Genomic DNA, 72,089 nt, shown 5'->3' on the forward strand with positions numbered 1-72,089 from the left:
GAGATGGAGCCTCTGATCAATATACATATTTACCTACAAGAATAATTTGGTAGAAAAATATAAGGTCCTTTTGTGGCGCGGTAGGATTCGCAACATTCGAAGTAAAATCAATTGGCTGGGAGTTCGATCTACGACGAATTGATGAAGTCCCTTTGGCTGCGTCGAGTCCCGGAAGGCACCCAGGCGGTCCTCGCGTGCGTCTCAGGTTCCTTGAAGGCACTGGCAGTTGCGGCCGACAAAGTGCACGAGGTACACATACGCCCGACCATAGCAGCCGTTCAACAGCCATCGGAAGAAGTGGGCGTCTTAAGGCGCGAGATAGCCCCCTTAACAGCCAAGTAGCCGAGATGCAGGCGACGCTGGACGCTCAGCGTTCGGGCACCAGATCACGAGCTCACTCGCGGTCTGCCACTCGAAAAGGGCGATCAGGTAGCCGGTCGTCAGGACAGTCCACGGACCGAGGGATTTGTTGGTACCACCGCAGATTCGGTGATAAAGCCACTAAATGAACAATCCCTTGTAAATTCACGCCTGCCGCAAAAAACTAGGTCCGCGGGGGGTCCTGGCGACGGCCACCCAGAACGCAGCGCCACGTCGCCTAACAATTTACGACCCCCTGAATAGGCGCGACTACCTCGTGGACACTGTTGCGGAAGTTTCGGTTCTTCCCGTACCCCAACACCATAAACTATTTCCATAATCCCTGAAACTAGCAGTGGCGAATTCGTCCCGTATCAACACCTAAGGGTATAGGCAAGTGGACGTGAGTCTTGGCTTGCGTAGGAAATTTTCCTCGCGTTTCATCCTGGCGGATGTCAACTTCCCCATACTAGGCGCAGACTTCTTGTGTCACTATGGATTGCTGGTAGACTTGCAAAATAAGTCCCTTATAGACCCCACGACCAACCTTAATTCGTCGGGACAAATGGTATCTCACCCAGGCAATAATCTTTCCGTTCTTTAAGAAGACATTACCGACTCTCGTGTTCGGGCACTTCTCCAAAAGTTCAGCCAGATTACTACCGAGTGTAGTCTCTCCAAACCAGTGAAGCACAATGTGCAGCACCACATTAATACTACTGGTTCCCCGATCTTCTCGAAAGTGCGTCCTCTTCCATCCCAGAAACTGGCTATTGCGCGGAAAGAGTTTGAACAACTCGTTCAACAGGGTATCTGCAGGCCCTCAAACAGCTGTTGGTCTTCCCTAAGCCAAACGGCGAATGGCGCCCATGTGGGGATTACATAAGGCTAAATGGACAGACTGTTCCTGACCGATATCCAATTCCACTCATCCACGACTTTGCGCATCACCTCGCGAATCCTGCCGCGCCACACTTTCACTACAATACAAGGCAATTTGGAAATTCAATAGCGTTAATGGCCACTGAGAGGTTCTGTACAACTACCAACTACACTTTATTCTATTTCTAGTTCTAAAAATTCGTAAACTAAACTAAACTAAAGAACCTAAGGTTCGGCTACGTTCTTTCCCTCGGGTTTTCCTTCCATCTCAGTACTGGATTCGATACCATAATCGTTCCATTTTCGGACCTGCGTCTTGCCGAAGATAATAAACAGAAGGTTTCCAACTAGGTAGAAACCTGACGAAACAAAGAACACAGTCCTCCATTCCACTGGATCTTTCTGGAAAATTAAATTTGGGATAATATATTAAAGTTGGTGTTCGTCATTTCAAGGATAATCTTACCTCGTCCTTGACAATTGCATCTACAGTAAGAGGAGCAATGAGGCTCATTATGTTTGCTGCACAGTTCGTAATTCCCATCAATGTTCCAGCATGGTTGGGGGCTAAATCGATGTGGTTCACCTGGAACCCTAAATAAACTGCGGCATTCATACCAACTGCCACGGTAAGGAGAGCTATCGCAAGGCCGGTAGTTTCTTTCGTCATGTAACCTAGCCCAATAAGCGCCACCATGGGAATCCAATGGCCGACAGAGTTGAAGAATTTCCGGCTGAAGTTGAGCGAGATGCATTCCCACTTATTCATGATGTCAGCAAGGATGGCGAAAACATAGCACATTATCCACATGGCCAAATAAGGTAGCGAAGAATAAAGAGCGTTGGACTTTATATCCATGCCGAGGACGCTGTTCATGTACGTTGGGATTTCAGTTAGCAATGTCCAGAAACCCCAATTATGGGTACAGTGGACCAATGTAAGTGAAAGGAAGGCAGGCGAAGTGAATATCTTCAACCAAGGTGTTGGCAAAGACTTCTTCTCCCCATCCTCCACAACTCGTTGCGATTTTTCAATTAAATTTCTTTCTTCAGCCGAAATAAAGCGATTTTCTGATGGAGAACTCGATCCAAAAAGTAGCCAAGCCGCCGACCACACAACTCCAACTAATCCTGATATATAAAAAATACTAGGCCATCCCAAGTTGGACGAAGCCATCTCTCCACTTACTGCCAGCATTATCACTGTACCGAACTGACTCCCAGCATAGCAGTAGGTGGTTAAGCGGCCACGTTCCTCCAACGGTGACCATCTCGATAGGATATTGTGCGTAGAAGGAAATACGACTCCTTGAGAGAGACCTTGAACTACACGGACTGCAATGACTGCACTTTGGCCTCCAAATGATGCCAACCATGGTGTACCAATTGCTAGCACTGAACATAGAAGCAATCCAAAGAACAGGAGATATTTAGCGCCAAACCGATGCGCTAGCTGTCCTGAAGGCACTTGAGTCACAACGTAACCAAAGAAGAAACTGCTGAGCACTACACCTTTATTATCCCAAGTGTATGTCTGTAATGAAAAAAAAAGCTTTTATAAAATAACGATCGTATTAACTTACATAAAACTGTTCTAAAATCAATTCAACTATCTATGAGAAGTATTCCAGCCATGGTCCAGTTATAACCCCGAAACACACAACTCAAAAGCCAGAAATTGTGGCTTATTAGGTCCAAATGGGATAGGAATACGTCTTCTGACGAATTGAAGAGCCAGGAGTAACCGTTGCCTTGATCCTCGTTGAGAAGTTCATCCCTTGGCCTTTTGTAAATTTCTACACTTTCGGCCACGTCTACCTTCCTCATATCGCTTATACAGTTCGCCAACCTTACGTCCTCCCTGGACACCCTACGTTTATTTAGGACGATTTGTTCGGCTCGGGTGGGCAGGAATGCTACCTTTGGTCTGAAAGCCGACCCACCCTTTCTTTCTGTCAATTCTGCTTCCTCTAAGTCTTCCCTAAAACGTATTTCCACGATCCTTCTGGTTTGTCCGTTGCATACTTTCCTGCAATCAGGAAATTTTGTGTACACCAGACTTCGCTATTTGATCGATATGACCTTTGGTCGATCCCAGAAGGGTTTTGAGTTAGTTGTTCCTGCTGCTGAAAAGGACGTCCATACCATGTCTTCCCAATCTTCCAGTCCACCAAATTGATATTTTCGTAGTAAATCAATCCTCGCAGACCTTCATTGAACAACAGCTGAAATTTGTTAACAAAGGACTCAATTTTGCAGTCCAAGGTCGTGAACATATTCCGCTTTTCATTACTGACAAGCTGCTGCTTCATCGAGCACCAGCGTAGCCTCAACTCCTGAGACGCTGCTGACTGGCTCTGCTTATACCCTGTCGGCGACTGCGGTCAGCAATACTGACGCCATACCTTAGTCGCTCCGGTTCTATCCGCCACGCACTGTTCCACTGTACATCTATAAAAAACATACCAGTCCGACGGTTGCAGATTCCGTCAACTTAAAAATCGCCCTCCATCCAAGGGACATGGTTCCTATTCAGCATCGACTGCGCTGCGCAGTTCTGATGATTGTCCTACTATCGTACATTAGCGCCACTACGCGTTCCCTCCTGTGTATCATTATCGCCCGCCACCGCTGACACGTAGGCCTTTCTGATCTCATGCCCCCCGAGCGGGTCCTACCTGAAAGTCGCCTCGCCGCCGAAGCAAGTGTTTCTGTCGACGCTAGCCCACTCCACCACATCCGACGAGATCCTGGCCTATATCAGAAACAAAGCCAATTCAACTTTGTCACCTCACTTATGTGTGAAGTTGACCAAAGATGGCTCTCCTGACCGAGTAATAGCTTCCTTCAAAGCGACATATCCCCAACCCAATTTTCCTTTGGCCACAGGGGGTCTTCGTAAAGCCTTATCAGAGCACTACGTTTCCTAAAAATTTCCGGCCCACTCGCCTACCTTGCCGAACTCAAATAATTCCGACAAGTTTACACTGTTTTATCAAAATGTAAGTGGTCTAAGGGCCAAGCTGTCGGATTTCAAACAGTCTGTCTTAGCACTCCAACATCACGTCATCTGCATTTCTGAAACCTGGTTGAATGACAGGAGTTTAGAGTCCGAGCTCCTTGGATATTACTCTGTCTTTCGATGTGACAGAGACTGCCCTTGGTAAGACAACTGGCGGAGGTGCCCTAATAGCTGTATATTTTCCCTGCCTCTGTACGAGGATTTCTTCGACAAATTATCAGAAGCCCTTATCGTTTTATTCCCCTTACTTTCTTTTTTTCCAGGGTCGACTTTAATCTTCCTATGCTCTCCTGGCCTATTATTCCTGGCCTCCCCTCCCTCCGTAATAACTCCACCCACTCTTTCCTTCCTTTTTCCACTTTCGTATACACCTGCGCGTCCTCCTGTTTAAGCTTTTTAGAAACCTCATTGATCGAAGTTTTGACCTTGCCCTCTCCAACCTTTCTGTGCGTTGCCTTTCCCAATCCCGTCATGCCTCCTCTTACTTTGCCTTTGACGTCCATCATCCTGCTCTCGAGTTTGATGCTCAGATATCCCGACTCCACCCTCCTGTCGCGCGCAAGCCTACCAAGTTCAACTTTCGTAAGGCGAACTTCGAAGGTCTAAACTTGGTCAGCCCTGGCGACAATCAACTGGGTTCCCCTCCTCTCTCCATTACCGTGTGACTAAGCACTCAACACCTTCTATACCATTTTATCTAACCTTCTTCCCTGTTACGTCCCCTCCTCTCCTCAGTGCTTACGCTCTTAAGCTGTCTGGTTCACCACCGAAGTTCACAAAAAACTTTGTCAAAAGCACACTGCGAGGAAGAAGATCCTATCTTCTAGAACCTATGCTGACTTATTTTTTTTCCAAAACTCTGCGTTCCTCGGTAAAATCCTTAATATGGAAATCCTGAAACGAATATTTTACCAGTGTTGAAACGCGGAAACCTCAACCCTTTCTGGTCGTTCTGGTTTCTCCCCCCAACTATCTTGTAATTTTGATGGCTGCACATCCCGCTATTTCCCCATTCAGACAGCAACAGCGGACGCCATCAACGATAATAAATTTAGAAAGGCCAGGAACACCAACGAAGAGAGGAAAGAAATTAAAGAGCTTATAAGGAAACCCGCTTACTACATTAAAGCACATAAAGAGAACGTGCTAATAATTTTAGACAAGGATGACTACGAAAGCCGGATGAAGGAAAAGCTAGAGAATGGGCCATATAGAAGACACAGGATCGATCCCCCCACCATAATTCATAAAACAGGTAGAGAGGGTTGTGAAGGAATACCAAACACTTTTGGAAAGCAACAGATTGAAAATCTTAAACCCAGTACTTCCTGGAATCAATGGACTCCAGCCAACCAAGCAAGACAATGAGGGAAATCGTTTCGGCAAAAATGTCTTTCACGCATCAGATTGCTGATGGTTTACCAAAGGAATTCCAGAATATCGAAAAACAGTTTGCGACTATATCGGTTAAGAATTCAGGTGAGTTCTGCAAGGCTCTTCAATTGATTGGAGAAATCGGTGAAAACGAAGCCTTAGTGCCTTTCGAGGTCAAGGCTCTTTCTTTCTTCCCAAGTATCCCAGTCAAAGTGGCGACGGCTTTAGTACAGGATTGGGTTCTTCAGCAACATAAGGATCCACAATGCAGAGGTAAGGTAAATCAATACATGAAGCTAGTTAAAATATGTATGGAAGAAAACTTCTTCACTCTCAGGGGCGAATATTATAAACAGCTAAAAGGAGCCACCCTTTTCCCGTTCACCAGCGAAATATTCATGGCCAACTTGGAAGCAAAATTAGGCGATAAGTAGCGAAGGAGTAAACTTATGGTGCAGGAAAGACGCCCGTGAAATCTGAAATCCCCACCTATGCCAAACACCGTAGAAGATAAAACACGGGAAAGGGAAATGAATACCAGAAGTAAAGGAGTGTATAAAAGGAGTAATCCTGTCGGGACTCATAGAGGACATAGCTCTGATCCGGAGGAATTGCCCTTCACAGAACTTGATTCAAAAAAATGGTGAACAGTCCAAGTTTACCAAGGACAAACACAACATGCACCAAGCCATAAGGTATATAGGAAGTGCTATTAGAATCCTTTAAAATATTGTAGTTTGTAAGAAGAAGAAACAAAGAAGAAGAAGAAGTGACCCAAGTGACACCTAATCGTACTACCATCAAATTATGGCTAAATAAAAGAGTATGAGAAAAACCTCTAGAGAATCAGCAGACCCTTAAGAGAAAAAGGCATACAAGCAGCTCCGAAAAGCGGAGCTAAAGTTGAAACTTGCAAAAAGCCAATTGTGGTACTCCTACAAGCACAATAGCTTTACCGGTGGAGGCAGGGCAGAAGCTATTGGCAACCTAGAAAGTTCTGATTGGGTGGGGAGTTTGCTTTTTATGAGAACAAACCTCACTAAAAAGGTGCCTTAAATGCCTCATGTTTAGGCATGCATTGGCGGCATTGATCAGAAGGTTCGGGGAGAAGAACCATATTTCCAGGGAGTGCAATGGGAACCCTGAATTCGCGAAGGAAAGGCGTGACGAGTAACCGGCATAATGGCCAGAATTTAGGAAGGCGCTGACTGCAATGAGAAAATTAGGTTCATTCAAATAAACCTCAATCGTTGCGGAGTTGTTAACAGTTTACTTGAGCGGTAGTCTACCTACGAATCTAAGATGGAAAATCTAATCATAAGTGAACCTGATTGAGACCGTCACTTTGGGGTATGGGTCACAGATTCCGCTGGTAGATACTGCGCCGGGGGCCGAAGCTTTCGATCAACCTAGCACCGAATCCAAAGCCTGGCTCAGAGGGCGGTAGATGGGATCGATCAGGTCACCAGGGTCCGCCTATAAGAAAGCAAGTACAACCCTCAAACTGGCCACCCAGCCTAGCAAGAGGTAATATATTAAGAAGCTCTGCTCAGAGGCGGACGTAAGCCCTTGGGATGCACCTATAGAATCATGACATGAAACCAATTTAGCTAATGTGGTATTTTAACAAAATGGCGGACAGTCAAAATTAATAGTTCGATTTTTCACTAAAAACCATTATAAAACGGCTATTTTTTTATCAAAAAAACTGGGATGACGAAACACTACATTTTTATGTGCTTAACAAGCATGCCAATGTTCAAAAAGATCTGTCAGTCGTAGAAAAACGCATTTAAAGTCTCAACCTCGAGTCGTTTACGGTGCAGATTGTTTTCTTTCAACGATCATATCTGAGTGAATCTTTTTTCGGATCCCCAGAAACTTAGTGCTATCTATGTAAGTAGTATAGTCCTGATGGCGTGTTTTGGTTTCAGAGCCGTCTTAGACGATCCAACGTTCGCCACCTCGAGAATGATACCGACTGATATCTTGGCATATAAAATAACGAACATATACAATGTGAAGTCAATCCCACCTTCGGCACAGACGCTGGAAGGAAGTGATCTGTAAATAGATGTCAAGACTGTTGAAAACTTGCAGCAAAATATCGGTAGACACACAGCCTATCCCTGCCATCCAGGAATGATTGGATTGGGTGATAATCTTATCCAGATTCGGAGGGAATTTGAGCGAGTAAAAATCAACAAAACCTTAAAAAATAGGAGGAGGTATTAAGGGATTAAGCAGGATGTTAATAATAGAAGGCGTACTAATCCAGTTTGGCTCTAAATCTGGAAGAATATTAGAGCATTTCCTTCTAAATCGCAACCATGCGCTAGGACGCAATGTGGTCAGCATAATGCACGCTTAGGATTGTTACCTTGATTTGCCTCAAACACTCATTCACAGCGAATTTGAGTCACAAAATAAATTTCTCTTCCACCAGTGAAATGTATGATAACCTGCGATCTTCCCTTGCTTTAGCCCGATGCTCTCCCACTAAGCCATCCGGACGCTTTTTACCTAATTGACTATCTCATGAGCCTAGCGGATAGGCCGCCCATATTCACTTAAAAATTTAATAGCGAAATACACATTATATTCCTGAAACCACATCAACTACATGGAAGTATCAACAAATACCTGAAATCCAATATTCACCGTAATGTCGTCCACCCTGTTGCCTTCTATGCATCTGAATGCTCGCCGACTACCAAAGGCAATGAACATTGCCTCGCGTCAATTAAGATGTTATTTGGGATTAATGGCATAACACGTAAATATCATTTCCGGAATTAGAATAGCGGGGATGGATATAGGGTTGCATTCCTCGTGTAGAAATTGGAAGAGAGATATCTTGTGATTCGCGCTAACGAGAGCTTACCAGTTAAGATTGGTCTAAACATAGAAGTCAGTGGTAAACGATTAAAACGCCATTAGAAACGAGGATCACTTGATACGGCAGATGGTAATTTGTGAGCCTCTTCACTCCACCCGAGCCGAAGCAGTGACCAACAAGTCGGAAAACCGGAAGCTGGACGCTTCAGGTATGAAAGGTTTTGTGTATTTCTTAGTACGTAGCACGTAATATATCCATATATTATGTGAAAGTATCCACTTTCGGGTGATATTGACATTCATAGTCTTCAATTTTCAAAGAAGCAACAAATTTGAGGTATTATAACTTTGTTAGTAATAGTGCGATTTCCACCAAACTTGGTAACATCATGCTCTATATTATAGCCTATATCACTGCAAAATTTCACGGCACTAGGATGAACTTAAGGGGGATTTCTAACCAAATACAAAAAATTGTAGTAATATACTATTATTAACTTTATTTAAACAGATATCGGCTTGGAAGGTATTTTGGAGCCCAGGCAGGCGGTTTGGTTAGTTTCTGAGAATGGCACCCTTACTCACTCTTGATCACTTTCAACCCCCCGCACTCCCCACCTTTCCAACGAATGTCAAAACTAAGGTCGACTTTGAAAAGTACTAATCGAGACCTTTAATTTGATACCCCACATGACTATATTTGATGAACAAAAATTTTACACCTCCCTTTTGCATGTATGGGGACCCCCCCTTAAATTCGACGTAAAAGGATGTAATTCACTGTATGCGTGAGCGTTCACAGTTCCCACCTTTCTATCAAATTTGGTCTCAATCGCTATAACCGTCTCCGAGAAAAATGCGTGTGACGGACAGACAGACAGACATGCCCTCATGTTTGGGCACTTCGCCAAGGTATGCACCAGCAGCATTGATCGATCCGATCGATGCAGAAGGTGTGGGGAGAAGGGCCATATTGCCAAGGAGTGCAATAGGGACCCCAAATGCCTATTGTGCGAGGTGAAAGAGGGGCAAGATAACCGGCATATTGCCGGAAGTAGTACATGTCCTGAATTTAGGAAGGCGCTCACTGCAATAAGAAAATGAGGTTTATTCAGATAAACCTCAATCATTGCAGGGTCGCTCAGGATTTACTTGAGCAGACCACATTCGAATCAGAGATGGAAGTCGCCATCATAAGTGAGCCGTACAGAAGCCGTCACGGTGGCGTATGGGTCACAGATTCGACTGGTGGAGCAGCGATATGAGCTTGCGGTCGACAGGCCATACAATGTACTGCAAGTCAGGCAGCCAGTGGCTTTGTGTGGGCGAAAATAAGTGGTGTATATGTATACAGCTGCTACGCCCCACCAAGTTTGACACTGTCTGAATTCGAGGAAATGCTTGATCATCGCAAACGCAAGGGGACGAAGTCCAAAGGTGATTGCTGGTGATTTCAATGCTTGGGCCCTAGAGTGGGGTAGCAGAGAATCAAATGTTAGGGAGCGCAGTTTAATAGAAGCTTTCGCGCAGATGAACATGGTTTTGGCTAACGAAGGTGCTGTAAACACCTTCCAGAAAGGGGGGTCAGGCTCAGTTGTAGACCTGACCTTTGTCAGCCCTTCGCTGGCACGTGGTATGTCCTGGTGCGTCAGCGAACGCTACACCCACAGCGATCACCAGGCAGTTTTCTTTGAGACATATGTCGAACCTCAGGGCAAAGAACTATCATGCCCGAAACCGAAAAAGATTTCAGGCTGGTCTGCAAAATCTTTGGATGAGTAGAGCTTCTCAGAGGTGTGGTTAGATCAACCTGATATAGCAGGCGCCTCTACGGAAAGAGCTGTCCATCTAGCTCAATGCATCGCCAAAGCATGTGACGCGTCCATGGCTAGGAGGTGCTCATTCCCCCGTAGAAGACCAAACTACTGGTGGAATGATGAACTGACCGGCCTTCGATCAGCCTGCCACCGAGCCAGAAGAGCGGCTCAGAGGGCGGTAGGTAGAGTCGATCAAGGGCAGAAAGAGTGCGCCTACAAGGCAGCCCGCAAAACCCTCAAGCTCGCCATTCAGCGAAGCAAGAGGAAATGCGTTAGGGAGCTCTGCTCAGAAGCGGACGTAAATCCGTGGGGGAGAGCTTATGGAATCGTGATGGGACGATTTAGAGGCCGTTCGTCTCCGCAGATCACGTGCCCCACCCTCTTGTTGAAAATCATCCAGGGGTTATTCCCCCTGCAAGAGGAGAACACCGACACATTCCAACCACCTCTGAATGTGACGGCAATTCCGCCAGTCACCAGAGACGAGCTCCTGGAGATCTGCGGCGGAATAGGAGACAATAAAGCACCGGGTCTGGATGGAGTACCGAATAAGGCCCTTAAGCTTGCCGTGAAATCCAGGCCGGACATGTTTGCTGAGTTGTTCGAAGCGTGCATGTCCGAGGGAATATTTCCAGCGGCATGGAAGCGGCAGAAGGTGGTGCTTCTGCCTAAGCCTGGTAAACCATCCTCATACCGACCCATATGTCTTTTGGACACGGTGGGAAAAATGCTAGAGCGGGTAATCTATAATAGATTACTCCCGGTAGTTGAGAGCCAAGGCGGCCTTTCAGATCGGCAGTATGGGTTCCGTAAAGCCAGATCAACCATTGATCCCATCAAATTGGTTACTGGCTTGGCCGAAGATGCAATCCACGGAAAGGGTAGTACCAGCAAATATTGCGTGGTAGTAACGCTGGACGTGAAAAATGCATTCAATTCGGCCAATTGGAATCTAATCCGGAAATCCCTAGCGAAGGTTGGTATTCCCGCCTATCTCGCCGCAATTGTCGATAGTTATTTAACTGAAAGGAGGCTCTGGTACGACACTGATGACGGACCGCAGGAGTACGTCGTTTCCGCGGGTGTCCCGCAGGGCTCCGTATTGGGCCCACTACTGTGGAACATCATGTACAACGATGTACTTAGTCTTTCCCTTCCGGAGGAAGCCGCAGTGGTGGGTTACGCTGACGACATTGCACTGGTTGTTGTCGCAAAGCATCTCGAAGATGCTGAGTTATACTCAAGCGAGGCAATCAGTGCTGTCAAATGCTGGTTAGGGAGCTCTGGTCTGACGCTTGTGGAGGAAAAAACGGAAGCGGACCTCATCACGAAGCGCCGAAAGAGAAATTACGCCTGTGTTAGAGTCGGGAATCATATCATCACTTCCAAGCCGGCCATCAAATACTTGAGGGTGGTGATAGACAGGAAGCTCAGCTATAAGCAACACGTACAGTACGTTTGTGATAAATCATCCACTGCTAGTACGGCCCTGGCGAGGATGATGCCGAACGTGGGAGGGCCACGGCATACCTCTAGGTTGCTTATAGCCAGGGTGGTGACCTCAATCATGCTCTATGCGACCCCAGTTTGGAGCGAGGCGTTGCGGATGTCAGTTAACACTAACAAACTGAATGCAGTCTACAGGAGGACAGCTCTGAGGGTATGCTCTGCCTTCAGGACTGTCTCAGATGATGCAGCATTCGTCATCTCTGGAATGATGCCGATTGACATCTTGGCAGATGAGATGCCGAATATATACCATGCGAAGTCAATCTCACCCTTATTGCAGACGAAGAACGCTGAGATGGAGAGATCCATAAATAGATGGCAAGAGTGATGGGAACGCTCGGGAAAGGGTGGGTGGACTCACAGGCTCATTCCTGCCATCAAGGAGTGGTTGGAGAGACGACACGGTGAGGTTAACTATAATGTCACCCAGTTTCTCACGGGACATGGAGGATATCTCCAATACCTTCACAGGTTTAAATTGGAGACCTCACCCGACTGTCCAAATTGCGATGGAGTCCCAGAGGACCCAGAGCATGTATTCTTCCACTGTCCGAGATTTGTGGCAGAAAGGAGGAACCTAGAGGAGACTCTAGGAGAGGTGCTGGTACCAGAAAATCTGGTGCCGAAAATGCTAGCACATCAAGAGAATTGGGATGGGGTCAACTCCATGATCGCATCAATTCAAGATAAACTGCGAAAGGCAGAGGAAAGGAGAAAAACGCGGTCACGTGCGCCGCGTATAGAAGAAATGGGATTAAGCTAGATTGAGCTGACTCCGCCCCGTGATGTAATAACTTATGGTGGTTCCGCGGGGCAGGGAGGGAGTCGGGGGTGGTTTTAGTGGTTAAAAATCCCGCACGCTGGTGTGTCCAGACCAGTGTCTTTTTATTTATTTATTTATTTATTTATTTAATGAGGACAATACACAGAAAGCAAATTTCTTATTACATATTGTCCTCAGAGGGAAGAGCAAGTAAATGACATATTTTGCGCTTAAAGCTAGAGAGGGACATAGAGACAAATGAACCAAGCTGTAGGGCATTGTACGACCGGCAAAACCTCGGGATTGGAGAGTGAAAGTAAATCTCGAGCTCGGCGAAGGGCACATCAAAAATGTCCGCATTACGTGTGTTATGAGACGAGGCGATACGGAGAGTAATATCCGAGTTGGCGGAGCAGTCCATCAGACCATTGCAAAGTTTGAAAAGAGTCCACATATCAAGGAAAATACGGCGTTGCTGTAGGGCGGGGAGATTGAGGGTGCGGAGTCGTGACGGATAATCAACCCGTGGAAGGTTCTTTTTGTAAAAGAGGGTTCGGGTGAATTTGCGTTGTACAGTTTCAAGAGCGCGGCCGTCACGGATGCGGTAGGGGGACCAGACTACAGAGCAGTATTCAAGGATGTTTTTGACAAGGGAATTGAAGAGTGTTAAGGAGGGCTGGATTGAGGTAAAGTCGGACGAGGAACGTAGGATAAAACCAGACATTTTGGAAGCTCTATTGATGATGTCAACGAAGTGGGAATTGAAACGAAGTTTATCGTCGAATATTACACCCAGGTCTTTGAAGGAGGTCAGTAGTGAAAGGGGTTGACCACTGAGAGAATAGGAAAAGGATGATGGGGAGGGTTTCAGGGAATAGCGCATCCAGTGGCATTTGTTGACATTCAGTGTTAGCTTGTTGAACGAACACCAACGGGCTAAATTATCAAGGTTGGATTGTAAGAGAGCACAGTCCAATGGAGAGAGAAGAACACAACAGAGGCAAACAATTTAAGGTCGTCTGCGTAAAGCAAATACGGACAGGTGAGGATGGAGGCGAGGTCATTGATAAAAAACAGGAAGAGTAGCGGGCCAAGTATAGAGCCTTGGGGAACACCAGAGGAAGGAGAGAAGGAACGAGATGAGTGACCATGAAAAGAAACTTTGCATGAACGGTATGAGAGATAGGAGGAAAGCCAGGAGATGACTGAGGGAGGGAACTCTAGCGAAGAAAGTTTAGAGAGGAGAATGTTATGGTCAACGGTGTCAAAGGCTTTGGAGAAATCAGTATAAACAGCATACCTCCTGTCGTGAATTCAAACGTTTAGCAGCAAAGTTGGTGAAGACCAGAAGATTTGAAGCCGTTGATCTATGTTTCACGAAACCATGCTACTCTTTGACAATGAGGTGACCGAAGTGCGCGGTCAACCAGTCGTTGACGTATCTTTCTAGGATTTTGGAGCAAGAGGAGAGAAGGGAAATGGGGCGGTAGTTCACAGCAAGGGAGGGGTCACCGCTCTTGAGGATAGGAATGATGAGGGCCTCTTTCCAGAGACGGGGAAAGTAGCATTCGTCTAGACTTTTGTTGTAGATTATACACAGGGGGAGGGAAATGTGTTTTCTACAGTTAAGGAGGAAGAGATTAGGAAGCCCATCGGGGCCAGGTCCAACATTGGGGTCAAGGTTACCAATGAGGAACTCAACCAAGGAAGGCGTAAGGAGAGGAATGGCTAGTGATTCGGAGGAGTCTGTGGTTATGAAAGGTGTAGAGGGTGAAGGGCTCGAATGAGAAAACACTGAAGAGAAGTAGGTGCAGAGAAGGTCGCAGAATTTTTGTGAGGAGTTGGCAGTGGAGTCAGTGAAGCTGATAGAAGAAGGGACAGATTGAGTTGGATTACGAGAGTTGCGAGCGTGAGACCAAAAGGGTTTTAAGTTACCGCGGGCAAGGGCGGTTTCGACGCTCAATAGGTACCTTTTACGCGACCATTGACTTCACAGTAGATCGTATAGCTTTAAAGTGAGCAAGGTCGGCATCATTTTTAGAAGCCCGAAACTTCTTCCTCAGTGTATGTTTCAAGCGAATGTTAATATGAAGTTCCGTTGTGAACCAAGTTGGGTAAGAACGTAGGCAGGGAGGGGAAGAAGGGACATAACAGGAGAGGAGATCAGAGAGGATATTGTAGAAGGTGTTAAGAGCTTGATCACACGATGAATTGCTTAATATATGTACCCAGTTGAAAGACGCTAAAGCTGAGTTCAGACCGTCAAAATTGGCTTTGCGGAAGTTGAACTTAGTGGGTTTACGCTTGGTTTTGGGTTTTGAACGAGGGAGCTCCGCTTCAAATTCAACCGCGGGATGGTGAGCGTCGGTTTTTACATACGGGGATGTACCAGGAAATAAAGAGAGGTGGCGCTCGAGGAGGTTGGGAAGGAAGAGATCGAGAGTGCGGCCCAAGGAGTTTTTGGTGGTGTTGAAATTCAGGGCAGAGCAAGTATACATAAAGGAAGAAAGTGGGAGGAAAGAATGGGAGAGGTTGTTGGAAGGAATTGGAAGACTAGGATGATTAGGCCAGTTGAGCATGGGGAGGTTGAAATCTCCACAAAGGAAGAAAGGGAGGGAAGGGAATCTGCCGGTTAGGAGATCAGACAAACTGTCAAACAATTCTTCATACAGGTGAGAAGGGCTAGCGCAGGGTACATAAACACAAGAAACAATGAACGGGAGGAAGTTGGCCGGGGAGATACGAACAGCAACACAATCAAAAGGAAAGCCAGAGGAGGAGAAGACGAGTTCAGCGGGGAGTGAATTTTTTATAGCAATTAGGACTCCACCGCCAGTGGACTTACGAGAAGCATCCCGGTCCCTGTCACAGCGGAAAGTGGAGTACCCTTCGGGGAGCTCGGAGTGTAATATGGCATCGTCTAGCCAGGTTTCGGAGATACAGATGGCATGGTGTTGCTGAGTCAGCACGGATAAATTGAAGGTCCCCAGCTTGGTTCTTAAACCCCTGACGTTCTGATAAAACAGACGGACAGTGAACATGGATCCAGTTATATAGCTCGGCGAGGCAGGCGGGTTGCCCTGAAATTTACCCGCGAATTGGGGCGCTTATACGGCTTTATGAATACTCCTTCAGGCCAGAAAGAAGGGTTGCCGAGGACATCAACTTCGTGTGGGTAAGTAACCTTGAACGATGCAATGACCCGGTCGGTGTTGTCGTCTTTTGTGAGTTTAATGCAGGACAGAGGAGAAAGTAAACCAACTTTGCTCCTTATATACTCCAGATCATCGTCCGTAGACGTTGTGAACGCTAGCCTGGAGATGAAGAGCTGCTTAGGTGGGGACGCCACCTTTAACTTGGGGCCACTGGTAAACCGACAGTAAACCGATTTTAATAAGGTTTTGTGTTTACACGATACCTTAAAAAAATGGTGAATGTAGGCAAAATTTAGAATAATTTGAAAACCAGGATTTCACTATGTTACTTAGAAATAAATGCGTCCTAAGTCGATTATCACATAAGTCAAAGCTTGATAAGCGTTCGTTTCGAAAATCGAGAAAAGATTTAAAAATTATTTTTTAAGTCGAATCAGAAACAATTAATAGTTAATATGTATTAACCCATAAATTCCAATTGATTCAGCACTGAATTCAGTTTTAAGTTACATTACCTTCTCACTTCCTGCAATCTTTGGAAGAAACTTTCCCACCTGGATTTCAATTGTGAGCAACAAAGTAGAAAAGTTAGCGGCGATATCAAAGATTAATGTTCTTCGGAAATTTATAACTGAAGATGGACGAATTATTTATTTGATATCATTTATCATTCATTCACTCGGAACAGTGTTGATTCCGGGTTCACCATTTATTGCAGGCATAATCCCTTGTAAGTGGGTTGTTGATTGGTCTCCACTATATATAGATAAATATATGCATATGTACTCATTTCAGTTGCACCTTTCCATTTATCTTTTTATAGTCTATAAAATTTCATTATTTCCCAACTTAGCACAGCAAGTCTACGTACTATGAACTCGTCGAAAACCTAAATTGACATTTCTTATCAGTAGATATGTAAAGCCATCGATAAAAATGGTATGCAAATACGTTGATGAGTTGGTTGGCGTTAGTTTTCCCGACAGTACAATATGCTGGGCCATTACTTCACACTAGAAAACTCCGCAGTTCTCTTATCAAATTCAAATTTCAAATTACCTCAAAGTCTGGATTTGTACTGTTGTCAGTCATAGCCACAATTGCCACGGAAAGGTTCACACGCAACGCGTAAGCGACCGTTAATCCAAAAAACAGCAGAACACATTGTAAATGCCGCACACCACAGTTTGGTCCTGAAATGAACACAAGAAAGTCAATTAGTTTGATTGGAGTTGATTGATTGAATTTCGGCTAGAATTACTTTCCCCTTGGCTACCAATCAATTGGTAAGTAATGTAGTCCCGCGACTCTCGCCCAAACAACCAGAGATTCGGCATTGTTCTGAGCCCTGTCTTCATTAAGCAAACTGAAATCAGGTATACACCCTGAAACGAGTGATACCTGAGGAACCAACCCCCACAATCTACTTTTGCTATGAAGCTAAACTTTCAAAGTTTTCCGCAGAACCTGCTATCTGTTAGATTTCTGGAGAAGTTTCCCAGCACCACAGATACTTATTCTGGCTTTTATAGTCAGAGCACTGAAATCGTTGAAAAGCTAGTTTCGCAGCTTTATTTCACTATGGACTATAACATGGAATCTATCTTCTTCCCGGCAACGAAACTTCAGAAGAAATTCAGTAAGTTAAGCTAGGAAAGTTAGTATACTTGTAAGTCATAGGTGGAAGCTTTTCAGTCGGTTTATAAAGTTGCATCTTTTACAATCAGATGGAAGCAAACGCGTTTCATTGTTCACGTATTTTTAGGGGAAGTACCGACTTGACTAAATGCAAGTCACTACTGTCAAACCTTTAAAAAGTAATGCTTCTGTTTTTTTGTCCTTCTGAAGCATGAATCTGATATTCTGGTCATGATGTGAGTACGTGATACGCAAAACTTCATTACATTGAGAATGAATTTCTTCTGCGATTTCTACTGCGCAGCTATGCTATACAAAGAGGCATAAACCATAGATCTTCAGATGCCAATAAGTCATGAAGAGGAATAAATCGTCTCTTCGGGCCCTACGCAAAACTTACATTGCCAGAATGATGGAGCCTAATCGAACCCAGCTGAACACCTACTTTGAAAATCTTGAAGCAGCTATGATGAAGTATGGGTTTGGGGGTGAAGACGTACAAGTCGGCCATCAGGACCGCCAAGAGGCGGTCTTGGCTGGACTATTGTCAGAACATCGAAAGCACTAGTGAATCCGCGAGACCCAGTAAGATTCTGTCCAAAGAACATAAAAGTCCATCCTTCCTTAAAAAGTTGAAAGGCTCCTGGACGGAATCTTCTAGCGAAATCTTGGAGCTGCTGGTTCAAACGCACTTTCCCTCCAGCGAGGAGGACTGCGAGTCAGAACCGTGCTTGGAGGGTTTGCGGCAACCCCAGCTGTGCGAGACTATCAAATCGGTAATTACCGAGGATAGGATCGGCTGGGCTATAAACAGCTTCTCCGCTTACAAATCTCCAGGCCCAGATGACATAATGCCAGTCATGCTACAAAAGCAGCAGGAAAGGGTTGTGCCGTGGCTTGTTGAGATTTACCGGAGTTGCATCACTTTAGGATACGTACCGCAGTCCTGGACGCGCGCACGAGTGGTTTTCATACCGAAAGCGGGCAGGCACGGTCATGGGTCCGCGAAGGACTTCCGACCAATCAGCCTGACCTCTTTCGTGCTGAAGACCCTAGAACGCGTGAGGGACATTCACTTAAGAACGATTATGGAGAGAACGCCTTTCTCTAAGTCCCAGCATGCCTACCTCAAAGGAAAATCCACAGAAACCGCCCTCCACGAGGTAATTGGCACGGTTGAGCGATCGCTGCAGTATAAGCAGTATACCCTTGCTGCCTTCTTGGATATAGAGGGAGCTTTCAACAACGTCAGTACCAACGCCATCAAGGAAGCCTTGACCGGTATTAGATTGGAGGGGTATCTTACGCATTGGATTATATCCATGCTGAGTACCAGGATAATCCAGTCCGATCTAGGAGGCAATCACGTGACCAGAGCTGTGAACAGAGGCACGCCCCAGGGTGGCGCCATCTCACCGGTGCTCTGGTTAATAGTAATGGGCAACATTTTACGTACATTGGACAGCAGCGGGGTGAAGGTGGTGGCGTATGCCGACGACTTGGTGATATTAGTATCAGGGATGTTTCTGTCCATTATGAGCGACATCATGGAAGGAGCGTTGCGAAAGGTGTGCCTGTGGGCCGCAAGATTCGGACTCAGCATAAACCCAACCAAAACGCAACTGATGCTATTCACCGCCAAGACAAGGATACCTGAATTCCACCTACCACGGCTGAATGAACAAAGATTGGTTCTGGGGTTCTGGGTGTAATCCTGGATCCTAAGCTAAATTGGAGGTTGAACATAGAACTGAGGGTTAAGAAGGCCTGTATAGCCTTCTATGCCTGTAAGAGAACCTTTGCAAAGAAATGGGGTCTCCGGCCGAGGATGGTTCTCTGGATGTACACCGCTGTAGTGCGTACGATCCTCACGTACGGCTTTATTGTATGGTGGCAGGCTTTGAAGAGGAAATACAATAGAATAAAGCTTAATAGGATTCAAAAAACCGCGTGTGCAGGTGCTACGGGGGCTCTGCAGTCCTGCCCGGCAGATGCTCTCAATGTACTCCTGCATCTCCTCCCCCCAGACCTCCACATCAAATATGTTGCAGCGTGCAGTGCCGTCAGACTACGTGAGTCCGGATGCTGGACAGCGAAGTCCTACGGCCACAGCAAGATCCTAGATGAAATACCTCGAGGAATCTGGGCATCCCCCACGGACTATGTCACACGCAAGCTGAACTTCACGAGAAACTTTGCTGTGGACCTTCCAACCAGGGCAAAGGGGAAGACCGGCGGCGTGTTGCAAGACTATGACACGGTACAGTTTTTACAGGCAGTCTTTCCAGACGGATCAAAGATGGCCTATGGAGTCGGCGCGGGGGTTTTCTCGAATACACACGGTGTATCCAAGTCGTATGGTCTCCCAGGTTTCACCAGTATATTCCAGGTGGAAGTACTGGCGATATTGGAAGTCTGTCGATAGCTGGAGCGTGATTCGAGCCCCAAGCGTATCATAGCCATTCTAACAGACAGCCAAGCGGCTATCAATGCCTTGTACTCAACGACGACATCTTTCCGGTTGGTGGGGCAGTGCAGAGACGCGCTCAACCATCTGGGGGGCACGCTCAAGATCACTCTCCTCTGGGTTCCCGGGCATAGGAATATAGAGGGGAATGAGCGGGCTGACGAACTGGCCAGGCAAGGCTCTGCTCTTGACAGTCCCTCGGTGAATACAGTCGGTGTTCCGCTGGCGGCTGTCGGGGACCGAGTCTACTCGCACTACCTAGCAGCCGCGGGCCTGAGATGGCGAAAGCTTACAAGCTGTGCCAAGTCAAGGAGAATTTGGCCCGCTTATAACAAAGCCCGATCACGAGAGCTCCTGTGCCAGGCGCGTGCAAATGCATTCAAGATTACGGCGGTCTGCACGGGGCACTGGCCCATAGGGGACCATGCCGCTAGGCTCGGCATACCCTACAACTCGCATTGTCGAAGCTGCGGAGAAGGAAGGAAAACCCTCGTGCACTTTCTCTGCGATTGCCCACCTCGGGCTAGAGTCAGGCTGTGGACACTGGGTAAACCATTCTTTGGGGACCTCAGAGAGATTTCTAGCTGCAGGGTCGGAGAGCTGCTTTCCTTCGTGAATGCTACGGGCTGGCTCTGAAGATCCGAGCCGGCTGGACTCTGCTTCCCTGCTCCCATAACAACAGTCACGGTCTTAGGAGTTTGTGGCATCAAAACGGTGCACCAAAGCGCTAATTGGGCTCCTCGGAGCGGCCACTGATACCTACCTACCCCATGGGTTTACTACTGGTCATATCTAAAATATGGATGGGACGGGAATTCAAACCGTTCCAAATAAGTTTCCAAAACATGTTGCACCCACCGGCAAACGAGAGGTTGGGAAAACAGTGGCTGCTGAGCAGGGACAGACAGTCTCCGTAGCTTGCGCAGTGAGTGCTACAGGTTATGATATTCCAGCATTCTCCAAGAGTAAAAATGAATGATGTGGCTTTATTACCTCAATATCTGAAATCTGAAATCTTCCAATAAATTACTACAATATCTTCCTATCGGGGAACAATGACCATGTTAAATGAGCTCAGAACCCAAAACGTGGATCATTCTCAGCGCTCGAGCACACTTTGAACCTGTCATTCAATATATCATCCAATGGTTTTCAAAATAATGGAAATCAATTTTGCACTGACAGGATATGTTGAACTCTTGGGTTGGTAATGGATGGAGCTGACCGGTGAATCCCACACCAACGATGAATTTTATATTCTTTATAATGATCCAGTGTTTGATTGTTATAAAGTAATTAAAATTGCAGTGAAACGATCATCCCCTGCGATTGTGATGCAGACTTGAAAAACGAGGCCTGTAACAAGCTATTGATTTCTTCCAATTGGATAACGTGGTCAAAGGAGTTGGAGGAGGTGCGTTTTGATTATCAAGGGCCAATTTCGCCGAAATTGATCGTAAGGCAATAGAATCCAGGAAGGGAGAAGGGAGAAATAAGAAAGTTGCCTGCTGGGAAGGCCGCACCCAACGAAGATTCATAATCAGAAGGTAGGGATCAATAAGAGTACCCTGAGGTTGGTATATCAAACAAGTCCCAGTGCAGCAGTAGCTACATAGTATTTGCGTTAACTGAACGAGGGCCTGAAAATAGAGTAGACCCTCAGGATAGATCTAAGCCTTCAACGGCGGAATCGACGGAAAGGAGATGAGAATCAAAGAAGCAAGAAACCTAGGGTATCTATTCATGACTGTGGAAAGTTTTCAGAAACAAAGCGGAGGGTAAAGGCAAGGTACTTACAGTTGGGGTGATTGACAGATCTCTGTAGGCAATCAAAAGCAACAATTACAGATCTGGTAATATCCCGGTGCATGTGCACAAGGAAATCGCGTGAAAAGCCTTCCGATATCTCTGAAAGAATCGTTGATACTAAGGAGGGCGAATGGGTGGGAACGAATAAGGAGATAGATCTGCTGTGTATTGAGGATTAAATGCTGGACAATCTCAACCTGGGTCACCTAAGGCTCAAGGTTGGCACCGAGTCAAGATAAGTACGAGGTTAGACGAGAGGTATGATACTCTGATGCTGGAGAAGAGCTCCAATCACTAATAGGACCAATGAGTAGTAATAGGAAAGTCTAGATAAACTTCCGTCATTCGAAATTGTAAGGGCAATTTGAAAGGATAGCAAATAGTTCTGACCGAAGGAATATGGACAGATGTATGATTCGCAAGGAAGAAGTTGAGGCGGGGTGAACAGCAGACATACTAGGAAGAAGTAGGTATGGGACTCCTCTTGTGAGAAACCAAGAGTTTGTATCATTCCCAAATCCAAAATAAAACATACGTTTATTTGCGAATTCCGAAGACAACGGTGCTATCCAAGTCCCACTGGTCACCAGTAGGATAATTCGGTAGGCAACCGTGGCATAGGGCTATTTCCTTCCATTGGGCAACGCTCGGATCTCATCGAAGCAAATGTTTAGACCAGTCAATTACTGTGAACAGAAGGCATTACAACGGGGTTAAAGGCAACATAGCAAGGATGAAGTCAGAGTAAGGAAAACTCCTCAACCAAGCGAAATATACCGGCGACAGGTCACTATAGAAAAATGCATGACAGCAACGCGATCAGGGAAACAAAACGAAATTTTCACGAAATTCTGTAAAGGGAGTATAAGCAAGGTTATATAAGGTTATAGCCAATGACAGTACAAATTCCTCTGTCTGCTTGGAATAGGAAGATGAGGCATTTACTGAGAATTAGGAGGATAGAGACAATCTAGTTCTCAAAATCCACCGAGCTCTCAAAGGTCACTTCCTATTCTGTCTGACATCCTAATGACAGATAGGGGGAGAAGTAGGCAAACTGGAGAATGGCAAAAAAGCATGCTCGGAAGCTAGAATAAATTTAACAGTGGGAATTTTCCAAACTAGGCTTGAGGATTTATGACTGGAGTGTTCGCCACACTGGTCAAACCCTAAGCATTTATGATATAGCTGGTGTTTTCAAAACTGCATTTCCGAAACCAGTCACGGTAGACAATGCTCGCTTTCAGGACTATTGGAATATTTCCTCAGGATCGCAGCAATTTCACATAGGTTGACTTCAGCAATTATTGACCAATCAGAAGGAGGAAACGAAGAACAGTTAGAATCAGGCGAACTACAATTGACAGCTTTAAACCTGGATGAAGAGGCTGGTGTACTACAAGAAGAACGAACACAGGCAACATGATCACGCTGCAAACGAAATCTGAAGTGATGCCAGTGAGTCTAATGAGACAGCTCCAGTTCCTTCCATTATAGATTCAGTTACTCCCCCTGCAACCGATCAACCGACGTGCTCTACTGCACCAAGGACCATCATCCCTCCCCCTAAGATGGAAACTCAAAGAAGGAAGGGGGTCAGGAAGAGGTTTAAAATCAACCCTTCTCACAAACAAGCAGTTGTTTGCCAAGAACACGAAGAAATCTCCCAGAATCCGGCAACTATTCAGTTCACAACAGCAGTTGCGATTTGGACATGAGCTTTTTCGCGGTAGAAGAAAAGAAGACCAGACAGCCAACGCCGACAACCAGCCATCCACAAGAAGCAATAATGAGATTCATCAGCTACAAAAAGTTTCCTAGGAACAGCGTGCCTAAAAGTGGCTACAAATGAGACCAATGAAGGAGAAACTATTTCCACAACAGGACCATAGGAAAGCATATTGAATCGGTGCCTTGGAATGGACTTAAGGCCGCTTTCAAAAAGCGCGAAACTGGATGTCCATAATTTCAAAAGTGACCTAAATGGCACTGTGCATCTCCAGTTCTATCCTGTGATGGAAGCTGATATCATGCTGATAATCTGCTTCATTACATTGTCCAATGTGCAAAGGTAAGTTTCACATTTAGATAAGTGAGCAATAAAAGATCATCCGCCATGGATGGGATATCCAACTTGGTCCTGCGGCATCTACGGAAGATTACCATTTGCAATTATTTCTTTCTGTTCAATAATCTATTGAATGATTGTTTCTTTCCAGGAGAGTGGAAGAAAGCTCGGAGGTTCCCGACTTTGAAGAAAGGAGCTACCTCTCATCTAACACCTTACTGATGTTAGGCATGTTAGACATAGACAAGGTCCTTGAAGTTTTGTCGTCAAAAGTCAGGAATCAGTTTTATTCAATGTATGTCTGATTGGTAGTTACATATTTTTCTTATCTTTCGGGCAATTTACAGATATCATGGCAGTGAAAATCCTTCCTCTCCGCCGTGAACCATTCATCGATTCATTTTTTCACATCTGCGAAACCCATCTTTGCAAACAAGTGTTGATTTAAAGGAGCCAAATTTCCCATATGAGTGCTTCCATGGTGTCACAAACTAGTTTTGCCGAATATGGTAGAACATTGTCATGAAGGAAAAGGACCTTGAGTTGCCATCTATTCTGATCATATTTCAAACAGCGACGGTTCAAATCATGGCGTTATTAGCGACGAATACCGTTACGTTGAGCATTAGATCCCAACAGACCATCCCCTTTCGGTCTCACCGAACACAGCGATTTGGCCTTCCTTTAACCCATAACTTTTTCCAGTTGGAATCCTTGATTTTGCTTTTTTGTCTCTCCATCTCTCTTTTATTCAACCCTCGAGCTATTCATTTGCAATCTTTTGAATTTTCTCCATCTTTTGGAAACGCTTGGAAACAACATGCTGACTTACGCTCAATTGCTCTAGAAATTGCTCTTGTGTTTGCGAATCATCTAATATTGTCGGAATCACCACTTTTGAAACTCCGAAACTTAACTTATGCGAGCGAGTCAGCGGAAACTTGAGAAAGAATTGCAGGTATTCCCGTATTACCGCGAAAGAAAATAGCTTTGAGCGGATTTCTCATAACAAGTGCATCTGCAATTTAATGAGTATATTAAACTGCCAAAGGAAAAAGGCATTTGCAATTCTCTCTTCAAAGACACTTTTATATTCCTCATTCAGTCACGATCCTAACCAAGAAGACTACCTATAGGAGATTCTTATCCCGGGGCATTGTTTGAAATTGTATGGTGGGAGAAAAGCATTGCGCATATTTAACATTCTTCAACCACAGGTCCCAGGAAAATTCGGAGGAATCTGGGGAAAAATTTTAAACGCTTATATCTCCGTTAATATTGAGAATTTGGCAAAAAAGGAGCTTAATTTGTGATCACCACTATTAGTAGAGGGTCTGAGCTTCAAAATGGTATATAGGTTGAGGGGTCTAGGTGCCAGGAAAATTCCAGATTTTCGGAGGAATCTGGGGAAAAACTTTAAACGCTTATATCTCCGTTAATATTGAGAATTTGGCAAAAAGGAGCTTAATTTGTGATCACCATTATTGGTAGAGGGTCTGAGCGTGTACAGGGTGCGGCAGCATAACTTCCTTTTTTCAAAACTCAATAAAAACTATTGTATGCATCGGAAAATATTTATTTATTTTTTATAATGTAGGTTCATGTCCAAAGTTTTTATTTACATTGTTTTGAAGATCAAATCTGTTAGGTGACGTCACTGCTTCAATGTTCTCAGGTAATCTAACGGGCCGAGGGACTCCAGTTCTTCCTTTTGTCGCACTTGCAGTTTGTCTGAATGTAGTGACCCATCTAACAATTGATTTGCGGTCTGGGACGGGAGCCAACGGGGCTAAATTAAAGCGATTCCGAGATGCACGCTGTGTTGCAATAACCGAACATCCGCTTGAAAAGTAAACCTCAACGGCAAAGGCACGCTCCTCACTATTCCAACGCATGATGGCGACTGAACCATATCAGGACAAAACTTTACAGTATCCCCTCTTGAACGAGACCACTAGCGCTCCGCTATGACATCAAGTAACTGAGTGGCGCGCATTTTAAAAAAGGAAGTTATGCTGCCGCACCCTGTAAATACTCTAACCTTTCTCAAATGGTTGTTCCACTTCAAAAAGTTTGTAAATCTTTCTCCAGAAAAACCTGTGCTGTTAATGCTTGATAACCACAGATTCAGATAATCTAGACTAGGGGATTGATTGCCGGAAATTAGCCCCACGCGGTTAGTCTCTATGGAACTCCAGGGGGGAGCTTTGATTAAAGGATGGGATGAAGGAGGAAGGGGACGTGTGATGGTTGAGAGGGGAATTACTATCCGAGAGGAGAGCCAGCTCTGACACGTAGTACCTCTGCTTGCGTAGCACTGCTTTGCGCTTAGCGGGTTAGAGTGGAACAGCCACTTCTTCAGTCTGGCGCGCGACAGCTTGATCATGCGCGGAATTATGGGACAAACCCCTAGAGAGGGCGTACAGGGGAGAGTTTTGTGAAATTTTAGGTTTGGCCTTCTGTATTTGGCCATGCACTTACTGAGTATCGTCCTTTCAAGGCGTTGGAGGGCTTCTGTTATGGTCGGTGACATGGTAGCCCATGCTGGGAAACCATAGGTTAGGATTGGACGAATAAGAGTTTCGTATAAAAGGGTTTTGGTGGCAGGGAACAGGGCCCGGAATGAGAGGAGGTTTTTTAAGGCAGCTGATGTCTTAGAGGCATTGGCAATACCAGATCTGACGTGAGGAATGGATTTAAGTTTGTTGTTGAAGGAGATTCCCAGGTATTTAATGTTTAATGCAGGTTTTTGCTTTCTGGCACTGTGGCACTTCCCACTAGGGTTTCTAAAGCAAATAATCTCAGACCTAAGGGAATTAACGGTGAGGGCCCACCGGTTGAAATAAGCGATGACCCTATTGGTTAGGAGTTTAAGAAAGAGAGGCTAATGAGGGCCTGAGTCCGCTCGCCTATAGGATGGTGTCATCAGCGAAGAGGATCCCTCCTGACGCGGGAGACTTGATAACCACACATTCCATATCAGCCTCAAAGCTATTTCATCTGGTAAGGATGACAACATACATATGTTGAGTTTCCCACTAGACAGTAGCCACGAAACGCAGCCCCTAAATAGAAACTTTTTCAGACAATTTAAGGCATTTTATGATTATGCTGCAGATGACTGGAGTGTTTGCCATCCTGGTCAAACCCTAAGGATATATGATGTAGCTAGTGTTTACAAAATTGCCTTTCTGAAAATAGCCATGGTGGAAAATGTTGTAACTGATTTCAAGGCTTCCGGAATATTTTCTCTGGATCGAAACAAGGTCACTGAGCTTGACTTTCTGCCTTCAGAAAGTACTCAACAGATGAAGAAGGAAAAAATTAAAATCAGACGAACGACAATTAATAACTTTTAACGTGGATGAAGAGACTGGGAAGGGAATGCTAACGAACACAGAAAATACGATGACGTTAGAAACGAAAACAGAGGTGATGCCAGTGAGTCTAGTGAAACAGCTTCAGTTCCTGCCATTGTTCAATTGCAACCGATGAACCAATATTCTCTATTACACCAGAGACTATCACACTATCATCATTAAGATTCCAATTCGAGGAAAAAGGCCAAGAAGAGTTTTAAAATCAGTCCTCGTCACTTCCACACCAGATCGAGCACGAACTCCAAAAATTAGAGGGTGAAAGTCGCTAAGGTGAAACAGTTGTTTGCCAAGAGCACGAAAAAAATCTCGATATTGTAATACACCCTCAGAATCAGAATGCGACGACTAGTCGGTTCACAACAGCAGTTCCGATTTAGACATGAGCTTCTTAGCAGCAAAAGAAAAGGAAGACCAGATAGCCGACGCCGAACATCAGCAAACTACAAGAAGCAATAACGATATCCAGCAGCCAAAGACACCGGCGCATTGCTTGAATTTGTATGGTGAAAGGAAAGCATTGCACTTGTTTGACGTTCTTCAACCACTTGCGCGTGAAACATTTCGAGAATTTACGATGGTGTTAGTGTCATGTATATGATGCAAGGAATGAAAAAAATACCTTCGCATTATCGACACATGCGCCAGTTAGCCCCCTCGTACCTAACCCGTGTATTTGCAATGACCCCTCGAAGCACCTCTGAAATCTTCTTGGTCCTAACCGAAAAGTTAAGATCAATCCGCTACCTTACTTTTGTTAGACGAGTACTCACCTTCGTCTGTCCTATCTGGTTTAATTTGAGTGCTAGCCAATGGAGAAGTTAGATAACTTCGAAAGAAAATGTTTATATGACTTGATGTCGAGCTGAACGACAGGTTTAATTTTTCTTTTCCGTGATTCCGTCGGTGATCTGATTATGTACTACATAAATAGGCGGGTCGTCGACAAACAGTTACAATACCTACAGAACAAGCTTTGTGGGAAATTTGAAGCATAACACTGAGAGAAAGATGGTGAAAGTAAACTTCAATCTTCTTCTTTTTCTTCAGCCTTTGTCCCGTTCAAAAATGGGGTCGGCTCGTTGTGATCGGTCTCGCCATTTGCTTCTATCAAATGCCTGGTCTGGATGCAATCACGAGGCTTTTAAGGCCACCATTGTTTCGGCCGGCCTTACCATTCACTTCAATGTTCAGACCAATATAGGCTAGTGAATTCTCGTTGGCGCAAATTACATGATCATACCATCTAAGACGCCTCTTTCGTAGTTTTTCCACGATCGATGCAAGTCCATATCGATCGCGGATATACCCCTTTCGGATATGATCAAAACGTATCACGCCACCGGTCCAACGCAGCATCTCCGACTCCATTACCGCAAGACGCCGTTCAATATCTTCACTCAGAACCACAGAGAGCAGAAGGAATAAATCTTAATAATAATAATAATCGTTGGCGGGACAATCTAATTGGATCTGATCCTTAAAGCATATTAGAGCACTTCATTCAAGACCGTAACAAGACACAACAGAAGGTGCACTGCAAGAGGCAATTTGGTTAGCATTGCGATCGCCCGTGATTGTTATCCTGATTTGACTCAGGTAGTCCCTCTTCACAGCTGAGTCGACTGCCATCTGACATCCATTTATGATACGGACAAATTTGAACCGCGACTAAGCTAAATAAAAAGATTTGAATTTTTAGTTTTAATAATCATTACTTTATTTACACGCTTTATAGATTTTGTTAACCGGAATAATTTGCCCGACCCGCTACCTGCTGTAGAAAAAGAACCAAATTTTGTATCAAATGCAAAACAAGGTAAATGTTGCTCAACATTCCGACAATGTTGACAGAAACAACTTGACACGAACGCTGACAGTCAGTGCATAGAAAATATGTAATGTTGCTATCGGCGAAAATCCTATAAAAGTGAATATGCAGATTCCTACGAATACGAACAGTTGATTTATACTCGCTAGCTATTGATAATGTAACACCAAAGCCAATTAACTTTTTAAAACCGGTTTCACTACAATTTATCTTCATAACTGATTAAATCGGTTAGAAATTCACATGCTAATGTTGATACTTATTCAACTATTCATAACTTATAAATTTGAAATGCAGTAGCAACGAGAATGTGACCTTGTCGGCTATGTAAGTAGAGTGAAATTATTTATTGGCATTCACATACTAAATAATTGTAGGTTGAAGAAAGAAATTCATTTCCTAGATCATATATCAGGCCATGCATTCTGGGAAGCAATTTAATCAATTGGTGAATTTGAATTGTCTATACACTGTATACCTACACATATATCTAGCGGTTAAGACAATGGATACATGGCCGGTGAAAACAAGCTAAATTATCCTTGCTAGAAATCTGATAGAAATTTTGGATCATCATTTTCTACTCCAGTGACGCCATAAAGATTCCACTCACTGAATGGGAAATTATTTCACATTCAGGGGAAAATATTTCAAAAAGACCCCAGGCCTAGCTCAGGGCAACCCACTCTCCCCATTCCTAATTGAAATGTTTATGGCATCACTGGAGGAGAAAATGCAGCAGGATGGATCAGTGCCAAATATATGGTTGAGTATCAACTTGTTTCTGGAATCACGGCCAAATATCATCCACATACCTCAACCATATGTGATCCATTCTGCTGTTGATATCAGCCAACATATTGTATCAAAACGGTGCACCCAAAAAAAACTTCACTCATGAGATTGAAGTGATTAGCCAGTTGCCCTTTTTAGATATATTAATTTAGCGTTAAGGCAAACACCAGCACTCAGCGGACTATATCGTTCACTTCATTCCATAGTTACCAACATAAAATGGCAGCCTATGGCACCATGATCCACCGCCTTTTGACAATTCCACTCACAGAGGAAGACTTCGAGACTAAAAAACATTATATTATGGACACTGCAAGGAAGAAGGGGTACCACAGCATTACCATAAATACGATGATCTGGAGACATACACAAGGATAGAATGATACCAGCTAGAATCTCGGCTTACCAGGGAAAAGGACTTAAAAGCGGTAGATGAGATGAGCGATATTTATAAAATCGCTTGCCTAAATGGTCGAAAGGTGCACATATCGGGCAGACGAAAAGGCTGGTAACCACTAGATCTAGGGAGCATATAAAGGAAAGAGAAGTGACTATCAAGTACTCCCAAAAACCCACAAAATCGATGGTGGCTAAGCAATACGGCCATGAAATAAGCACCGACGATCTCAAGGTAGGAAAACGATACAAAAATGAATATCCATTCTCATCTTGCAAAACTTTTTGGAAAAATGATTCTTACCACATGAAACCGTTTTTAATCGACACTAGACCAAAATGTTCCTATTATATAGTGTCCATATTTCACGTAAATTGGTAATTTATATTTATTACGAAGAATCTTATCAATCCTTGGCAATGCCAACTTGGATAATTCGTAATTAAGGACAGTTCGAACTTTTTTCCTGGTCTCTTGAATTCCATATGGTAATAAATCATGAATACCATAATTCGAAACCTCCTTGGATAATTCAAACTATTGTAGAGAATTAATTACAATTTCGAATTCGATTAATTAGTTTAGATTTTGAACGAAAAGAATCTCGCAGAAATAGAATCCAGTTAAAGTCATCATAAACGAGCAAGACGTGTCACAGGCGAGCGAAGTTAAATATTTAGATGTGATGCTATTATAATAGATGCTAAGCTTAGTTGGATCTGGATATGAGCAATTACATGAAGAATATAAAAACGCTCGGAAGAAACTACATGTGGCCATCATGAAAAGTAAAAGCGAACACTTTTAGCGACTGTGCAATGAAGCTGCCACGAACCCTTGGGGTGGCGCCTATAAAACCGTAATATCAAAAGTTAAAGGCAAACGCTTCCTACCGATCTCTTCCCCTACTCTGCTTGATGAAATAGTAACGGATCTTTTCCCACAGAATGTGAGTACCGCTAACCTTCCCACTGTCGAGATAGACACCGCCGAAGTTCCCATAGTAAGCGAAAAGGAGGTCATCGAAGCTGCGGATAAAATTGTTGCTTGGATAGCATCCCCAATAAAGGTCTCAAGGTAGCAGTCAAAATAGCTCCAAATATATTTGCCGAGGCGTTCACCACATGCCTTAAAGAAGGAGCATTTCCTACACAATGGAAGAAGCAGAAATTAATTCTAGTCCCCAAGCCAAACAAACCTTTGGGTGAAGCTAAATAATACTAGCAAACTATGCGGACGAGTAATCTATAACAGATTAATTCGAATTGCCGAAAAGGATGGCGGTCTCTCCGAAAATCAGTTCGGTTTTCGAAAGGGGAGGTCTACAACGGATGCACTTGTCCTAGTAACTAACACAGCTAAGACCGCACTTGACGAGGGCAAATGCTGAGCAGTGATTACACTTGATGTCAAGAATGCCTTCAATTCCGCTAGACGGAGCAAGATACTTGAGTCCCTAATCAACTTAGGCGTGGCGAAGTACTTGGTGCGTATCGTTGCCGACTTCCTAATCGATAGGATTCTGTGCTGCAAATCAGATGAAAGAATGAAATTATACCAAACGACATGCGGAGTTCCACAAGGGTCTGCCCTAGGGCTACTCTTGTGGATTATTATGTATAACGGGGTACCTTCCTACTGGTGTGGCCTCCATTGGTTTCGTGGACGATATTGGTGTGACGGTTGTTGCACGTCTTCTCGAAGAAGTCGAGTTCTATACAAATGAAGCAGTCTATGAGATTAAATCCTGGTTAGAGAATGCTGGTCTACAGCTCGCAGAGCATAAGACGGAAGTAGTACTTATTACCAAGCGGAGAAAGTGCACTTCCATGAAGATCAAAGTTGGAACGCAAACAATTTATTCCAAGCCTGCACTTAAGTACTTAGGTGTAATGATTGACCAGAGGTTAAATTTCAGATTGCATGTGGAGGGTGCAGCAACCAAGGCATATAACATCGGAGCGCTGGTTGCGAGAATGCTACCAAACGTAGGTGGCCCAAGACCGAGCCGTCAACTCCTTATTTCGAAGGTGGTCAGTTCGATCCTACTGTATGCAGCCCCAGTATGGGCAGATGCACTGGAAAATATAGTAAATAAGAGAAAGATTGGAGCTGCGTATCGCATAAGTGTACTCCGAACATGTTGCGCTTACAGAACAATTTCCAATGAAGTAGCTTGCGTGATAGCAGCAATGGTCCCGATTGAGATTCTGGCGAAAGAAATACAACGACTTTACTATCGAACGTACCTCACCGGAGAATCTCCTGCCCGTCGGCGACAGTTCGCACGAGCTGAAACTGTTGCGGAATGGCAAGAGAAGTGGGACGAGTCAGAAAAAGGCCGTTGGACTCACAAAGTCATATGGGATATCCGGAAATCGATCGAGCGACCTCACGGCGAAGTAGGTTTCGACCTAACTCAATTCTTGAGCGGACACGGAGGCTATCGAGCATATCTGTATCGATTTAGGCGTGATGATTCGCCATATTGCCCACAGTGTGCAAACATTCCAGAGGACGCAGAACACGTCTTTTTTCACTGCCCCAGATTCGAAACCCAAAGGGCTACATTAGAAGCTACAACCGGGGAGCACTTTACACCCGAAAATATCATGGAGCTTACGGTGAAAGCCAAGGGGATATGGACCGAAGTTGAAAAAATGATTACAGCCATCGGAAAGAAGCTTAGGCAGGAGGAAGTCATACGAAAGTCATACGCGACGTAATACCAAATGAGAGTCCCGTGGGGAGAGTGGAGGGAGAAGGAAGTGGTTTTAGTGGGTAAGAGTCCCACATAACCGAGTGGCAGGAGCCTGCGGTAGCTTTTAAAGCTTTCCACCTTCCATCGAGAAAAAAAAGCTCAGCTGGAAAAGTCACAAGAAAAGAGATCGAGCTAAATGCCAAATACAGACAGATGTTACTGGCTGTTGGGGAGGAATTCCCAGCTCGCTGTGGACAACAAGTCGCTAATTTAAAAGCAGATCCTAAGGCCCAAATGGACATATGACATCAAGATCTGAGGCTGCCCTAATGAATCAACCCTGAAGGTTAAACAAACGTTCCAAAATAAAGTGCTTTGAAGTCGCAGCTTAGCGAGAGTTGGTTTTAGTGGATAAAAATCCCACACTCTTAGGGATTTTAAGGATTTCTACCCCCTTTTCAACAATTGGAAGATAATTGGATATGCAATTAAGGTGCTTATATATTTTAATTTTTTTAAGTGAGCCAATTTATTGCATTTACAATTTCTTTCGGTTGCCCACTCCTAAAAACTGCTGTTAATAGATTTCCGAAGTCCTGGACCGGTAAAACCCTTCCTTTCCCGTCCTCCATATTTGGTCCGACTTTTTTTTACTCTTTTCATGGCCAATTTGTATCCACATCCCACATATCCCCCTGCGCATGAGCATCCGCGTATATCTCCTGATGCATCCATGTGTATGCCATAGTGCATCTACCAAGCGTTTCCCTGTCCACACAAAGGGCACGCCTGATGGGAGATTTGACAACTCTACACAGGAACTTTCTTGCATTATATGTTATTATCATTGTGTAAACGTATGCTGAGTTTCGTACATCGATTGAGCTTTTCAGGAAAAAATAGTTTTCGTATAAATTTCTGGAATATGTATTATGCCATTATTAACTTTGTTTGGGCTGATATCGAGATGAGGTATACTTTGAGCCTTGCAGTTTATATAGGTGCTGGATAATATTAATTAAGTCCTCAGACCTCTACAGTAAATGTTACTTTGGGTCTACAACTTTCTCAGATAAGTTCCTAAAACCCATGATCTGGGGGTTGGAGGAACTTTGAGGGAAATTAGAAAAAATAAGGTGCTAAAGCTATAATATCGCTGCGATGTAAGTTAGGAGTAATGAATCCAAACTCCAGCACCGTGGTAATGCCTGCTTTGAGAAAAAGACGTTTACAATCCCATTTATCAGGAAAGTAGTAGAAGCCCTCTTCCGAACGATCTAAAAAAATATAAAGGATCTAGGGTCCGTCCACGCCATGAATAGAAGATATCAGATTTTAGCAGTAAGCTCCAGAAAATTTAATATTTTATCGTCCACCAGTCTTTTAAATCTCTTCAAAACAAACACTTGTAATCCCAAGAGCTTTTTTGGAAAACTGTTTCTGACCTTCTTATCCACATAATCTTCGCTTTGTATGATAACAAATCAATCATTTGATAACAATTGAAATCAATGGCTATGAAAAAAAACCTTTTGTTTCACTGAGCAAAGAAAAAGTGATAGCTTTTGTTGTTCTGATTTAATTGTTGAGCTGTCAATCAGGGGATCTGGGATATATCAAATGTATTAAGTACTTTTTTCGATATTTCCCGTGAGAACTCAAACGCGTGTCTAGTTCAGTATTTTATGAAATGCAAGACAACTGCCGCTTTTGCATTTTTTTGTAAAAGAGTTATTTTTCCATTATTCATTCGCATCCTGTTTTAAGGGTTTGTATAATAACTCCTTGGTCAAACCTGTGATGGGGAAACACGGTCTTGGAAGATAACTGACCGGCAACATACGGCAACTACAATTACGACAACACAACCAACAATAGCAGACAATTTTAGAAAGAACAGCAATATACCACGCCTATCACTTCTGGCAACTAAAATAGGAGATTCTACTACACTACTACATTTCTTTCCAAAAAACGCAAAGCTATGACAAACACCGATTAAAAGGCAAAAAGATCCACTCTCCCACCGGAGAAGACGACAAGTAGTGTGAAAGGGAGTGCCATCGTTGAGGGTAATAGTTCTGGCGGCCAAAACGGAGAGTTACTATCGAGACCAGAGAAAGCACCATTAGAAAAGGTGGCAAGCTCCGAGCTGCGTGGTACTAGCTTTTCCGGGGGAGAAGATGGACGAACTCAATAGCCAGATGGAAACGCCAGTCATCTCACCGGAAGGGATCAATCTCATCCAAAAGGCAAGAGTAGTAGTATTACCACTGTTCAACGACACATTCCTATGGATGTCAAAAATGGCATAAGGGAAATGGGGGATCTCATACATATTGCTGAGCAACATCTATAAAATATTAACCTGCACCTGGAGAAGCTGATTCGCTACGCAGATGTAAATGCGAAAGGCAACATATCCTTCAAATCCAGCCAACTACGGGCCTACGCTGACGTTATTGACATTATGGGAGATCGAGCAGGCGGCGGTTGACGCGAGATCTCGGGCTGCACATTAATGAAGGCAAGACGAAGTACATGGTGGCAACGTCAACACCAAAAGCGAAAAAACGAACAACATCGAATCGCACTGGTCAAACGAAAACAATGAAGATAGGAGACCACAACTACTACAACAGAGCCTATTTCAACTTACAAAAATTATTTCACTCCAAACATCTCACAATCGACCCAAAGCTCTTACTGTACAAGACAATGATCTTGCCAGTCCTTATGTGTTCCTCGAAGACTTGGTTTCTTAGCAAAAAAACTGGGGACTCTTGGCCGCGTTCGAGAGAAGATGGACGATTCCGTAGCCTACATAACGACGAAAGCTACCGTCTTGTTGTAGGTAAAGTCCGGCTCAACAGGTTCTCCTGGGCGGGTCACCTAATTCGCATGGATTATGATGATACAGCCCGAAAAGTTTGTAAGGGTAATATGTATGGGAGAAAAAAAGACGAGGCAGACCCTACCTGAGATAAAGCGGAGTCGTAGGAATATCTAATTGGTTGACCTCAGCGCAGAACCCGGATGTCTGGAGTTCCTTATTAAGGCAAGCCTAGACCGTATACTGGTTGTTGCGCCGTTGGTGATGATGGACATGCAACAGTAGTTATACACGGGCAGATGGAACGTGACATGATCTTTGCAGAGGAGTCCTTAGTGTCATCGAAAAAATTTGATTATAGAAAGGCCCATTATACTGGAAGCACCGCAATTTCAGTAAACGGACAACTTAGCGACAAATTAGATAAAAAGTGCACGTAACAAAGACAAGCAGTCATTAAGCACCTTTCTCACAGTTACGTCACCGAAGGATCCTCGGAGATTAGAGTGTAATTCGTGCAATTCGAACAAAGGGTAATATACGGCAAATTTGAATGAGACATACCACCGACTAGGCTTTAAAGAGTGAATGTGGAGGCTGCCTCTGCGCCTCGGACGAGTCTCCAGCACAAATTGTTTACGACCAGACGCAAAAATGCCAGTGTTTCGAAATGTGAAAATTAAGATTGTAGGTTGAGCATGCTGAACCAAGGACCGCTAAGCGACAGATTCCGTTTTCGGAGTTAGAAGGTGTTTCGCTCCTTATTGAAGGCAAATCTGTTTACTTAATTTGTGTCCGTCCATCCCTATTATTATTATCATGATAAAGACAAAATAAGCTTCTTTGGGCGGATTCGCAACATAGCAAACATAGCTCCAGCTATGTTATGATTTACCAGCTGATCCCAATCCCGAAGGTCCTTTACCCAGCAGACGGCGTTTGCTGATGAAAGCGGTTCAATCGGTCCTTCTTTGCGATTCCAAAGCATATGTTAGGCTCCATAGTAAGGAAATGTAAAGCACCTAGAGCAAGTACAACCGCGAGGTTTTGTAAGTTGCATCTGCCCGTCGTATTGTCTTGAAGCCAGCGGTAGTGGGGATAGTAGGAGTTATTCCGATCGGTCTCCATGTTCCTTAGGTTTATTCACCCCAGCAAAGGCCAGGGAAATAGAGAAGCTATCGCTTTTGAAGAGAGAAGTAGCAATTGTGTAGGAGAAAATCGAGGGGTAGATTGACTGTGCACCACATCAAAAATGTATGGCCGTGGTTCAATCGAAAGCACGCTGAGGTTCATATTGCCTGAGGTTACATGTCAACCAGTTCAGGTTTAGGTCCTAGACTTAACAGGAAGCTATTATAGCCGGTGGTCGTTGTGCATAAATGCATTCTAACTCCCTACCCAAAAAATGGCATAGTCCCCAATGAAAAGTTATGAAGAAAGACGTATACGATTGTTACCTCATGGTCCAAATCAAATGGACTATCGTCACTGTCTACGCCTATCTACTATTTTTGACACATTGCACTTTTTTGAGTAATTTCGAGTGGAAATTTACAAATAAAACTAGCAAAATATTTATATAATTTTGACCCCAGAAAAAAATCTCAACACGTGAATATTTTTATATATAAAAAACGTTATGTAAAACAACGAAAGTGTGATGTTTTCCTAAAAGAAAAAGAACTAGACTTTGATAAAAGTGTAAAAATTCCCAAGTCCAAAAAGCAAGACCATTAACATTCTGGAAATTAAATCAATTTTTACTTGACCTGTCTGATCTTCCGAGGCCTGAAAAAGTATGGCGTCAGTGCGGTACTCAAATTAATTAAATTTAATAAAGTTCTGTTGCAAAACATAATGTTTTTAATTTTTGATAATGATTTTAGTCTCACTCGTTCACTGATCAATGAAAAAACCGAACCACAGATAACGTGGCCATTTCGGTTGTGACCGTGGCCTCCTTCTGGGTGAAGTGATATTACCTCATCTTCGATAAATTATTGATTGTCCACTTGCTCCAGTTTTCGTGAGTAACTAATCCTATTGTTACTACGATATCAAACAACTTGTGCCAGGTATTGTTGTCAAATTGGAGAGCCAGAAGCTCCTAATCAGACGAGCACTAACAACACCATAATCACAGTACTTCGCAGTTTACAATCTTACACAAGTAGTTATGCCAAGGATTGATAAGGATTACACAACTCTGTCTTGCTAAATTGTTATATTGCTTTAAATAATACAAATAGAAAGTATTCTCGTCGCTATTATAGAATTGTACCCAGCAATATAATATGAAATCATATTAATTGGGTAATTAAACATTTGAGTTGAGTATCATCGATGAAAATATTTGCACCGTTCACTGATAACAGTGGCAATAATGGAATTTACCATGAATAGATGTGTGACCTTGCTCAGCGCTTATCAATAATAAGAGCTGGAATAAGAGGCTTTCTTTTTGATTCCGTTTGTAAAATAGTAGAATATACTCATTGTAACATTTAAATGTCGTTCACATATCTCCATTCATCCATGAAATTCTCTGACCAAGGCAGTTTTTGCAGAGCAAATACCTAGTTGCGATTTGGATTGGAAATTTAGAGCTCTGACTTTCCCAATCCCTTCATGCTCCGTCTTACGTTGCCCCTGACGCCCATCATCCTGCTCTCGAATTCGATGTTCAGATATCCCGACTCCACTCTCCTGTCGCTCGCAAGCCTACCAAGTTCAACTTTCGCAAGGTGAACTTCGAAGGTCTGAACTCAGCCCTGGCGTCAATCAACTGGGTCCCCCTGCTCTCTCCATTTACATGTGACCAAGCACTCAACACTTTCTATACCATTTTATCTGATCTTCTTCCTTGTTACGTTCCCTCCTCTCCTAAGTGCTTACGCTCTTACCCCGTCTGGTTCACCACTGAAATTCACGAAAAACTACGTCAAAAACAGACTGCGAGAAAGAAGTTCCTGTCTTCTAGAAACGTTGCTGACTTAGTTTTTTTCAAATCCCTTCGTTCCTCGGTCAAATCCTTAATACGTAAGTCCAGAAACGAATATTTGTCCAGCGTGGAAGACTCACTAAAGCGCGGAAATCTGAAACCTTTCTGGTCCCACATTCGCAACTCCTGCTGCCCTGGCCAGTTATCCCCTCCGTCCATTAAATTCGCTGGCTTCTCAGCTAACACTCCCCAACTATCTTGTGATTTACTCTGCCGCTAATTTTCGTCAGTCTATGTTCCTCCCCCTTCCTCCGAATCCCTCCCGATAGTAGATGTAGCCTGCCCCGCATCGCCTACCATTCCCCTTCTTACCCCTATCCTTGTCCAATACCTCATTGGCGAACTTGATGCCAAGGTCGGACCTGGCTACGATGGTCTTCCAAACCTCTTTTTGATCAAAACTGGTAAGTCCATCTCCCTTCCCCTATCTCTTATTTTCAACAAAAGCCTTGAAGAGAATCATTTTCCCAGCTTATGGAAAGAGGCTCTCATTATCCCCATTCACAAAAGTGGCGATCGTTCGCTTGCCGAGAATTACCGTCCCATTTCCCTCCTCTCCTCCTGTTCCAAAATCCTGGAAAGATATGTCAGCGACTGGTTGTCCGGCCACTTTGGCCAACACATAGTGAAAGAACAACACGGCTTCGTTAAACGTAGGTGCACTGCCTCCAACCTGCTTGACTTTACCATCTTTGTCGTCAAATGTCTAAATTCACGGCAAGAAGTGCATACCATTTACACTGACTTCGCGAAAGCCGTCGACACTGTAAATACTTCTATCCAAACTCTCGTCCCTAAACGTTCCCATACCACTTGTTTTATGGCTTGCCTCTTACCTTTCCAACCGATCCTGCCGCGTCTCTTTTGACGGCTGTACTTCCCGCTCCTTCTCCCCCTCTTCTGGCGTCCCATAGGGGTCTAATCTGGGTCCTTTGCTATTTTTATTTTTATTAACGACCTTCCTCTCCTCCTTACTTGTCCCTGTTTGCTCTATGCAGACGACCTTTAGCTGTTTTCCGCTATGGACTGTGTTTCCCTTCAGAATAACCTGGACACTCTGGTTCGTTGGTGCTCGACTAATGGTTTAGCGCTAAACGTCAGAAAGTGTCACTCTATGTGCTACTCCCTAAAATCCTCACCCACTTCTTTGTCCTACTCGCTTGACGGACATTCCTTATCCTGCTTAAATTCCACTCAAGACCTCAACCTCAATTCGAAGTGATGCAAGTACTTCATGTATCCACAGTCTCCCGTAAGGACTTGTGTTAGTTAATAATTCAGCTCTCCATGCTTCCGCTTGACATATCTCTCATTACACGGGATTAGTGTATGGGTCCAGCGGCCTTTTTCGGAATTATCCCACCGTTCCTGCCATCTCATGTACAGCACCTTCCTAGTATATTTCCTGAAGCTCGTAGCCACTTTGGCCGGATTTGCCCTTCTTCTCTGGTGAAGACACCGCGCCTTAATCGCTAGAAGATCCAAGCGAATCATCCTCGCGTTGATATACACTGCGTCACCAGATACCGTCCTATATGCATTACGCACCTTCAGCGCGATTGGTCGGTATGCCGAACTCGCTTTTCCCCAATGTGTTATCCAATGCGCACGCCCGAACGGGAGCCGCGGCTAGTACAAAGGATTTCACCACCTCTGCGATAAGCAGCCGGTGACAAGATTTTGGCCGTCCAATGTCAGGCATGATTGTTCCTGTTGCGGGAAAAGGATTGTGGTTATTTAGAACAAGAGTGTGGGGCACATCACTTGAGAATTCGGTGCACAGGGATGCAGATGACTTTGAAGGCAACACGTCTTCGTCGACCGCAAATTTTAAGGATAGTCGCCAGGGCGTCGTTCATTGTCCTAAATATATTTGATATATGAAACATTTTCTTTCAACTAACGAACGGCTCCTCTAAAGATCCGGCGGTCGATGGAAAAGCTACCTCTGAATGTAAGTCACCTGTAAGCTGGTTGCTATCGGCATAGTAATTCAAAAACTTTGTTCAGCCTCGATTGCAATACCGAACTGAACAGCTCACGAGTTACTACCATGGTTTCTTCCGGAGTTCGAAACTGATCTAATGGTAATCAGTGAACAGTATCGGAAATGTGACCTAGGTTCATGGCACCCCAACTTATCAGGTACCGCTACTTCGGAGGTTTGCCCCTTGGAACAGGCAAATTCGGACTGGAGAATACCTCAGAATGTGATGGCACTGCAACTAACACTACCGTATTCAATTATGAATGATAAGGAAAGCCTGGGGACCTTCCATACCCTGCCGTCGCAAACCTTCTATACATTGGACGACGGCGGAAATTGTCAACCTGTGGACAGCGACTGCTGCTAGCAGAAGCAGTCGATGAGCTAAATGGGGATCCGTGGAGTCTCGGTTATATACTTATCACCTAAAAAATTGTAGCCCTGAGAAACAGATCGGCCGAATTGTGCAAATAATATTCCCTACGGATCCCATTCGACTCTGACTCTGACTGACTGACTAACTTGCTCGGCGCATCTAATGCTTACCTGAAAGAAGGTATTTTTACCGCGCACAGCCGAAAATGTTCGAACAACTCATGAAAAGTAAAATGGCCGAAGTTATACTTGAAGGTAGAAAAACTGCGTCTCACTTTTCTGGTCTATGGCCTCTTCGTTTTAGGCTTACACCTAAAGTTAAAGCAGTTTCCCTCCAATTGGTCTGGTCCGCCATCAAGTGGATGGCGAATTTAGGGCTCCCTCCAAACCAAACTAAAAGCATTTCAGTTTCGACCGGCGTTTGGCCGGAAATACTAGGCGGTGTTTCAACTGGATATAATTCGTAACCATGGCGTGTTTGTTAAGTGCCGATCCAATATGAATTGTGGTTCCAACGATTATTATTATTATGACGGGAAGGGAATGGAAGCGAATCACATCTAGTAACCGCTTCAGACAAGCTACTCTCAGGGAACGGGCAGCGTCTGATGGGTTGCCTCTACCCCGGACGAAACCGTAGTCGTTCTTTTAAAAAAAATATAAAAGAACGGTTAAGTAGATTCTCAATAACATAGCAATTTCCACACACAGAAAAGTGAACGTCCTCGTTCACCACTTCCTACAAGCCCACCACTCCACCCTCCACTTCCGTGAACCAAGTTTCGATAACGAGGTAAGCGGAAAGATCACCTAACTCCTAGCCCACCCTTCCTACCTCATTCCCCAACCCACACGAAATCCCTTCACCCTTGCCCTCGCCGACCCAAGTCAGCGAGAGAATATCCTCCCCATTCACTTTGTCAGTCCAGACTCCGTCAAAGCGGCCATCGCCGCCTCCAAAAACAAGAAATCAGTTGGACTTGACAAAATACCCTCCATCGTTCTCAAGAAATGCGCCCCAAGCATTGCTCCCATTATGTCTTCCATCATCAACTACAGCCTTATCAACGCCCACTTCCCAACAGATTGGAAGAGTGCTCGAATTGTTCCCATTCCTAAAAAAAAATCAAAATCCACTGAATCCCGATAGCTACAGGCCTATCTCAATCCTCTCATTCTCCGCCAAGATATTCGAGCGGATCATCAAACTTATTAGCGACGAGCACTGTGACTCCAACCATTCACCCCCACAGTTCCAATTCGCCAACCGACCCAAGCACTCGGTTGAGCATGCACTACTCGTCGGACGTCCTCCTCGGCCTCAGCCGGAACGCACAAACCATAGCCTGTCTCTTCGACATAAAGAAAGCTTTCGACTCCGCATGGCAATACGGGCTCGCATACTATCATAGCTTTCTGAAGTCCTCCAGTTTCTCCCTTCTCCATATTCTAGCCCGGCTGGCATCCCTCAGGGATCAGTCCTCTCTGCAACCCTCTTCGCCCTGTTCACCGCAGACCTGCCCAAACCAACTCCACACTCAAATCCAATCCGAATCCTCCAATACGTGGGTGATCTCATCCTCTACACCTCCACCAGAAACATCCCTGCCGGTGAAGCCCGTCTGAATTCCTATTTGGACGAGCTCTGCCGGTATTTCACCGGCTGGAAACTGTCCCTAAACCCACAAAAATGAGAAACCATCGTATTCTGTGGTACCGCTAAGATGACCCCGAAAATGAGGAGCGACATATCAACCCTATCCCTGAAGATCCACAACGACACCATCCCAACCGTTAAGGAAGTCACCTACCTTAGGGTGACAATGAATTCCCACCTATCCCACCTCCCACATATCACGAAGGCACTGAACCGTGCAACAGGTGCCTTCAAATCCCTCTACCCAATCCCAAAATACAGTAGCCCAATACCTCAGAAATCAAGCTGTTTTGCTACAAACAGCTTATCCGTCCCCTCCTCATTTTCGGCTTCATATTCTGGTCCGACACTTTCCCCCACCAAATCGAACGAATCCGCCGCAAAGAGCGCAGAATCCTACGCCACTGTGCCAATATCTACAAGAATGAAGACCGCTCCAAATACATCTCCAACCAGATCCTCTACGACTCTTATCAAACACCCCGCATTGACGCCTTCCTAGCCCGTCCCTTCCAAATCCACTTATTTCCCAGGCCATGCAGATCGAGATCGTCGAAGAGAATCTTCTACGAACTCATCTGTTCCCTCAAATCCTCCTATCCCTCCAGTCTCGTAACCTCCTTTTCGACCCCGGCGGTAGAGTAATCTTCTACAACGGCATTTACTCCTGATCCCAGTTTTCAAAAACCCACCAATCCTCAGCGCCACTCCTAGCTTCCTTTCCTAAACCCCTCCCGCATGCCCCCATCCCAACCCATATCCTAGTTCCTTCCCCCCCTCAACTTTTATAAAAAAATTAACGAGTGGAGGTTTTTTTGTTAGTAATAGTGCGATTGCCACCAAACTTGGTAAGATCATGCTCTATATTATAGCCTATATCACTGCGAAATTTTATGGTACTAGGCTGAACTTAAGGGGGGCTTCTAACCAATTACAAAAAATTGCAGTAATATACTATTATTAACTTTATTTAAACAGATATCGGCATGGAAGGTATTTCGGAGCCCAGGCACCATATAGTGGCAGCCTCCTGATTTTTTTCAGATTTTTCGGTTTGGTATGATAGTTTCTGAGAATGGCCCCCTTAAAGAAGTGATCGCTTTCAACTCCCGGTAGTTAGTTCCGTGCTACTCTACGCAGCTCCAGTTTGGGCAACCGTTCTGGAAAACAAATCAAACTGCGGAAAACTAGGAATGGCGTATCGACTAAGTGCACTCTGGGTATGCAGTGCTTATCGAACGACATCAGGAGAAGCAGCATATGTACTGGCAGGGACAATCCCCATAGACATCTTGGCGGATAAAGGTCGGCGTCTCTACGACAAAATGTACGCAATCGGGGAGTCTATTGTACTTCGGCGGCAACTAGCACGGCGGGAATCCATCGCAAACTGGCAAAAGAGATGGAACGAGGCACAAACTGGCCGTTGGACCTACTGTATTATTCCACACATTCGAAGATGGATGGAAAGGAATCACGGGGAACCAAGCTACGAGCTAACGCAGTTTTTAAGTGGACATGGACGTTATCGGGCTTATCTTTATCGATTTGGACACGACGAGTCACCATGGTGCCCAAGATGTGGTAACGTGGCTGAGAATGCGGAGCATGTTGTATTTGAGTGCCCAAGGTTTACAGAACACCGAACTAGGCTGGAGGCGATCGCAGACAGGCGCTTGACACCTGGAAATATAGCGGAGCTTATGTTGGAATCAACGGAGGCTTGGAATCAAGTGGTAATTGAGCTGAAAATGATTCATCAACAGCTAAGGCATGAAGAACTGTGAAGAAAGCAAGAAAGGGAGCGAAGAATAATGCGCCGCAGTTAAGAACTGATCCAGCCCCACGATGCAATGCTTATAGCAATCCCGTGGGGAGAGTGGAAGAAGAAGGAGGTGGTTTTAGTGAGTAGAAATCTCACATAACTGTATGGCAGGAGCCAGCAGTAGGTTTTGAACCTTTCCGCCTTCCAACGATGAAAACAAAAAAAAAACACAGACAAACAGGCACTGCTGTGGAACATCATGTACAACGATGTTCTTAATCTTCCCCTTCCGGAGGAAGCCACGATGGTGAACTATGCCGATGATATAGCGCTGGTTGTTGTAGCAAAGCATCTCGAAGATGCTGAGTTATACTCATGCGAAGCGATCAGTGCTGTTAAGGGATGGCTTGAGAGTTCTGGTTTGACACTTGCGGAGCAAAAAACGGAAGCGGTCCTTATCAACAAGCGCCGTAAAAGAAATTTTGCCCGTATTCAAATTGGGAATCATATCATCACTTCTAAGCCTGCGATCAAATACTTGGGAGTGATGATAGATGGGAAGCTTAGCTATAAGGTACATGTGCAGTATATCTATGACAAAGCATCCACTGCGAGTGTGGCCCTGGCAAGAATGATGCCGAACGTGGGAGGGCCACGGCATGCTTCCAGGTTGCTTATAGCTAGGGTAGTGAAATCAATCCTGCTCTATGCAGCTCCAGTTTGGGGAAGGGCACTGCAGGTTACATTTAACGGTAACAAACTGAGTTCAGTCTACAGAAGAACAGCCCTAAGAGTGTGCTCGGCATTCAGGACTGTCTCAGATGATGCAGCATTCGTCATTTCTGGAATGATGCCCATTGACATCTTGGCAGATGAGATGACGAATATATATAATGCGAAGTCTATCTCTCCTTTATCGCAGACGAAGAACGCCGAAAGGGAGAGATCGTTAAATAGATGGCAAGAGCGTTGGGAACGCTCGGGAAAGGGTCGGTGGACACACAGGCTCATCCCTGCCATCATGAAGTGGTTGGAGAGACGGCACGGTGAGATTAATTTTAATCTTACTCAGTTTCTCACGGGGCATGGAGGATATCGCCAGTACCTGTCCAGGTTTAAACTGGATACCTCACCCGACTGTCCAAACTGCGATGGAGTCCCAGAGGACCCAGAGCATGTATTCTTCCACTGTCCAAGATTTGTGGAGGAAAGGAAGAACCTAGAGGAAACTCTAGGAGAGGTGCTTGTACCAGAGAATCTGGTGCGAAGAATGCTAACATGTCAGGAAGACTGGGATGCGATCAACTCCATGGTCGTATCTATCCAGAGCAAACTGCGAAAGGCAGAGGAGATCAGAAAAGCGCGGTTACGTACGTCGCGAAGAGACGAAAGGGGACGAAGCTAAAATGAGCTGACTCCGCCCTGTGATGTAATACGGTACGGTGGTTCCACGAGGCTTGGGGGGAGTCGGGGGTGGTTTTAGTGGGTAAGAATCCCACACGCTGGCGTGTCCAGGCCAGTGTCCAGTGGCCACCTCCTCAAAAAAAAAAGACAGACAGACAGTAAACCGATTTTAAAAATGTTCTTTTTCGAAAAAAAAAATTGTTTTTTTTAATAACATAGTCAATCTTAGCTTCCTTGAACAGAGTACATATGCAAAACAGGAGCCCCGAATAGAACTTATCCCCACGAAATATTACATAAATATTCCAAGTCCCACTATTAAGATATTTCTCAAATCCGTACGCATCTAATTGAAAATCGATCTGGTTCTAGATAGCATTTCGAACTCACGACACCATTTTAATTAATTCATGAAAGTATCTAAATACATTCAACGTCTGCGGAACATAACAACAACAAAGAGTGCTTTTAATTATGGAAACAAAACAAATGATCGACGCGCTTGATTAACATATTTCAACTGAATCTGCAGTAAACGATATACAAATGCAGTAATTATAATCAGGTACATGCAATTAAACAGAAATGACTTTGAAAAGGTACTTAACAGCGAGTGAACCTGTTTCAAGCAATTGCATCACTTTATTTCTCAATTTTTGGAAGTTTTCTGTGAACTCTGTTTACTGATAAAGAATGTCGATTGAGTCAGGGGATCTGTGGGACAAAACTTAATTTTATATCTAAATCACAGATTCAGTCCCAAAACTATTAAGAAGTATCTTTTCCCAGAATAATTTGTCCTTTCTCACGAAACGTTAGAGTTGATTACTGAAAGCAACTATCGTCAAACTTACCACGCTTCCTAATTTCTTTGCCATTCGCGAGAACCGCAGACTTTCCATTGGTACCGTCGCCCTGGATTCCAACCGAAATAGTTGCACTGCTACTCATTTTTCCGATTTAATTGACACGTTCTTTTGGAACTGCTTTAATGGATCCTTATAACTAACCACCTTTGTCCGTTGGGCTTTCTTGTTTTTCGTTACGACTCTCGGCTAGGACTCGGATTAAAAATGCACATGAAACCAAGTTATCAGAATCCAGTCCTCAGGTACTTTCTTCCCGACTAAACTGGAGCTCCGGAGCTCAGTGTGAAAAGAACGCAGTTTCCCAAGGCAAACGACTCTAGACCATGATCGTAACCCTCAAGAGATCAGTAAAAGCCAGTTTTTCATAAAATTTTCACTTGGTTCATTGAATAAATCACTCAGAATTGCTTCACTGCACTGGAGTAAGTGGTCTATTCGTCGACAAACTTCTTTGGAGCGAATAACGGCCGCGAGCATGCGAGTCAGTAATTCAAAGTAACTTACAATAGGAGCTGTAAGTATGCACGACCGATGGGAACTGCATGTGAGCAACGAAATCGAAATGAATGTATCCAGCAAAGTGAAAAGCCGTCTTTCCGCAACCGCGGGCTCGTATAGATTACTAGACTAATACTATCTATTAGTCCGTAGTGTCGAGCGATTCAGAATCGGTCAAGTGTTGTACTGATTCTTAGCCAGTACTGGACGTTAATTTTTATACCTCGACGCAAGTATGCGCCTCTAGTGAGATAGTTGCGGGAGGAGGAACAGCGGATAACGCAGCGGGCCACTTGAAAAGATTGATTCGATTAGATTTGATTCTTAATCGCAACGCACTCACACCTGACTACGTAACATAGAGTGTCCAACGTCAATAAGACAGTGCGATCATGACTGCGATCGAGCGCCTTATCAGAGCGATTCTGACGAATACCGAGGTAGTATCTGATTCCTTGCAGCACGAGCTCTACATAACATAGATGGTCTTCATTCAAGCTACTGTCAGGTTTGTGTATAATAGATTTGTTTTCTTTTGATTGACAATAATCATCCAAAACCGATTAATTGCTCTCCATTGTTCTCAGACAATTGAATCACTTCAACTGATCATGATTTCAGGTTAGCATGTCACTGGCAGTGGTGTACATAGATAACGATCAATCTCAAATGATCTACTTATCTTCTCAATGAAAATGCATAGTCAAGTCATCAACTCGAAATCACAAGGACCACACCGGATAGAATAAGGGAAGTGTGAATGCAGGGGAAAAAATTTGTGACCTACAAATCTAATAGCAAAGATGTGACCAGATCTCATTTCCTTTTTCATTTAAAAACAAGTCGAGGAACCGGGAGCTGGACCAATTACAAAAAATTGTAGTAATATACTATTATTAACTTTATTTAAACAGATATCGGCATGGAAGGTATTTCCATATAGTGGCAGCCTCCTGATTTTTTTCAGATTTTTCGGTTTGGTAGTTTCTGAGAATGGCCCCCTTAAAGAAGTGATCACTTTCAACCCCCCGCGCTCCCTACCCTTCCAACCAATGTCAAAACTAAGATCGGCTTTGAAAAGTACTAATCGAGACCTTTAATTTGATATCCCACACGACAATATTTGATGAAAAAAAATGATATACCCCCCTTTTGCATGTATGGGGACCCCCCCCTTAAATTCGACGTAAAAGGATGTAATTCACTGTATGCGTGAGCGTTTACAGTTACCACCTTTCTACCAAATTTGGTGTCAATCGCTATAACCGTCTCCGAGAAAAATGCGTGTAACAGACAGACAGACGGACTGCTCGACGGAAAGAGCCGTCTATCTGGCCCAATGCAACGCCAAAGCATGTGATGCGTCCATGCCTAGGAGGTGCGCATTCCCCCGTAGAAGACCAAACTATTGGTGGAATGATGAACTGATCGGTCTTCGATCAGACTGCCACCGAGCCAGAAGAACGGCTCAGAGGGCGGTAGGTAGAGTCGAACAAGGGCAGAAAGAGTGCGCCTATAAGGCAGCCCGCAAAACCTTCAAGCTCGCCATCCAGCGAATCAAGAGAAAATGCTTTAAGGAGCTCTGCTAAGAAGCGGACGTAAACCCGTGGGGGAGAGCTTATGGAATCGTGATGGGACGCTTCAGAGACCGTTCCTCTCCGCAGATCACGTGTCGCACCCTCTTGCTGAAAATCATCCAGGGGTTATTCCCCTAGCAAGAGGAGAGCACCGACACATTCCAATCACCTCTGAATGTAACGGCAATCCCGCCAGTCACCAGAGACGAGCTGCTGGAAATCTGCGGCAGACTAGGAGACAATAAAGCGCCGGGCCTGGACGGAGTACCGAATAAGGCCCTTAAGCTTGCCGTGAAATCCAGGCCGGACGTGTTCGCTGAGTTGTTCGAAGCGTGCATGTCCGAGGGAATATTTCCAGCGGCATGGAAGCGACAGAAGTTGATACTTCTGCCTAAGCCTGGTAAACCTCCAGATGAACCATCGTCATACCGACCCATATGTCTTTTGGACACGGTGGGGAAAATGTTAGAGCGGGTAATCTATAATAGATTACTCCCGGTTGTTGAGAGCCAAGGCGGCCTTTCAGACCGGCAGTATGGGTTCCGAAAAGCCAGACCAACCATTGATGCCATCAAATTGGTTACTGGCTTGGCCGAAGATGCAATTCATGGAAAGGGTAGTACCAGCAAATATTGCGTGGTAGTAACCCTGGATGTGAAAAATGCATTCAATTCGGCCAATTGGAATCTAGTACGGAAATTTTTAGCGAAGGTTGATATTCCCGCCTATCTCGCTGCTATCGTCGATAGTTATTTAACTGAAAGGAGGCTCTGGTATGACACCGATGACGGGCACCAGGAGTACGTTGTTTCCGCGGGTGTCCCGCAGGGCTCCGTATTGGGCCCACTACTGTGGAACATCATGTACAACGATGTACTTAATCTTCCCCTTCCGGGGGAAGTCACAGTGGTGGGTTACGCTGACGACATAACATTGGTTGTTGTCGCAAAGCATCTCGAAGATGCTGAGTTATACTCAAGCGAGGCAATCAGTGCTGTCAAATGCTGGTTAGAGAGCTCTGGTCTGACGCTTGCGGAGGAAAAAACAGAAGCGGTCCTCATTACGGAGCGCCTGAAGAGAAATAACGCCTGTGTTAGAATCGGGAATCATATCATCACATCCAAGCCGACCATCAAATACTTGGGGGTGATGATAGACGGGAAGCTCAGCTTTAAGCAACACGTACAGTATGTTTGTGATAAATCATCCACTGCCAGTATGGCTCTGGCGAGGATGATGCCGAACGTGGGTGGGCCACGGCATACCTCTAGGTTGCTTATAGCCAGGCTGGTGACCTCAATCATGCTCTATGCGACCCCAGTTTGGAGCGAGGCGTTGCGGATGTCAGTTAACACTAGCAAACTGAATGCAGCTTACAGGAGGACAGCTCTGAGGGTATGCTCTGCCTTCAGGACTGTCTCAGATGATGCAGCATTCGTCATCTCTGGAATGATGCCGATTGACATCTTGGCAGATGAGATGGCGAATATATACCATGCGAAGTCAATCTCTCCCTTATTGCAGACGAAGAACGTTGAGAGGGAGAGACCCATAAATAGATGGCAAGAGTGGTGGGAACGCTCGGAAAAGGGTCGGTGGTCTCACAGGCTCATTCCTGCCATCAAGGAGTGGTTGGAGAGACGACACGGTGAGGTTAACTATAATCTCACCCAGTTTCTCACGGGACATGGAGGATATCTCCAATACCTTCACAGGCTTAAATTGGAGACCTCACCCGACTGTCCAAATTGTGATGGAGTCCCAGAGGACCTAGAGCATGTATTCTTCCACTGTCCGAGATTTGTGGAAGAAAGGAGGAATTTAGAGGAGACACTAGGAGAGGTGCTGGTACCAGAAAATCTGGTGCCGAAAATGCTAGCACATCAAGAGAATTGGGATGAGGTCAACTCCATGATCGCATCAATTCAAGATAAACTGCGAAAGGCAGAGGAAAGGAGAAAAGCGCGGTCGCGTGCGCAGCGTATAGAAAAAATGGGATTAAGCTAGAGTGAGCTGACTCCGCCCCGTGATGTAATACCTTATGGTGGTTCCGCGGGGCAGGGAGGGAGTCGGGGATGGTTTTAGTGGGTAAAAATCCCACACGCTGGTGTGTCCAGACCAGTGTCTTTTGAAGATTTCCTCAAAAAAAAAAAAAAAAGACAGGCGGACAGACAGACAGTAAACCGATTTTAATAAGGTTTTGTGTTTACACAAAACCTTAAAAAACGATTATAGGTCCTATAGTTCCATTGAGCGGGACTCAGCTGTTTGGAGAAGAAGCTCAACGGCTGCCAGTTTTGATTCACTTTTTGGTGAAGAGCAGTACCTAAGACAATGTCGGACGCATCGACGAATACGGCTTAAGGTGCATTTTGCTTAGGGAATGCCAGAAGTGCAACATCCACCAGCTATTGCTTGGTGGTCCTAAATGCCTGGACAGCCTCTGGGAACCACACAATCTGACGGGATTCTTCGGTTCTTGGTCCAGACAAGAAAACGTTAAGGATCCAATGATGGTGGGCAGCCTAGGGCAAGAAACGACAATAGAAATTTAACATGCCCAAGAACCCTTCCAGATCCTTAACAGGTTTCGGAACCGGGAAGCTCGAAAACGCATGCACCTTGACTGGGTCCGGTTGTGTGCCTTCAGGGATAATCAAGTGGGCGAGGAATCTCACCTGCAATTCAAGGAATTTGCACTTTTCACATTCTAAATCGGCCTCAAGGAGACGTTGAAAAATGCACTCGAGGTGCTCTAAATGCTCTGACTCAGAGAAAGACGCGACCAGAACATTATCCAAATATACGAAGCAGAAATAGAGGTTTCGCAGCACAGATTGGTTAACTCTTAGAAAAGTTTGCTTGGGTGTAGCACAGTCCAGAAGTCATCATAAGGAACTCGAAGACTTCTAAAGGTGTGCATATTGCTGTTTTGGGAGTGTCTTCGGGAGCTATAGGGATTTGATGGTATGCTTCAATTAAGACCAACGTCGGGAAAATACGGCAGTATGCGATAGAGTGCGCAAAATCGTGGATGAGTGGAAAAGAATGGCGAATCGGCGTGGAATCGTCTGAACATTTAGACGTCTATAGTCGCCACAAGGCCTCCATTAGCCATTCGATTTAGGGACCATATGAATTAGCGAAGACCAGCTATTATCTGAAGCTGTGCGAATACCCTCCTTAGGAAGTGCTCGAATGCATGGGTCGGCAACGGCTGAAGGTGTCGTAGATTCTGAGGCGATGTGGTGCTGCATTTCGGGGAGTATTTGCCAGAGCTCCCGGCAAGTCTTGTTTTTAAATGTGAAATTTCAGGGGCTACATTTACTTATTTTTTTTTCCGTGAACCTACCATGGTACCAGCATGCTCCGGTACTTGCCGAAGGTCCTGACGACATACTAATAGATCGCCTATTTCGGGAGACGGACCACCATCTGCTGCCGCCGAGCCACCTGAGTTGTCGCGAGACATCACGCTAACCATGGGTCGTACGTCGACATCATCAATTTTATCCGCGGTGGCGATCAGCGCGTCTAGAGATCCCGAATCCGCACATGCCAGAATTACCTGTATGATCACCAAGAGCCTCTACAGCCACGAAGATTTTGGCAGCTTGGTGCCGAATTTGTCCTCTTCCAACTGCTTCATTTCGCACAGCAATTGGTTTGGCAAACAGTCTCCTAACATTAGCTCTGCCGGTATATGGTTAAGTTTAGCCGGCTGACTTACTGACAGGCGTTTTATGAGCTGCTCTTTTAGTCGCTTATAAGAGCAGTTCTCGAGGACATCGGGCATAAACTCAACTGACAACTCGGCCAGCCTGACCAATGCGTGATTGAAGCGAACGGCAAAAACTGTAACGAGGGCCAGGGCGAATTGGGCCTCGATCGGGAGGACCACGCCGCCGGGATTTCAGGTATAACAAACAGATTGTTGTTGAGTCGTTGTGGAATTGCAGATGCTTGTATAAGATCATAGTGATGTACGTCAAATATTGGCAAATATCCTTGTATCGTGATTTTTTGCTGATCGTAACTGGTCTGGGTTGCTGCGTTGGGTTGATGATGAATCTGTAGCGATGGTGGTAGCAGCCTCATAGTGTGGTTCAATGTTGTAACTACTTCAGTTATGTGCGAACATTCCCAAATGGACGCTTGGTTTGATACAATTCGCCACAAGCAATCGTATTTAGCCAGTGCTTCATTCAAAAAATTCAAAGCCTGTTAGTATGTGTTCAGGAAATGAACATGGATTTTATTCTTGTCGACCGCAACATACCATTTTTTGAACTCATTGATTCGCTGTATGCACTCATTTAGATGTATGTTGAAATGCTCAAGTTGGGTGGTGATTCGGTTATTCATCATCATCATCATCAACGGCGCAACAACCGGTATCCGGTCTAGGCCTGCCTTAATAAGGAACTCCAGACATCCCGGTTTTGCGCCGAGGTCCACCAATTCGATATCCCTAAAAGCTGTCTGGCGTCCTGGCCCACGCCATCGCTCCATCTTAGGCAGGGTCTGCCTCGTCTTCTTTTCCTACCATAGATATTACCCTTATAGACTTTCCGGGTGGGATCATCTTCATCCATACGGATTAAGTGACCCGTCCACCGCAACCTATTGAGCCGGATTTTATCCACAACCGGACGGTCATGGTATCGCTCATAGATTTCGTCATTGTGTAGGCTACAGAATCGTCCATCCTCATGTAGGGGGCCAAAAAATTCGGTTATTAGTGTCATTTAACATTTGAGTTGCTTTTAGCATGACCTTTCCTTGATGTTTTACTGTGTTCAATAGGTTGACTTGGTTCGACGAGAGATCATCTATCTCCTGATACACTTGATCGTTCACTCCAAAGACAGCGGTGAGTATTTTTCCCAGTATACCTCTCCTTTGTCGTGATCTCAGAAACTGAATTGATCTTCCTCGATGCTGAATATTATCATTCATGGTCACTAAATGCTGGTTAAGTCTCTCGCAGCTTATATCATAGCTCATCTGTTTACTATATTCACACAACCTCGTCATGTTTTGAATTACGTCATGAATTCTTATGTTGTCTGTGTGAATTTCACTCCAAGGTACATGGATGTTAAATTGGAATGTTCCCCTATTTATGACCGCATTTCCTAACTCTTCTAGGTAGAAACCTCCACTCGACTTTTTCACGCTCACGATAGCCGTTACGTGTGATACGCAGAGTGATATTATAGTCGCTAACATTAATGTCCATGAGGGCGTAATAGAGTGGTTGGTTATTCCACGTCTTCGCTTCGAAGGAGGTGGTTCGTGGTGCTCGTTATTATCTGCCTCTTGTACAGGTTTAATGGCTTCTCGTGGGTATTCGTCGTTTATTGGCAAAGGACACAGTTTCACTACTGGTCGTTTTGTGATGTGTCCATTCATTTTAATCGTTGCTACCCGGACCAATCCATCTTGTCCTGGCTGTACGTCGATTATTCGTGCCAACGGCCACTTTGTGGGAGGAGTTTTTTCACTTTTCACCAATACCAGCATGCCCGGTTGTAAATTGGCGATTGGCTTTAACCATTTTGGACGTTCCTGTAATCTGGACAGGTATTCTTGATGCCATCGGTTCCAGAATTCGGTTGACAATTTTTGTGTTAGCTGCTACCGTCGTAGTTCCTTGACTTTGTCCGGTGTTTTATCTGGTAGTGCAAACATAGAACTTCCGATTAGGAAGTGTGCAGGAGTGAGCGCATCTTCGTTGATCGCATCACTACTTAATGGTGCTAAAGGCCTGCTGTTTAAGCATGCTTCTACTTGAGCAAGGGCGGTGTACATCTTTTCGATGTTTAGAAGGGATTCTCCGAAGGTTTTCAAGAGGTGTCGTTTCACCGATTTGACTCCGGCCTCCCATAATCCACCGAAATGGGGACTACTTGGTGGAATGTGATGCGACTCGATGCGGTCATCCGCCATCCACGCTTGCGTTTCTTGCGTCATAGTTTGAAACATGGTCCTTATTTCTTTTCCAGCTGCTATGAAATTTGTTCCACAATCGCTGTAGATGGCTTTACATTTTCCTCTTCTGGATACGAATCGTTTTACCGCTGCTATGCATGCTGCTGACGTGAGATCGCTGACTAACTCCAGATGCATAGCTTTCGTCGCAAGGCAGATGAATGCCGCGATGTACGACTTGGCAGTCTTTGCTCCTCGACCGTTTGACCATTTAATCCTTAATGGTCCTGCAAAATCCAACCCGGTTTCCCAAAATGGTCGATTTAGTACCACTCTGGAGGATGGTAAGCTTCCCATCAATTGAGCTTGTGGTTGCGCGTTACTTTTGTAACAGGTGATGCATTTATGGATGCATCGTTTTACCATTTTCTGAGCGTTTAAAATCCAATATTCTTGCCGTAGAGTCGATAACATTAGTTGTGAGGTTCCGTGTAAAGTTTTATGATGAGCATGCCGCACAATGATCTCAGTGAAATTGCATTTACCATCCAATATAATGGGATGTTTGTTGACGTTGTTGGCATTCTGTAGCCTTCCGCCCACACTGAGGATACCGCAGGAATCAATAAATGGACGTAATTGGATGATTCTTGATTTACTATCGATCGACTGCCCTTTCTTTAATCTTTGGATCTCGGATAAAAACGAACGAGTTTGCGCTATCTTAATGCACGCAGTTCTGGCTGTTCGCAGTTCTTCCGCGGTGAGATATCCACAGGATCGGTAACCATTACTACTCGGCAACAGTCGTCTGCAGTATGCAACTACACGGATTAGCCTCGTATAGTTGGAGAATTTATCGATCACTAGATCCTGTTCTTCTGCTCGTAACGTGTGCAAGGTGTTTCTTTTCTCAAGCTCCATGGGTTCAATGCACTCCATTGTTGGGAAGCTAACAGTATCGGATGTGAGAATCTTTGGGCCATTCCACCATAACCCAAATTCGTTTAGCTGTGCTGGGGTCAATCCCCGTGTAGCGTAATCAGCAGGGTTTTCGTGCGTCCCCACATGATGCCACTGTTCCGGTGTGCTACTTGCATGAATTTCACTCACTCGATTTGCGACATAAGTTTTCCATCGAGCTGGATGGTCGGCTAACCAAGAGAGTACAATCGTCGAGTCTATCCAGTAGTGGGTGGTAGTATCAATCCAACTGACAACTGAGGCCTTAACTTGATTCATCAGTTTGACCAGCAATACTGCGCTATTGAGCTCAAGTCGTGGTATGGTTTGTACAGCAAGCGGTGTTACCTTCGTTTTAGCCGTTAGTAGTCTAGCCTTGGGCTCCTCCGAGTGCTTAAGGATCCGAATGTAGATCACAGCAGCGATAGCCGTTCTCGATGCGTCACAAAATCCGTGTAATTCGATTCGGTCCTTGGAGGTAGTCCCAATCCATCTTGGGACTTCAATAACTCGGAGATTTGTAATTTCCGCTTGATATGTCTGCCATTCTTGCGCTAATTCTGGCGGTAGCTTGTCATCCCATTCCAGTTTCTGAAGCCATAATTTTTGCATGAAGACCTTTCCTTTGATCATAATGGGCTGCAACCATCTGAGTGGATCAAATAAAGATGCAATCGTTGATGCCACTGTCCTTTTAGTTGGCCTACCTGTAGATAGGGTCTTTACATGAATGTTGAACATAAACATGTCTCGTTGAGGATGCCATTGCAATCCCAACGCCTTAACGCGATCTTCCTTGTTGAAATTAAGTGGGTGTGCTGATCCCCGGTGATGCTCTGGTATGGCTTCCAACACTTCGTCTAGGTTCGAGTTCCATTTGCGCAGATCAAACCCACCCATTCTAAGCAGATGGGTTAATTCCGTGTAGAGGCTTATCGCCTCCTCGATAGTGTCTGTTCCGGTCATTAGGTCGTCAACATAAAAATCCCTTTGCAGGTATGCTGCTGCATTCGGAAATCGATCTTGCTCGTTCATGGCCAAGTGGTGCAGTGTTCTGGTGGCCTGGAACGGGGCGCTTGCGGTTTCGAATGTAACTGTCTTTAACCGGTAATGACGAATTACATCTGCTTCGTTTGGGCGCCACACGATCCGTTGGAGATCTGCATCCTTGCTTCGGACTCGTATTTGTCGGTACATTTTTGCCACATCTGCTGTTAGCACGACGGGATACAAACGCCATCGTAAAAGAAGTGCGATTATCGAATCTTGTATGGTTGGTCCTATCATCAACAAGTCATTCAAGGATTTCCCAGATGCAGTTTTTGCTGATGCATTGAAGACCACTCGCACTTTAGTCGTTGTGCTGGATTCCTTTATGACTGCATGATGTGGTAGATAATATGACGGTAAACCCATTTCATCCTTTGGTATTTCCTCCATGTGCCCGCAATCTAGATAATCTTGCAAGCATTCGTTGTACTCTCGAAGCAATTTTGGGTTTTTGAGCATCCTCTTCTCGTGCGCTTCGTACATCAGAATCGCAGCCTTACTCGATGGTGCCAAGTTTGCCCTTGGGTCAGCTTTGAGTGGGAGCTGCACTTCGAATCGTCCATCTTCCAATCGTTTGGTGGTCGCTTGATAGTGCGCTTCACATTCTTCTTCTTCTTTACTAAGCATTTCTCTGGGAACTACCTCTTCCTGAATCCAGAATTTTTCAAGTCTTTTGTCCAAATCGTTGGTATTTACAAAACTGATACTAATATTGTCTCCTGGTGAGGCTGTTATCGGACCAGAGAGAATCCATCCGATCTTCGTTTTTTGGGCTGTTGGGGTTCCGTGAATAATTCCGTCCAATAGAATATCCCCGTATATGTCTGCTCCAAGGAGAACATCGATTCTGCCCTTAGTTCTGTAATCTGGATCAGCTAGGTCTGCGGGGGTCAACCCAATGTGACCATCATTGCTTATCGTCGCAGAAGGAAGAGGTTTCGTGATAGTATCAATGATTAATGCAATGGTACCTATTTCACCATTTGACCATTTTTCCTTCATGGTTATTGGTACTTGTCCTCTACATTTCCTGGTTGCACTTCCAATTCCGGATATGATCACTGAGGCACGCTCTCGTTTCAACCCCAATAAATTTGCAGCGTATTCCGTAATGAAAGAATTCTGGGAGCCTTGGTCTATTAGCGCGCGCAGTTTGATGAAGTCGCCGTTGACATTGCGCAGCTCAATTATTGCGGTTGCCAATAGCACCGTCCACATGTTTTCCTGATTCACGAGATTGCTCCGAGACTGGTCAGAATGCTTCAGGTTTGACTTTTTCGGGGTTTCAGACTTGTCCGTAGTCGTAGGATGCAGCATAGAATGGTGTTTCTTTCCGCAAGTTTTACACGCTGCCTTTGATGTGCATTCGTACACTCGATGCGCACGCATGCAGTTGAAGCATAAGTTGCTTGCTTTAACAACTTCTCTTCGCTTGTCTATAGTGTAGCCTTGGAACGTCGGGCACTTGTATAGACTGTGGTCTGATTTACACAATGTGCACTTTTCGTATTCGTTATGGGTAACAGTATGGATCCCCACTTTCTTGGACTTCTTAGAGGAGGAGCACCTGTTAACTTCTTCAATGATGTGGCACTGGGTTTCTAGGAATTCTAGGAATGCCTCTAACTTAGGTACGTCCGCTGTCGCGCCAATTTTCCGTTGCCATTCTGCTCTGGATTCTGGATCAAGCTTGTTCTGCAGAATGAATATCATGACTGCGTCGAATGGGTCAACCTCCAAGTCTTGGAAATTCGTGATCAGCTCGTTGGTCGTATCAATCATTCTTTTGATGCCTTCGGCGTTTACCACAGTTTTCATGTTCCAAAACTGGGCCAAAAGTGACTGTGCAATAATGCGCTTGTTGTCGTATCTCTTCGCCAAGAGATTCCAAGTTGCGAAATAGTTGGCATCCGACATATTAAAGTGCCTAATTTGCTGAGACGCTTCTCCCTTTACTGATGCCCGAAGATACTGTAGCTTCTGCACCCCAGACACTCTCCCGTTGTCGTGGACAAGAGATTTGAAGAGGTCTCTGAACGAAATCCAAGCTGAACAAGTTCCATCGAACGTTGGAACCTTAATCCGCTCCAGTCTGACCGCATCTGGTTCTACTGAATGTAAGGTTCCATCGGCTGAGTCGTTGGTGTGTCCCACTCGCTTCCTGAACTCTGATAGCCTTTCCGCAAATTCGATGCTGTACACTTCATATTCGGCCTCGGCTTCGTCGTATTCCGTCAGATACTTCTGCAGAAGCTCCTTAGTTTGAGCCAAGTTCTGTTTGGCTGAGAAATGGTTGTCTTCGCATGACTTCCATTTTCGATTGAGTACTTCCAATTTCGTTTGGAAGTAAAGCTCGCTATGTCGAGTCTTAGCATCCTTCTTAAAGTTCCGTATGACTTTGAGGAACTCCTCCAGATTGTGCTTCTGGAGGACGGTGATGGCCGAATCCATTCCGCTGCTGGTTGGCATCACGCTGCTCTCACGGTCAAAAGTAGTTGCAAAATTATGTGTTGAATCTTGCAGATGGTTCGAATTATCAATGAAATAGGATGTTGGAAATCCTAAGTCGGTTTTAGGACTTCCTTCGCAGTTGCGATGATCCACTTAACTGCGCCGATATCCTAATGCAGATGTTCGCAACTTGGCGTTGAAATTCTGTGTCTCCAGATGCCGGATCCGGCTCGACGGACCAAACAATATGTTGGGTCGAAGTATAGCAAAAATCCTTAGGATAATTGCTTAAGGCTCTTAGGCCACAACAAAGATTATTGCAGGCACAGTTGATATGGGTCGATTACCTGGTTAGCACGTTTTGTGGTGCAAGGTGAAGGTCGCTGACTTGAGTATGGGCATTGTGCGGGTGTCGTGTGTCGATCATAAACATTTTGCTGTGGAGCAAGAAATGTTTGATGATCTGTTTCTTGGGCAATTGTTGCTGGATTTTGCTAGTACTCGGTAAGAATTGTTGCAATAGATATTAATTGTTTACATTTTGCATTTCATGCAGTTCATTTCTTGTTGTGGATTAATTCTTTGATTTCTGCAGCGAAAACTGTTCAATGATCTGTTTCTCGAACATAGCTATTATCAGAACTATATAATAACGAAATGCATCGAAGTAAAATTTTGAAAGATTTCACAGACTTGTTAGCACTGATGAAGGGAACAAGTGGTTCCCGAAATATTGGTTTTTGCAAGTATAATAAATATCACTAATGAATAGAAAAAAGTCTTAATTATTGCAAATAATTTGATCGCTAGAAACACTGTGAAATTACACTTCAAAGAATTTCAAGATAAAAACGGCGTCCGACAGATTTGGATTCTTTTATCGAGATTGTTCCTTCTTGTTAAAATCGGTATTTGCTATTTTCTTTACAATATGAAAGTTTAGGTACCTCAGCATCAACATCAAGTTGAGGTTTTCTCATGCCAATATTCCCTCTGTACTGAAGAGAGTATACCTTCCAAACTGCTTATAGAAGAGATGGGAGGAGTAGACTTCGGTACCTCAGTTTAAAAGTTGACAATGTGTCAGTGAAGTATCCTCGCCAAACAAGCTGTCTTAAAACCAGGTGGTCAACCTTTGACGGGGACCACAACGACTTCGGAGAAAGAGGCGGTCGCAAACTGTGATTTAGACCTACTTCATGAGGACGAAATGTTGCTGTCGCATAATAAAGCTCAGTCAAACAAATAAGATGTGAATCCCCTGCAAAACGAACCAGTGCCTCTAACGCATGAATCTGGATTGGTAGACCATCTCATACGCACACCGCTGGAGGATTCCATGCAGGTCAAAGGGAGGTGACAAATATGAGACGTCAATATAACGATTCACGATGTCAGTCTGCAAATGTAAATTCAAAATATCAGACTAAAGTCTGGGGGTCCACTTTTATGGCTTTATGGCTTCCGTCTATACAGATTAAATAACCGTCAAAATAAATCTAGATGAGAGTGGTAAAATTACTGATTAAACGTACAATAATATACTTTATTGTATTCCAGATAGTTAGAAAACCATTTGAGATAATGAAAGTCATCACAGTTAGGTTGCGTGGTAACTAAGATAAAATCAGCATAATTTTGAATAAAAAACACCAGGAAAGTTTCTAGTCTGAAGCTTAATGTCAACTGATAAGTGATGCTGATTAGGGCACCATTCATATATTCATAACAAAAAATATTGCTAACGAATACGATGCTTCGGTCATGGCTATATTCTAATTGTTAGGGCATAGGTATGCACATAAATGGCAACCAACATTTAAGGAATCTGAAGCCAAAAATATGTTTATCTTAGCGTTCCCCACCACATGTTGCCGTGGTGAAGTGCCCTTTCCACATCTTTAGCTGCTTATTCTCCAGTGGGGGAAGCGTATAGTTAACGTTCCTTTGCGCAATTCAATTTTTCATGTGTCATTGTACATCAATTCACGTGTCCGGTATTTTATTAGATTCAAAGTAACAAAAGTTCCTTTAGCACTATCTTGCAACACAATTTCTTAAGGTCCTCAGAGGATTCACACATTCCGCAAGAAAAATCTCCTAATCTCTCCAAGCCATCCAATTAACTCCTTGCTCCAGATGATCAACTGTCCATCCATCAGCCGGTCTCAATTTGCTGATCCTGATCCTGCTAAATATGCCTTTGAACTTAGAAGTTTATGGCGGCTCATAGGCAACAATAACGCCCATACCTCGCTCAGAAACTAAGTCGTCAAAAACAAATTAAAATATTTTTTTTTTAATTTTATATAAATGGGGAACAAATTTTGTCAAAGATGCAACATTCTCTACGTGTCCCTGCCCCTCTTTATTGATCGATACCACCACTATTTTTATTGTGCACTTTCAGAACCCACTCTTGGAACACTCTGATTACATCATCACAATATCAGATTGATTAGTAATTCAAATCAATCATGATTAACCATTAATCGTTAATCGTGATTAGTCAAAGTTAATCATGAACGGCTAGCCCAAGTTTGATTGACCAATTAATAAACCAATTAATAAAATGACACCATTAATGCAAACCCTGGTTCCAGATTTATGTATCTTTAAAATATCGATTCTGTTAGCACTGATGAAGGGAACAAGTGGTTCCCGAAATATGGGTTTTTGCAAGAATAAATATTCACACCAACGAAAAAGAAACAACAAGTTTTTATTATTTCAATCGATTCTGTTTTCTTGTTATGGATGATAGGGGTAGGTAGGTATCAGTGGCCGCTACAAGGAGCCCAATTAGCGCTTTGGTGCGCCGTTTTGATGCCACAAACTCCTAAGACCGTGACTGTTGTTATGGGAGCAGGGAAGCACAGTCCAGCCGGCTCGGATCTTCAGAGCCAGCCCGTAGCATTCACGAAGGAAAGCTACGCGGTCCCCAAAGAATGGTTTACCCAGTGTCCGCAGCCTGATTCTAGCTAGAGCTGGGCAATCGCAGAGAAAGTGCATGAGGGTTTCCCTTCCTTCTCTGCAGCTTCGGCAATGCGAGTTGTAGGGTATGCCGAGCCTAACGGCATGGTCCCCTATGGGTCAGTGCCCCGTGCAGGCCGCCGTAATCTTGAATGCATTTGCACGCGTCTGGCACAGGAGCTCTCGTGATCGAGCTATGTTATAAGTGGGCCAAATTCTCCTTGACTTGGCACAGCTTGTAAGCCTTCGCCATCTCAGGCCCGCGGCTGCTAGGTAGTGCGAGTAGACTCGGCCCCCGGCAGCCGCCAGCGGAACACCCACTGTATTCGCCGACGGACTGCCGAGAGCAGAGCCTTGCCTGGTCAATCAGCCCGCTCATTCCCCTCTATGTTCCTATGCCCGGGAACCCAGAGGAGAGAGACCTTGAGCGTGCCGCCCAGATGGTTGAGCGCGTCTCTGCACTGTCCCACCTTGATGGTCGCTTGGCTGTCGGTCAGAATGGCTATGTCACGCTTGGGGCTCGAATCACGCTCCAGCCATCGACAGACTTCCAATATCGCCAGTACTTCCGCCTGGAATACACTGGCGAAACCTGGGAGACCATACGACTTGAATACACCGTGTGTATTCAAGAAAACCCCCGCGCCGACTCCATAGGCCATCTTTGATCCGTCCGTAAAGAATACCGTGTCATAGTCTTGCAACACGCCGCCGGTCTTCCACTTTGCCCTGGTTGGAAGGTCCACAGCACAATTTCTCGTGAAGTTCAGCTTGCGTGTGACATAGTCCGTGGGAGATGCCCAGATTTCTCGACGTATTTCATCTAGGATATTGCTGTGGCCGTAGGACTTCGCTGTCCAGCATCCGGACTCACATAGTCTGACGGCACTGCACGCTGCAACATATTTGATGTGGAGTTCTAGGGGGACGAGATGCAGGAGTACATTGAGAGAATCTGCCGGGCAGGACTGCAGAGCCCCCGTAGCACCTGCACACGCGGTTCTTTGAATCCTATTAAGTTTCGTTCTATTGTATTTCTTCTTCAAAGCCTGCCACCATACAATAGAGCCGTACGTCAGGATCGGACGCACTACAGCGGTGCACATCCAGAGAACCATCCTCGGCCGGAGATCCCATTTCTTTGCAAAGGTTCTCTTACAGGCATAGAAGGCTATACAGGCATTCTTAATCCGCAGTTCTATGTTCAACCTCCAATTCAGCTTAGGATCCAGGATTACACCCAGATACTTTACATAAGAGGAAAGAACCAAACTTTGTTCATTCAGCCGTGGTAGATGGAATTCAGGTATCCTTGTCTTGGTGATGAATAGCATCAGTTGCGTTTTGGTTGGGTTTATGCTGAGTCCGCATCTTGCGGCCCACAGGCACACCTTTCGCAACGCTCCTTCCATGATGTCGCTCATAATGGACAGAAACATCCCTGATACTAATATCACCAAGTCGTCGGCATACGCCACCACCTTCACCCCGCTGCTGTCCAATGTACGTAAAATTTTGTCCATTACTATTAACCAGAGCACCGGTGAGATGGCGCCACCCTGGGGCGTGCCTCTGTTCACAGCTCTGGTCAAGTGGTTGCCTCCCAGATCGGACTGGATTATCCTGGTGCTCAGCATGGATATAATCCAATGCGTGTGATACCCCTCCAATCCAATACCGGTCAAGGCTTCCTTGATGGCGTTAGTGCTGACGTTGTTGAAAGCTCCATCTATATCCAAGAAGGCAGCAAGGGTACACTGCTCGCACTGCAGCGACCGCTCAACCGTGCCAATTACCTCGTGGAGGGCGGTTTCTGTGGATTTTCCTTTGAAGTAGGCATGCTAGGGCTTAGAGAAGGCGTTCTCTCCATAATCGTCCTTAAGTGAATGTCCAGGACGCGTTCTAGGGTCTTCAGCACGAAAGAGGTCAGGCTGATTGGTCGGAAGTCCTTCGCGGACTCATGACCGCGCCTGCCCGCTTTCGGTATGAAAACCACTCGTGCGCGCCTCCAGGACTGCGGTACGTATCCTAAAGTGATACAGCTCCGGTAAATCTCAACAAGCCACGGCACAACCCATTCCTGCTGCTTCTGTAGCATGAATGGCATTATGCCATCTGGGTCTGGAGATTTGTATGCGGAGAAGTTGTTTATAGCCCAGCCGATCCTATCCTCGGTAATTACCGATTTGATAGTCTCGCACAGCTGGGGTTGCCGCAAACCCTCCAAGCGAGGTTCTGACTCATAGTCCTCCTCGCTGGAAGGAAAGTGCGTTTGGGCCAGCAGCTCCAAGCTTTCACTAGAAGATTCCGTCCAGGAGCCTTCCGACTTTTTAAGGAAGGATGGGCTCTTATGTTCCTTGGAGAGAATCTTATTGAGCCTCGCGGATTCACTAGTGCTATCGATGTTCTGACAAAAGCCCAGCCAAGACCGCCTCTTGGCGGTCCTGATGGCCGACTTGTACTTCTTCAGGCAGTCCTTGTATAGCTGCCAGTATTTTTGCCTGTAGCAGATGTTGAAGATTTCTCTGGTCAGCTTTCTGAGACTAGAGAGATCTTTGTTCCACCACGGTGGCAGGGTCTTTTTGCTGTACTTAGCTGGGCACGAGACTTTAAAGGCGATATCAAATGCCTTCTCCAGAGCCCCGACCTTTCAGTCCAGTTCGTCAGTCGTGCCAATCCTACCAATTTGCGCACCGGAGAGTTTGTTCTTAATTACCTAACCAAACTTTCTCCAGTCGATCCTCCTGGGGTCTCTAAAGAGCTTTGAGACCTCTGCGGTGAGATCTAGACTGAAGAATATCCAACTGTGGTCAGAGAAGGATCTCTGGTCAGACACTCTCAGTCCTCCACCCTAAGAATCCCGTTGTCGGTTATTAGGGTGATATCAAGAACCTCCTTCCAACCGACACAGTTCGAAGAGCAGGGGAAATGGAAGGTTGGTGTACTGCCCCTGTTACACACCGATATATTTGAAGTAATATAATAATAAAATCAAAGAATGACTCACCTCTTTTATTCATTGCGGAGCTGCCCCAAAGCGTATGCCTTGCATCGGCGTCGCAGCCTATCAACAGGTTGGCTTTCTTTGTTGTTATGAAGTTCGTCAGATGCTGTAGTTCTTCTGGCGGAGCTGATCGGTCATGAGTCATGTAAGCCGAGGAAATATCCGCGTTCTCTGCCCCCGCCTGCTCCAGCTTGACCACAACTAGGTCACTGGAACTCAGGTCCGGGCACAGGAAAGCGCGCAGACTCTTTCTTGCAAGAATACATGCTCTAGGTCTATCCTGATCAGCGTTTCCTGTGCTGTGGAATAAATTGAAATATTTGCTTTGGAGCTCTTTGATGGTTCGGTCGTTTCCGACCCAGGGCTCCTGTATTAATGCGATGTCGATGTCTTCCTCTAAGAGGAAGACGAGCAGATTAGCCGAGGCGCACTTCGAGTGCCGCAGGTTTATCTGCGTTGCCCTCAGCATGATCTGCTTGCGTGGGGGGTTTGCCAGCCCCCGTCGGACCGTCGATCGTCATCTCCTCCAACAACTCGTTGGCGGCGTCGATTGGGTCTAGGTCGTCGTCCAGTTTTGCAGAGCGGAAAACTTTTACTTTGGCATTCCTGACTCCGAACCACACTTTATAATCGGCCTTTTTCAGTGCCTCCAGGCACTCCTCGTTTATGCGGAGTAGTACAGGCTGGCTGTTTATCTGACGTTCCTCCTCCTTGATAACAACCCAGTCGTCCATGGGAATCCCGGGGTTGTGAAGACGCAAGAAATGGACGAGCTTGGCCTACTCCATGCAGATCTTCGGCAACCAGATGCGAGTGACCGGTGAATCTCGTCTTAAGGGATGATCTTGAGCTTAACGCCCTTCCAGGCGTCGCTGATCTTAGCGACACACGAACCGAGAAAGTCTTTAGAGAACTGGTCCATGCAAGCTATTACGTGGAACCCACGGACCACCTGAGATGAATCAAAGTGGGGGGTGAGTCCCGGATGTTTAGGTTGATGTACAATTTCCTTCGGATGTTGTTTAGCGTCTGCGCTCTTGCCCACTCTGCTCCGCTTCTTATCTTGTTCGACCTCGTCTTGAGATCGATTGCGTTTTAAAGCCATGGGCTTCGCCTTCGCTCGTCAGCCAGGTGTTTGCTATTGTATTCATCAACAATCGCCTGGTATTTAGCGAGGTCTTTTTCATCCCGCTCGTCGACAGTACCGGCCTCCTTATTCTTAGCAATTTTGCTGAGAATATGCATAGCCTTCTGGTACTGGCTCTTGAACAGGACACCCGTGGACCTTCCACTGTTTCCTGGCTGGAGGTCAGCAGCTCGTCCTCCGATGATGCGCCTGGCATCATCGCCTCCTCTTCTATCGTCGTTTTTGCTTTTTGTTGATAATTGAGTCCATGTTTTGGTCCCACGAGTAGTCCGGGAAGAATGCCCACCCTGGCTGGCCCGGCCACCAGGGTAAGGGTCTTCTTCGAAGAACTGAAGGTGCCCAAGGTATTCAGAGTTCGCATACTAAAGACCAAGCTCCCCATTGGCCACGCAGCCCTCGACATATGCTGTTCCACCTGGGCTTGGGGTCCTATTAGCACCTTCTCCGGTGCAGGGAAGACGATCCCCGGGCTGTTGCTTCAGTCCATCCCCCCGCCAGATCTACTTACCCCTAACACATGACCAGCAGACAAGCAGATCCTCGTCAGTTGGATGAGCCTACTCCTAGCCCCGGCCACCACGCGGAGGTCGTGTGAGGACTTGCCGAATTATGCAACTTTAACCTGAAGCATAATCAGACCGGGTCGCCCTTGTTATGGATACTCCATCAATAAAATATATGCTTAACTAAATTCTCCCAAATAATACAAAATTTTCATCAAAAAGAGCTGATAATGATGGTTCGATGGAAATCAATGTATCTCAATTCATCGAGCAGATCATGATCTGGGGAAATTTACTAATCAGTTTTATTAGGAATTACGAGTGGACTTGTTTGAGAATCAAGGGATTACCGATTTGAGATGTTTAATTTAAAATTCAATTATCAATTATCGTACACAATCCGCCATAAATCAATTCTTAGAGTACGGTCAGAGCACACTAAGCAAACGTGGTAGCTCCGATTTATTGGCCTTAGAAGCCGCTATGAACACACAACTGATATGTGGAGAGCACTCCATTCTCTGATAAGTTCATCATATTCAAGGTCTCGACAAGTACACAAACACAATCTGTTACTTTCCAAATCTGGTGGACATTTCTCCATTTATTTACTCAGAAAATTCGACTAAGTAGCTTTCAGGAAATTGGTCTTCTGCGTAGTGTTTGTTTTTTCCTGAAGTGTTATATATTAACAGACATAATACTCAATGATCCATTAAGAAGATGTTTACAAGCTGTTCCAGTTTATTTCCACTGATAACTGATAATTGTAATTCCATATACATTGAGAGCCCTAGTCATCTGCTCAAGAAGATTACTTTCAATTTTCAGATCTTTTCGAGACCTAGACCTGTGATTTTCTGATCTTTTCAGCTTCAAGATAGAATATTATTTCATTTAATTTGTCTGAGTCGGTCAATCTATAATTAATCACCATTGTTTTCAGCGTTCTTGCTATGATTGATATAATGCGGTTATCGACACACGGTATCATCTAGAACCAAAATGTACCAAAGCTTCGTAACTAATTTTTAGATTTTCCAAATATATAAATATAATTTTATACTTAATTCTGAAAAATGACTTAATTTTGCAAAAAAAAAATTCCTAATGAACTTTTGACGGTGCGATGGTTGAGGGGGTAGAGCGTCGGCCTGCCAATCTCGCTGCGCTGGGTCCGAATTCCAATCGTCATGGGTGTGTCATGTGTTTGTCTCGCTGCTACGAGCTTATCATTTGCACAGCGTTAAGTGTGATGATAGTGAAACTGAAGCACAATCTGACTGTGTGGATACCCTATATTCCACCAAGGAGTGAGCAGGAAACATAAATGAACTTTCCATTAATATAAAAGGCATAAATTCAAAGCATTTTTTTATATACTATATACTTTAAAAGCGGCGCATTCTCACAGAGTTATCTAGCAATCTACTAGTACTTCTTGCCTTTCGTGCACCAACGACATTCAACTTTGTCATTTTTACCACATACCCTGGTCACCCCAGTTAACCCGTTGGGGAGTTCCGTCCCCACGTACTCGAGGATGGCGATCAGACCCGAGTCTGCAAGGGAGTCATCTGAAGTGGCTCTGCCACGAAGCCTCACCGGAGGTTATCTGGTACCATGGGGACCGCGATAGCCCTCTGAGAGCATATGCTTCAGGAGAATTCCTGGAGGATGTGTCCTCGGCCCGGTTATTTGCGGTTGGCCCCCTAGTGGGAGTTTCATGGTGGTTGTGGTTATGCCTACATCGCAGGCCTAGCTCCTCGGAGTTCGAGCGTGGAGGTGCGCTGTACAACTCGGGTGCCGTAGCCCTTAGTTGCGGCAGAGGTGTTAGATAGGCCCCGCTTCCACTGAATGCTGAGCCTGCACTCAGTATAGACCAGCACCGCTGTGCTTGCATGGCGGGGCTCCGATTGGGGTCCCAAAATCAATCCGTGTCCGAAGAGAACCGTGGGATTATGCCTTCACGGCAGGTACTCACGTTAAACCCCCAGGACTTTCATACCCTGGTCACCAACTCCTCCCACAGGCACGCAATCGAATTCAAGTCAGGCAATTGTCAATTCCACTTGACTCTAATGACTTTTGAACAAGTTTGGCGACATATTTGACGAAATGCATTAGAACTCACCGCACCTTTTTGTGGTCGCTTCCTTCTTTAATCAAGTGCCCAGTAACCCAGAGGAAAGGGACTTCCCGCGAACCGCCGAGAAGGTTCAAGTCACTCCTGCAACTAACTCAACAGGTTAGAGAATATTACTACAGAATCTACAGCTTTACTGTTAGTCAAAATAGAAACATTTCGGTTGAGAATCAGATCAGGTCTCATCTGCCGACAAACCTCCCGTATCACCAGTGCCTACGCCAAAAAGCCCCAGAAGACTACACAATTCAGATAACACTCTATCTCTCCGTCTTACAGCATCGTTTTCCAGCCTGCCCTAGTAGGTAATAGTAGGTCCTAATTCCAGGAGCTCGCCAGTATTACGAGATTCAAGGTTTTTGATATGGAGATCGATTGGAAGGAAGTGCAGAGACACTATGAAGGCGTCAAATCTTGGAAAGATTACAAAGCTCCAGCCGTGCCCACTCATGCGGTTCTTTTAATCTTGGATAACGCAGGCCTCACCACAGTAAAATCATAGATAGGAATTAAAAAAAAATTCGGCTACCTACCTAAATTCTTAGAACGAACAACTTTCTCCAAGTGTAGGTGGCTATGCAGGCAGTTTTGTGTGACTGATCAAATTCTGGCAAACGTTGAGATCACCCTAGCCTTCTGCCTGAAATTAAACAGATTTTCATTCTAGCATTAGACTTTGAAGGCGTTTGTATTGCCCCTAAAGTTTCAACCTTCAATTACAGTTCTTCTACGAATAGAACCACTAGAATGCTAGCTCTTAAAATTTTACCAGTCAACCCTGATATAATCTCTGCATGAATTGAAAACCTCTCCTATAAGATTTGGATTAAAGAATATCGAAATGTATTCCGAAAAGATCTCCACTTGATACTCTCCTCTAATACCTGGATCGAGGTTGTCATCTGGTTTGGAATATCATCCCTAATTCAAACAGAAGCTTATGATACATCTTAGTGTCTCCAGCTACTCTTTGTCAACGAAAGGCAGATAATTGGGTTCTTTCTCTTTTAATAGTCATTCAGTCATTCATAGGTGTCGGGTGGTAAGGACACGACTCTAATACAAGGTACAAGCCTTCTAGGAATCCAATCATACGGGACTGACTTCTGCTTTATGCTCTTAAATAGATGCAATAATCGCCGTCCTGGCTATAAGCAACCTAGAAGTATACCAGCATGGTCCTTGCCGGGGCCATACTTGCAGGAGATGCTTTGTCGCAAACATGCTGCTCGTGTTCGTCATCACTCCCAACTATTTGATGTGCGGCTGGGAAGTGATGATGTAATCCCCAAATTTCTCTTACGACGTTTGATAATGAGGACTACTTCCTTTTTTTCCTCCATAAGTGTCAGATCAGAGCTCTCTAGCTAACCCTTAACAGCATTGATGGCTTCGCCTGAGTGCGACCACAACCAGTGCTATGTCGTCGTCGTAATCCACCAGCGTGACTTCCTCCGGAACCGGAAGATTATCAACATCATTTTAACATCAACCATAGCAGTTCGCCAAGCACGGAGCCCTGTGGAGACAACATACTCCTGGAGTCCGTCATCGACATCATACCACAGCCTCCGTTATCCACAATAGCAACGAGATATGCGGGAACACCAATCTTTGCTAGGCATTTCCATATTAGATTCGAATTGCTTAAATTAAATGCATTTCTCATGTCTAGGTTCACCACCACGCATTATTTGCTGACACTGACTTTTCCATGAATCGAATCTTCAGCTAAGCCAGTAACCAATCTGATGGCATCAGTGGTTGATCTGACTTTACGGAACCCATACTGCCGATCTGAGAGGCCTCCTTGGCTCTCTGCAACTGGTAGCAATCTATGGCATATAACCCACTCTGGCATTTTCCCCACAGAGCCCAGAGGGTGTACAAGGTCTACAGGAGGATTGCCCAGCTGGAGGTTTACCATTCTTAGTCAGTAGTACCAACTACTACTTGTTCGATGCTGCTGGGAAGATGTCCTCTGGCATGAATACTTCGAATAACTCAGTGAACATATCCAGTCTGGATTTCACGGTAATCTTAAGGGCCTTATTCCGTCCAATCCTGGAGCTTTACTGTCGCCTATTCTCCCGCAGATCTCCAGTAACTTCTCTCTGGTGACTATATTAATCGCCGTCAGATTCTAATGTAGCTGAAAGTTGTCGGTGCACTACCCCATGGGTTTACGTCCGTCTCTGAGCAGAAATCTTTAAAGCATTATCTGTTGTTCAGCTGGATGGCGTAGATATAGGTGTGCTCCTTTTACCTCAGATCGGTACTGCCTACCGCCTTCAGAGCTATTCATCTGACTGTGTAGCAGGCTGATCGAAGGTTGGCCAGTTCACTAATCCACCAGTAGCTGGGTCTTCTACTGGGGAATATGGATTTCCTAAGCATGGACAGCTCTCTTTGTAAAGGCGCTTGCTTTATGAGGTTGATCTAACCACACCTGTATGTAGGCCTGCTCATCCAAAGGTTTTGCAGACCAGCCTGAAATGAGGCGAACTTTCAACTTGTCGGGTATCAACTTAAAGGTCTCGATTGGTACTTTTCAAAGCCTATTTTCAGTTCTAATATTTAATGCATAAGCTGGGAGGATGGGACCTGAGAAGTGGTAATCTCTTTCATCGACCCATTCTGAAAACTTACCCAACTAAAAAATCTGAAATCACGAAGCTACTACTATTTGATGCCACGGCAACTTGTGTCCCTATTTCCATTGGTTTCATGAAAGGTCTCCGAGGACAGCGATTTCGACTTGGGCGTTACATAATTGGAGCTCTTAATAGCTATTTTCGTGACAGTGGTCTCCGAGCTGGAAACTAATAATCTAATTAAAAGTAGTCAAAGTCGGTTTTAGCATAGAGCTGCTACTATTGGCAATAAGGCTGTCCTACGGTCGACCGCAACTTTTGCCTGGTTGAGAAAAGCAGCTCGTTCTCCGATGATGCATCTGGTATTATCTTTCCTGCCTCCAACCTCCTTTTTAAGGTTTTGTGTAAAAATGAATTTATTTCTTCTCGGAAATTGGTACACCTCCAATTTCGTCTGTCTGACTTTTACACTGCATACCAGTTTCAGGAAGGTTTGCCAAAATACCATGTCAGAAAAGGTATTACTCTCCATAGTTCCGCATTTGACCTTACTTG

The 72,089-nt window shown here is 44.9% G+C and overlaps 2 protein-coding genes across 3 annotated transcripts; both read right to left on the reverse strand.

Annotated features, from left to right (window-relative positions):
* Positions 1-1,209: 1,209 nt before the first annotated feature.
* Positions 1,210-47,396, reverse strand: LOC119661186 (putative inorganic phosphate cotransporter). Of its 2 annotated transcripts, none has more exons than XM_038070405.1 (4): positions 46,680-47,396; positions 16,780-16,913; positions 1,709-2,776; positions 1,210-1,644 (listed from the first exon to the last, which is right to left on the reverse strand). In XM_038070405.1, the coding sequence occupies exons 1-4, from the start codon at positions 46,774-46,776 to the stop codon at positions 1,468-1,470; spliced, it is 1,476 nt and encodes a 491-aa protein (XP_037926333.1). In that variant the 5' UTR covers positions 46,777-47,396; the 3' UTR covers positions 1,210-1,467. The 2 variants fall into 2 exon arrangements, with proteins under 2 accessions (XP_037926333.1, XP_037926334.1); XM_038070406.1 differs by lacking the exon at positions 46,680-47,396 and adding an exon at positions 16,982-17,120.
* Positions 47,397-52,525: 5,129 nt separating this feature from the next.
* LOC119661593 lies at positions 52,526-59,185 on the reverse strand. The gene is made up of 3 exons (XM_038070996.1): positions 54,414-59,185; positions 53,819-54,347; positions 52,526-52,990 (listed from the first exon to the last, which is right to left on the reverse strand). Exons 1-3 carry the CDS (start codon positions 59,183-59,185, stop codon positions 52,526-52,528), a joined length of 5,766 nt encoding a protein of 1,921 aa, XP_037926924.1.
* Between the last annotated feature and the right edge of the window lie 12,904 nt (positions 59,186-72,089).

This window comes from Hermetia illucens, chromosome 1 (genome assembly GCF_905115235.1).
Source record: "Hermetia illucens chromosome 1, iHerIll2.2.curated.20191125, whole genome shotgun sequence".
In the NCBI taxonomy this organism is placed as follows: Eukaryota; Metazoa; Arthropoda; class Insecta; order Diptera; family Stratiomyidae; genus Hermetia; species Hermetia illucens.

What these genes read in the sequence shown, in the direction of transcription:
- LOC119661186 (XM_038070405.1), bottom strand. Translation starts at nt 46,776, where the DNA reads ATGAGTAGCAGTGCAACTATTTCGGTTGGAATCCAGGGCGACGGTACC. An exon ending in CAAAGAAATTAGGAAGCGTG is followed by an intron (nt 16,914 to 46,679) that starts GTAAGTTTGACG and finishes TGTTCATTTCAG; the next exon opens with GACCAAACTGTGGTGTGCGG. An exon ending in ATGCAATTGTCAAGGACGAG is followed by an intron (nt 1,645 to 1,708) that starts GTAAGATTATCC and finishes TTAATTTTCCAG; the next exon opens with AAAGATCCAGTGGAATGGAG.
- LOC119661593 (XM_038070996.1), bottom strand. Translation starts at nt 59,185, where the DNA reads ATGCCAACCAGCAGCGGAATGGATTCGGCCATCACCGTCCTCCAGAAG. An exon ending in AAAGTCAAGGAACTACGACG is followed by an intron (nt 54,348 to 54,413) that starts GTAGCAGCTAAC and finishes ATACCTGTCCAG; the next exon opens with ATTACAGGAACGTCCAAAAT. An exon ending in ACAACATAAGAATTCATGAC is followed by an intron (nt 52,991 to 53,818) that starts GTAATTCAAAAC and finishes ACATACTAACAG; the next exon opens with GCTTTGAATTTTTTGAATGA.